Here is a 72,089-nt window from a genome sequence, read left to right as displayed (position 1 = left end):
AAATGAAAACATGGGGACTAACTCAGGCCCCAAGTGGCTCAGGGAACAGAGGAGGCATCTCTCCGCAGAAAGGGAGAGAAAGGAGAGAAGCAAGACGCTGTTTCTATTCTAGTGCCTTTGAGGCCCACGCCCCCTTATGTCCTGGCCTCATCAGGTGGTTCCGGGGTGCTGTGGGTGGCCTGTGGGCACAGAGGTGAGGACCCCCAGGGTCTGGGCTGGATGAGGAGGGAGCAGGAAGACAGGCTGGGTAGCAGAGATTTCCTGATTTGTCACTTTGGGCTGTGTGATCTGCTTGCCCTCTCTGATCCCGACTTCCCTGTCTATGAAAGTCGCTCAGTTGTGTCCAACTCTTTGTGACCCCATGGACTATACAGTCCCTGGAATTCTCTAGGCCAGAATACTGGAGTAGGTAGCCTTTCCCTTCTCCAGGAGATTGTTCCAACCCAGGGATCGAACCCAGGTCTTCACTGCGGGCAGATTCTTTACTAGCTGAGCCACAAAGGAAGCCCATCTATAGGAGATGTTTTCAATGGATCATTCCTGAGGTCCTCTCCCAGCTCTGACAGTCTGTGCGGCAAAGATCACAGTGAAGAGTGGTTAGAAGGGACTGGAAAATGCAGCTTGGTCCCAGGTTGGGGCGCTGTGATCAGAACTGGAGCCCCATGTCCCCGAGACTCCCCTAATCCAGCCAGCTGCCCCACTTCACCTTTAGATCCGACAATAATTAGCTTGGGGCATCCTCAAAGAGACTCCTCCCCTGTTCAGAAGGTGGGGAGACTGGAACCTTAGAAGCGTTGAGCTCTTCTCTGGGCCTGGATCATCAGGACCCACCAGAATATGGAGTCCGTGGAGTTTTGTTCTCCTGGAGGAATAGGATCCTGTGGACAGGGCTTGGGGGCTGAGAAGCAGCTGTCTGGGGGAGAAGGCAAGGCAGCGGGGGTGAAAAACAAAAGAGGAGTTGGGGAGCGGTCCAGGAAAGGGGGGATCTGGCACCCGCCATTGTGTGAGGAGCAGAGACAGGCCCCTGAGTTTGGAGTACAGAATTTGGAGCCGGACTGTACTGCTCACCAGCTGTGTGAGCTTGGCGAACTCCCTGGCCAAGGGAGGGTAAATCCCATAAGGGTGTCTTACAGGATTCCCTGGTGGCTCAGATGGTAAAGAAACTGCCTGTAATGCAGGAGACCCAGGGAGCAGGAAATTGTTACCCACTCCAGTATTCTTGCCTGGAGAATCCCATGGACAGAGGAGCCTGGCGGGCTACAGTTGGCGGGGTCACAGAGTTGGACATGACTGAGGGACACACACACACACACACACAGGATTGTCGGGAATGTGTGCAAAGCACCGGGAACAGCAAGTGCTCAATAAGTGATATGATTATTGCTGTCCAGTCAACATCCAAGCTAGGGTTTCGGTCCTTGTAACCTTCCGCCATTGGACGGGAGAGGCCAGTGAGCCATTGGGCATTTTCCTGGACTCCCTTCCCAGCCCCAGAAGCAGTCCCAGGGCTCCCTGCAGTTCACGGCACGGCCGGTAGGTGGCAGCATTTCTCCACAGTTAATAGGCACCAAGCCTCCCTCCCCTAGCCCTGCAGTCAGGACTGGCACCTCAAGGGGAGCCCCTTTCTTGCCTCTTTTCTGCATTAGTCAAGTAGACCTTGTAGTCTTAGGCTGGAACGTGATGACAGGTGAGCAGGAAGGAGGGTCTTGCTTCATCCCACCAAACCCTGTCCACCCTGGCTTGAGGTTGTAGTGTGGTTCACGGGTTGGGTCCCTTCTATGTGGGCTCTGCTGCCCTTGGGTTGGCTCTGTGGGCCTCAGGAAGGGGGCCGAGTGGGTGCCTCAGGGTCACTTCTACAGCCCCCGAAGTCAGGACTCTGTACAAGGCAGACCCCAATTGAAGTGCAGGATGTAAAGTCAGAGCCCTTGAAATCCAAGGTGAGAAAAAATGGAGAGTCTGCAAGCCGCAGAACCCCTCAACATCTGTCATCCTCAGATTTCCCGCACATGGAACAGGGTGGGGATTTGAACCTTCCTCCTGGTCGACTAGGCAGGGAGGGCAGAGGCCTGGGGAGGAGTGAGCACTTGGAGGTGAAGACATGGGCTGAGTTCCTGCCCTGTCCTCATCTTCCCACCAAACCCTCAAATCGCCTCCCAGGAGTGACCCAGGCAGGTTTATCTTTCTGAGTAGTGACTATTGAGTTTGAAAATGAACAGTTGTTCAGCCACATAAACAAGAGAGATAAACGTTAATTGCTGGGTGGATGTGCCAACTTCTGGTTCCTAATCCATCACCTCGCCATGCTGAGGCTAAGAAGAGGCAAAGGAAGGAGGAAGGAGCCAGGGCCAGGACTCTGGGGACAACTAGACACCCTTGCAAGAGGGTGTGGCAATGGGTGGCGGGAGCCAGGACCCCCTCGCCCGAGAATGAGAACAGTGCTCTGGGTCCCCGAGGCTCTCCAGGGAGGACAAGGAGCTGGAAGGTGGGGAAGTCTCTGGCTAGCTTGTGGTTATTAGGAAATTAATTCTGAGTGGACTGATAATTTATTTCCCCATTGGCCTTGCAGTTGGCCTTGGGGAGCAAACTGTATTTCTCTGAGGTTGGTTCCATCCTCATGTCAAGACTCTCAGTGGACTGCAAAGCCAGCTGCTGATTGGCAACTTGCAGAAGGCGGATCTGGCAGTGGGAGGCATGGGACTCCCTATTATTCCTCGAGAGGTGAGGCTGTGGGTCTTTGGTGGCTTAGGGGGGCACCTCTCTGGGGGGCGGGGGGATCTGGGCTAGATGACTTGAGTCCAGGATTGTGTCTGCGCGCAGGCCCAGGTGAGAACAGAGGGGTGGGAGTGGGAATTGGTGTGGGAGCAGGGCTGGTGGGGGCTTCCTCACTCATTCTTAATATTAGAGGCATCTCAACATCCTGGCCCTCTATGTTCTCATCTGTAAAATGGGGCTAGTAATTACAACCACTTGTGTGTTTCGTGAGGATTAAATGAAAGGAAGCAAGCAAAGCATTGCCCCGGTTTCTGACACCTTATCCCTCGATAAATAATGCTTCGGGAGTGGGTGGCAGGCCTTTGCTGTCCTTTGCTGACACTGATTTCACTGCTGGTGGTGGCAGAATTCAACCTCACCATTCCGCAGGAGGGCCTGCCCATCCCTCAATACCACCCACTGCGGTTCCTGGGCACGGGATGGGCCTGGACCCTTCCCACCCTGAGTGGGTGTGCAGCCACAGGTCCTTCAACAGTATCTAGCAGAAAAGGCAATCTGAGAGAAGGATGAAGGCTGATGCGTCTCCTCCCAGTGCGAGGGGCTGGCTGCTACATGCACGGGTGGCTGGGGTAATTAATTTACACATTTCATCCTGCTTAAACTAATAAGCTTCTATATCCTCCTTCTCCACTGAGCCCGAGCCTTCGCAATGGGCCTGCCAGAGACATCACTCTGGCCTCAGGGAAGCTGTGGTGGTCCCCACTGCCATCCTGTGAGCTGGGCCCAAGGCTTGGAGGCCCTGCGTCTACACTTCTGAGCACAATGGTCCAGGTCAGCCTCAGAGGCCATCTCGGAGCACCCAGGCAACCTCATGTCCATCTGGGAGGAAAGCGGGAGAAGTGAATCCATCCTCACAGCCTCACAGGCTCCTCGGTCTGAAGATGCAGGATCTGGTACAAAGATGACTAGGCATAGGAAGACATCCTCTGAGCAGGGATAAGAAAGAGCTTCCAAGAAAGATGGTGAAGATAATGTAAGGAGATTGTTCTCCTGTTTTGTTAAAAAAGGCAAAGACACCCAAGCGTGTTTGCTGGCAGGATAAAGCCTGGACGGGTTCACAGGAGACTGGCCGCCCCCAGGGAAGAGCTGGGCTGAAAGTCAGACAGAGGAAGACTTTTGCCCTCATCTTTCTGTACCTCTTGAGTCTTGAGCACTGTGAATGCATCACATATTCGGAAAACGTCAGTCATTCCACAACAAACAGGATTAAAAACCCAGTTCATGTCCAGCATATTTGTTGGTTACCCCTGTGTGCCTGGGAGTGTGGGAGGGTAAAACACAATGGTCCCTTCAAAGATGGGGTAAAAAGCAAGGAAAGTCCTGAGTGATAATGACTGGTGAACGGAACACCCTTGGGCTCACAGAGGAACCGCAGTGGGTAGTTTGGGAGCATCCTGGACAGCTTCCTGGAGGAAGGGAGCTTGAATCATCTGAAGGTAGTTTAGGAGTTTTTCTTTTTTTCCAGAATTTTTATATGTAGATCATTTTAAAGTCTTTATTGAATTTGCTACAATATTGCTTCTGTTTTATGTTTTTTAGGCTACAAGCCATGTAGGAGTCTTAGCTCCCTGACCAGGGATCGAACCTGCACCCCTTGAACTGGAAGGCGAAGTCTTAACCACTGAACCACAAGTGCAGTCCCAAGGTTGTGTCAGAGTCGATCAGCTGGAGAGGGGAGGGAAGGGCTAGATGGGGTTGAAGTGTGAGTTCCTGTTATGATGGCAAAACTCGGTGTACATTTGGGCACTTCCGTTCCCACCCATAGCACAGGAAGAATCTGCGCAGGGAGACAGTAAGGACAGCCATGCCAGCCCCTGGAATGTCAGTGATCCTTGACCCCTTGCCGTCCCAGAGCGGAAGTTGTAGGATCCAGGTCTGTGCCGGCTGCTGCTTCACAGAGAGGCTGTCTCATTAGCTGAGGACAGCGGGCCAGCTCCTTCCGGCGGCTTCCCCCTACTTACGGATTCCACTTGTACGCTCCGATTCCAAATCCTGCAGGATTTAATATCCACTCTGTAATCTACTGGCACCAATAGGCATTATCTACCTAAACCTTAAATTGAAAATGCTAGGCTTGCATTTTTCCCACGCCGTAGGGAGAAGTCAGGGCTCTCCTCTTCTGGTGTAATTGACTCTGGCACTAATTAAAGTGCTGTCTGTGCAGGCACACAGCCTGCCCCCTCCCCGACACGCCCCAAAACACAGCCCGGGGTGACCTGGCCAGGCAGGGTCCTGGGCTGACAGTCTAGGAGCTACAAGTTCAGCCCTGTGTCTACCCCAAGTATCACTTGCTTTAAGCCTACTTCATTTCCAGCTCAGTGGCTGTGCTGGCCATTGATTCACTCTCTCGTTCGCTCGTTCCTGCATCTATTAGGCACTTATGGCGGGCACAGAAGTGAAAGATGCTGACACACAGTCAGCCTCTTCTCACCGCTGCCCCTCTTTTGATGTGACAACCTCATATAATGCCAAATTCCAGGCCACACAGCAGTTCATAGAGGAACCCGTGAGAAGGGGGAGGAAGAATAGCTAATGTCATAGATGCTATCCTTCACCAGATATGAGATAACTCTCTTTTTTACAAATTAAGCTTTTAATTTTGAAACACTGGTAGTTTCATGCACAGTTGTGAGAAATGATGCAGAGAGAGCCCTGTGCCTTGTATCCAGTTCCCCTGGTGGTAGCATCCTGCAAAACCTTAGTACCATTTCACAGCAAGGGTACTGACAGGGACACGGTCGATATAGAGAGCGTCTCCGTCAGCAAAAGGATCTTTTCTGTTTCCCCTCGTAGGTGCCCTCATCTCCTCCTTCCTCCCTCTTCTCTGACCGCTGCTAACCCATGATCCGTTCTCCTTTCTATCAGGAGTGTCGAATGAACGGAATCGTAGAGTGTGTCATCTTGTGGGCTTGGCTCTGAGGATTCGTTTAACCCTCATAGCACATTGGCGACATGAGCATCCCCATCCCATTCCACAGAACTGCAAGCTGAGGTCGGGCCAGTGAGTAACTTGGAGGTTGTCCTGCCCCCCCAAGCCTGCCTCTCAACTAATACTGACCTGCAGGAATTGTTTGGAAACGATGGCCCTCCGATCTGCCCATGTCAGGGGAGCTCTGTCCACATTCAGGACACAGCCAGAGGTCCGGGCCTTGGATCCTTGGGTGTCATGGTCCCAGCCTGTTCAGCACAGCCTGAATTCTCAAGGGCAGCGCACCCTGGGACCCCTGAAGTGACAGAGGTGGGGCTCCCTCCTTGTCTTGTCTGGAGGGGCTGGTGGAGGGGCTCAGGTGCACTGTCTGCCTGACTGCACGACAGGCTGATTGCGATGCCGGGAGGAGTGTGTGTGTGTAGGGGGGAGGCTTATGCACTGAAGTCGCCCCCACCCCGGCCCCAAGACTGTCTAGGGCTCACAGCCCGAGATTGGGTCTCACGGCCCTCTGGTTGGGTCAGCCTTGGGGCCACGAAGGGTCAGCTCCAAATCAATGTCACTGGCAGAGCTAACCAAGCGTGGGATTGCTCAGCTTGCTAGAATGTGAGCGGCTCCCTGCCCCCCATGTACCCCCCTCCCACCAGCCAGCCACAGGCCCCTCTGGCTCTCACCTGGATCTTGCTTTAAACTGACCTGGTCTCAAAGTCTCGGCTCCCACATCACTGTCGACAGGGCCTCATCTCCTTGTGGAGGCCTAAGCTGTTGGTTCCTGGGGAGGGGAATCTGGCTTTCTCTGCATCCAGTGGGAGGGCTGGACAGGGTCACTCCCCAGACTCAACCCTGGGGCCAGGTGGGCAGGGCTGGGGCTCACCTGTGAGTATCTGAGTGCCAGAGGGAGAGGCTTGGAGTCAACGGTGGTCCACGCATCAGGAGTCTGCTGCAGAGCAAAACCAGGGCCAGTGCGAGAGGTTATGATGCAGGACAGGTGATTGTTATTCAAAGAAAGAAAGAATTTGCAGTAACTAGGAATCTCCAACAGTAGAGCAGATAGCTTTGTCAGTAGTGAGGTCCCCGTCAGCAGGGGCATGAATTCATTCATTCATTTAACCCATGTTGATGGTCTACCTTGGAAGAGCAGTACATCACTGTGGCTCTCAGCTCTAGAGTCCTGCAGTTCTGGGCTCTCCCCAGCCTGACACTGATGACGCCACAGTCTTGAGCAAGTTGTGCCTCTGTGGCCTCCCCTGCAAAATAGGAATAATAGCTGTTCCTTACCTACCTCAGTGGGAAAACTGTACAGAGCCTCAGCTCCAGCACTGTCAGAGCACCAGCTAAACACGAGTGTGCTATTTTCCAGGTGCCATTATTTCTATTCTATAGATGAGTTACATAAACTCTCTGCTACTCAGTGCCTGAGTGGACACTTGAGCCCAAATTGATCTCATTTCAGAGCCCACGGTCCTCCCCTTGGACCTTAAAGCTAGGCCTGGTTAGCAGCTCTGATGCTAACCTGAGATGGAAGCAAATCTGAGATGGCAGGACTGATACCTAGAATATATAAAGAAACTTAACTCCAAAGTTTAAAAAAAAAACAAACCCAATTAGTGACTTCCCTGGTGGTCCAGTGGTTAAGAATCTGCCTCGCAATGCAGGGGACACCTGTTTGATCCCTGGTCAAGGAACTAAGATCCCATATGCCGTGGAGCAACTAAGCCTGCACCCCACAACTAGAGAGTCCATGCACACAATGAGAGGTCCTGCGTGATGAACAAGGATCCAGAGTGCCACCGCTAAGACTCAGTGCAGCCAAATAAATAAATAATAAAAATTTAAAAGGACAACCTAATTAGAAAGTGGGCAAAGTATCTGAATACATATTTCTCCAAGGAAATACACATGGCCGGCAAGCATGTGAAGAGATACTCAGCACTGTTAGTCATCAGGGAAACACAAATCAAACCCACAGTGAGATACTGCTTCACACCCAGGACGGTGATAATTGGAAAGACAGACGATAGTAGCCAGTGTTGTCAAGGAGGTGGAGTGTTAGAGCCTCATACATTGCTGCTGGGCTTCCCAGGAAGTTCTGGTTGTAAAGAACCCACCAGCCAATGTAGGAAACATAAGAGATATGAGTTCAATCCTGGGTCAGGAAGATCCCCTGGAGAAGGAAATGGCAACCCACTCCAGTATTCTTGCCTGGGAAATCCCATGGACAGAGGAGCCTGGCGGGCTAGAGTCCATAGGGTCACAAAGAGTTGGACACAACTTAGCGATTTAAGAGCAACAACGCCATGCTGCTGCTGCTGCGGCTAAGTCGCTTCAGTTCTGTCCGACTCTGTGCGACCCCATAGACGGCAGCCCATCAGGCTCCACCATCCCTGGGATTCTCCAGGCAAGAACACTGGAGTGGGTTGCCATTTCCTTCTCCAATGCATGAAAGTGAAAAGTGAAAGTGAAGTCACTCAGTCGTATCCAACTCCTAGCGACCCCATGGACTGCAGCCCACCAGGCTCCTCCATCCATGGGATTTCCCAGGCAAGAGTGTGGAGTGGGGTGCCATTGCTTTCTCTGAACAGCACCATATAACCCAGCAATTCCACTCTTAGGTGGAATATACTCAGGAGAATAGAAAACATACATCCACACAAAGATGTGTACGCTAACATTTATAGCAGCTTTATTCATTACAGTTAAAGGGTAGGAATGAGCCAGCTATTCCTGCGTGTGTCCCAGCAACACCATTCAGCCGTGAAAGGAACGGGGTCCTGACACGTGCTACCACGCGGAGGAACCTCAAAAACATTAGGTTAAGTGAAAGAAGTCAGTCACCGAAGTCCACCTGGTATGCAATTCTGTTCCTACAAAAGTCCAGAATAAGCAAATCTGTGGGGACAGAAAGTAGGTTAATCGTTGCTTAGGGACGTGAGTGGGGCTGAAGGGATGGGGGGTGGTGATGGGTAAAAGGCACGAGTTTTCTTTTCGAGATGATGAAAATGTTCTAAAGTGAACTGTGGTAATGTTTGCACATGGTCGTGAATAAACTAAATAAACCATTGGACTGTAGACTTTAAATGGGCGAATTATAGAGTATTTGGGTTGTGCCTCAACAAAACTGTTCAAAAAAGGGAAATAAATCCATAGGGAAAAAAAAAATCTGAGGCTGAGGGGTGAGGTATGGGTGGAGATAGAGGCTGGGGAGTTGCTGATGGAGACAGTGGTGGTGGGGCTGTGACCTGGCTCAGAAAGGATTTCCCAAGGGACGGATGATGGACCCTGGGGGAATGCCTTCACGGGGGAGGGCTGGTGCACCGTTGGGAGGTGTCAGGGCAGGGGGAGGGCTCAGCCAGTGACCTCTGGCAGCCCTCAAACCCTCTAGCAGGGGAGGACTGGTCAGCGCTGGGTGAGGGGAGCTGGGGTTCTGATGCGGTGCCCGCAGTCCTCAGGAGCAGTGACTCTGCCCATCCATATATTTCCATGTGGAGATCACCATTAAAGATGTGACCTTGTGCAAAGGGACAGATCTTGACCCAGTCAGTGTCCCACCAGCGGAGCACAACGCTGGGAGCACGAGTTCAGAGGCAGTGGCCTTCTCTGACTCCAGGCTCCTTATCCAGGAGCCTGGGGTGCCATTTCTCCTTCCTAGGGTTGCCCTACGTGAAATCAGATGCTGTGTTGAAAGCATCTGGTAAGAGTTCCAGTGTTGGGTGAAAACTGATCTCAGCTGGTCTTGGCATCAACCCTGTGGGTAGATGGGGCAGTATCCCACGAGGTGTCCCAGAGGCCATGCGTCGTGGTGACTCGTCTAAGGACAGATTGCCAAGAGCGAGTGCAGAACGGGACTCTCATCCAGAATGCCTTGCACCTGGCAGTGTAGCAGGGCTGACACTGTGCATGAATACTGTGATGAATGCCCTCATTTCACCCGCAGGACAGGCTTCTGCATAAGTAGGGTGGGTATCCCTAGCCCCACCTTTTAAAAAGAAATTATGTGTTTATTTATGGCTGTGCTGGGTCTTGCTTGCTGCGGAGGCTCTTCTCTCATTCTGGTGAGCAGGGGCTACTCTCTAGTTCTGGTGTGAAGGCTTCTCACTGCAGTGGCTTCTCTTGGTGCCGAGCCCAGGCTTTAGGGCCCACGGGCTCAGTAGCCGTGGCTCTAGGGCACAGGCTCAATAGTTGTGCATGGGCTTAGTTGCACCGCAGCATGTAGGATCTTCCTGGATCAAGGATTGAACCCGTGTCTCCTGCACTGGCAGGCGGATTCTTTTACCTCTGAGCCACCAGGGAAGCCCAAGCTCCATCTGATAGGTGGGAAAACTGAGAGTCAGGGACAAGTCTCCAAACATCATTCAGAGCACCGGACCCCTGCTGACTTTAGGCCAGCCACACCCATGATCCTGGAGTGTTCCACGCTCCAAGATGCACAGATCAAAGGCCTCGAGATGAAAGTGGAGCCCGGGGGAGGGGACGAGGGTGGAGGAGGCTGAGAGGTGGGTCTGTGCTAGGCTGAGTGTGGGTGGCTCCACAGCCCCTTCTGTGGACCCCTCCTCCTCCCCCTGCTCAGGTGGGAAGCAAGGGGACAGAAGGCTTCACCAAGAGGGAAGGTGGCTGCATATTAAACGCAAATCGCACAAGCACTCTTGATAAACAGCAGGTAGCCTCGCTCCTGCCAGCTAACAGGATTAATCTGAATGCACACAGACGCAGCTGGGCAAAATCAAAACACAGAACCCAGACTAAATCACACCGCTTAATGGCGGGGCCCTCGGAACCTCCAAACGTGTCACCAGACTTACTCGCCCACTGTAGGGGTAAGGGTGGCAAGAGAAGACCGCATGTGATGCTGGCACATGGCACAGGGCTCAAGGGGACCGTGGAGGAGGGGCCAGGGGTCAGGGCACTCAGGTAGCCATGGAGGGAGACAGGGCTGTCTCCATGGATCCACAGCCTCAGTGGTATATCCTGGAAGGCTGCGGCAGCCGCCAGTCCTGAAGAAGACCAACAGGCTCCAATGCTCCTGTGACCAGCATCCCACTTGTCGGTCCTGCCTGATGAGAGACCTGCCTCCAGGGAACCTGACCCCAGGGAATCCACACAGAGAGGGCTGGGGACCTCCGCCCAGTGGTCTGGCATCTTGGGCCTTCATCTAGCCTCCACAGTGAGGGGCGGGAGAGGAAGGGGAACTCAACCCAGGTAACCACATTCAGTCCCCACTATGGCTACTATAATCTCACTTCTCAGATAAGGGAACTGAGACAGAGTTAGGTTTCAGATCTGTTGGCATCCAGAGTCTATGCTCTTGCATAGCCCCAAGCTTCCTCCTTAATCTCTGATGGCTTTGATGAGGTGCTGATCTGTCCCGGGTTTGCCTTGGGTGCAGGTGGGCTCCAAGAAGCTGCTTAAGTCCCCAGGCTCTAGAGCCCACTTCCTTTGCTTCAGCTCAGGACACCCATCACTTTAGTGATGTCCTCTGGCTATCTAGTGAAACCAGTTGCTGTGGGCTTCCAAAGCCTCCATGGGGAGGGGACTCTTAGGGAAATGAGAAAAGCTGTGAAAATGACTTTCTGGGTCCCTTACCCTGGAGAGAACTGGGAGGGTCATCATGTCCATCTCTTGGCCAATGAGTGGCTGGCAACCCCCCGACCCCACACTCTGCCATTTCTTAAATTTTAAGAAGAGTAAATCCACTGCTCATGTTAACTGAGCACTAACTCTCTTCTGGGAGCTTTGCCAAGCCCTTTGAATCCATCCTGACTCCAAATGTGCCCAATGACCCTAGGGGGTGGGTATTGTCTTCATTATAACAAGGAAGTGGCACAGATCCCCTGTGTCAGTGACCCAGACCCCCATGTCCTGTGGTCTCTCTCCTTCCCAGGATTCAGTCATGTTCACCGGGTTCTCCCATGTGACCCACAGAAAGGGCGAGAGTTGGGGTGCAGTTTCTGCTCTGCCCAGCTTCCCGGTTCCATTGCCCTGGGGCAGCCTGGGGCTGCTTTGAACTGGAAGTTCCTGGTTTGTAAAACAAGAAGAAAGTCCTCCACCTTACCTGCATTGCTCCTGTATTGTGGGAATCACAGGAGAGAAATACACCCTGCTTTTCATGCTGTGAGGCGCTATATAAATGTTAGTTATTGTTCCACACCCCAGAGCAGGCTTGTTCCAGAGCTCTGCACGAAGTATTTTTATTAATACTGCTAGGGATGAGAATCGCTAGTAATATCCCCATGGCTTGTCCACATACCTGTGCATGGAGACCTTAGTGTTCCCAGGACAAAGCCTCTGCCCTGGGCCTCGGAGGAAGGGATCCCGCTTCACATTTTGCAGTGGGGTAAATGAAGCCCTCCCCCACCCCGTCCCTCCCCTCTAGCAAGAACAAAGGGTGGCTGGAGGTCCCCAGGCCTCCTAGAAAAGACCTTCCTTGCGCTAACGATCTCCTTGGAGCTGTGAGGGCTGCCGGGCCTCCCCCAGGTGATTTGTGGCAGTGTTGTGCAGAGCCTGAGCTCTGCACCCCTCCCCTCCCACCTCCCTCTCTGTCTCCACTCCTTTCTCTTTGCACTCTCACCTGTTTCTCCCACTGCAGCCTGCCCTCTCACTGGTTCCCCCTCCCTGAGTTGCCCAAAGCTGAGCTGGGCCGAATTTCAGCTCCTTTCAGGGCCTGACCTGTCACTAGCAGCTGGGAGAGATTCGAGGGTGGGGCAGGCAGGTGGGGGACATGCTCCCCCACCCCAACTCCCATTGTTCCAGGAGAGCTGCCCTGAGGCCCTTTGTGGAAAAGGAGGAAGGGGCCTGGAAGCTTCTGTTCCTGTAACCTGTCCCATGGCAGGACCTGCTCCGAGCCTCGCTCTGCGGCCCACATGGTCGTCATCCCCAGGGCTGATAAAGCCTGGACACCCGCAAGGGGCAGAGCTGCAGACCCGGCACAGAGGTCTTGGGGCTCTGGCACCAGCGGTAAGGCACTGGCTGCAGCAATGCAGATTCTAGGTCCTACTGGGAAGGGAAATCCAGGAGGAGTGAGCTTCTAGACTGAGTTGAGGATGGAGGCTAGAAAAGATGTTGACTCCTTCTTCCCAAGCATCCATCAAGGCCAATGAAGCAGGAGACCAAGGGCTTCCGGGAAGGCAAACCGGGCTCACAAGGGGGTACTGCCCAGGCAAGCATCCAGTTCGTTAAATGGCTACAAGCCAAACAGCCAAATAGTAAATCTATGAAAGCCAAGAATTTATTGTGCAGTTAACTCGTTTTCTAACATGGAGAAAATGGAAACTCAGAGAGGTTCTTTAACTTGCTTGAGATCACACAGCTCTGGGTTGGTGGGCTCTCCCTCCTGGGCACAGAAGCTGGAGTGTGGCCCACGCTCTGGCCAGTCCCTCACTCTCCCTGCTGCCCTCGCCCCTTACAGGGTCCCCAGCCTCAGGAGGCCTGCTCTGCCCCTCAGCTTCTGAGCTGGGCCAAATTCAGAGTGGCCACACCCAAGGGCACACTCAGCGTCCCTGGGGTTTAGGACTACACACGGCTGCTCCTTCCCCGTCCAGGACCTGGGTGGGCCTGGGGAGGCTGGGGTGAGCCTGGCCTTGCTATCATCACTCTCATTTCTGGGGCCCAGAGGGTCAAGCAAGTATTTTGGAGGCTCTGCTTGGTAGAGAAGGAACTTGGGGAACAAAACAGGATGCTGAGGACTTAAGGGGGGAAAGGGGACTGTCCTCCCAGCTGCAGCTGGGATCTTTGGGGGCTAGCTCTCGACCTCTCTTTTGGCCCCTCCCTCATTTCTGGGATAATGAAACACTAGTGCGTTGGCCTAGAGGGCCAGGCTCTCTACCTGATTCCCTTTGGCCTGATCCCTGCGTGCTGGCTTCGCCACGAGCCCAGCCAAGGAGGCTGGCCCTGGCACATCTTCCATCCGTGGACAAACATGCTATTTATGTTGATGGGCATGCGATTAACAGCCAGTTTGTTAATCAACCACAGCCTATGCCACTTGGGTGCGGCTGCCTCTGCATGAAGATCTACCATGCCTGGCCTGGCAGATGGAGGAGCAGGTGATGGCTATGGGGGTGTGGGCTTGAGGGTCCCTCACATCCACAGCCTCCATCGACCCTCCCTGCCCTTGTATGAAGCTTCCTCTGGCTCCCTGGGCTTTCCAGCACCCGTCCCTCACGCCATACCAGACACCCAAGGCCCCCAGTTACCAGGCACCTTGGGCAAATCGCTCACCCCTCTCAGCCTCACTTTGCCTATTTTTGGTCTCCCTGTTGGAAAGATGGGTGATTTCTGTGACAGCACCATACAGTCAGTGGGGTGCCTGAGCTGCTGGTATCAACTCACAAGAGTCGATTGTTAAACTTTCAGTAATTTTGCGAGCTAGTTGATAAACACGGTCATTATTAAAAATTAAATTATATAAACGTACAATTAAACAAGTTGCATTAAACACAAGGGTAATAAATACTCAAAAGTCATTATTTTCTAATTATTTTACTATTATCTCTGCTCTTGAGGTTATTTCCATTGATCGTATCTGTATGTTGGAAATCCTGGTATAATGACTCACTGCTAAGCATCTCTTCTCAACTCCACACCAGTGACATCATCTTGGTAGCCTGAAATTGGCCAGGGTGAGAGTATTTGCAACATGGAAACTGGCAAATGCCATAAAGTCAAGACTTCATTTATTGTTTTGTTATTTGTTTAGACTTAAAAACAGTGATGGAGAAAATTTTAATGATGCAGATTAAACCTCAAAGTAATATGTGCTGTGTGTAGCTATTACATTGCAAATAGCACAAAAAATTGAGAAAATATTCTTGCAGTAATTGAAAACTATTATCTGATGCAGCAAAGAAATCACATCATTGCCGAAGGAATTTCCCGAAAATGTCTTTGTCATTTCACTTTCTTTTTACCCATTAATGTAAATGCAAATATCAACCAACATTCATGTGGGAGCTACACTTGTTTGTCAATTATAACCATAGGTTGGCTATGGGCATAAGAGTTCTGCAATAACCAGCAGAAACCTTCTTTGAGGACCAATTGGTTATATGGAATTTACAATAAAATTTTATTATTATTTGTAATAATTTATTATTATTTGTAAAATATATGCAACGCACCCTTTATATCAGTAAAATCACTAACACACACACATTTGTTAAACCTTTTCCAGCTTGCCACTGACTGGACTCATGAGAGACACCCTCATCCCCTTCTTCCCCACTCTAGCTTGGGCACTTGTAAGGTGTCGTCAGCCTTTACTGGTTGTACCAGATGTGAAGGAAGGAGCTAGAGCTTGGCTGTCTTATCTTCCTCCACAGCCCCCTCCAAAGGAGATCAATTCCTAGTTTTTGCCCCAGGAGAGAAGATGTCCTTGGGTAGAGAGCAGAGGGACCCAAGAACCTGGAACTTGCCTGCTCACCTTTGGGGGGGCATCTCCACCTGTTGACTGACTCCATCCGAAATCAGACCTCTGACACTACCTTGGGCAGGGCCACCGTCATCTCTGTCTGGATTTTGACAAGAGCTTCTTAACTGGTCTCTCCATTTCTGTCTTTGCCCCCTTTACAGTCTGTTCTCAACAGAGAGCCAGAGGGACCCTCAGGATCAGATCATGTCCCCTGTCCCTCCCCCCGCCATAGCTTTCCTTCACATCTTTTTTTTTTTTTAAACTGGGGTATAGTTGCTTTACAATGCTGTGTTACTTTTTGCTGTATAACAATAGATATGTATGTATTCATGTATTCCCTCCCTCTAGATCCTCCCTCCCGCCCCCACCCCCCACCCCACCCCTCACAGCACCGAGCTGAGCTCCCTGTGCTCTACAGGAGCTCCCCACAGCTATCCGTTTACCCATGGCAGTGCACGTGTCAGTCCCAATTCCCAGGTTCATCCCACCCCACCTCACCCATTTCCCCACGTGGGTTCCCTACATCTGCATTCTATTCCTGCCCTGCGAATAGGTTCATCTACACCATTTTTCAGATTCCACACACACATGTTGATATATGATATTTGTTTTTCTCTTTTTGACATACTTCACTCTGAATAACAGATTCTAGGTCCATCCACTTCTGTACAAATGACCCAATTCCATTCCTTTTTATGGCTGAGTAATGGTCCACTGTGTACATGTACCACATCTTCTTCACAGTGGCCCAGCATGGTCCAGTTTCCTGCAGCGTCTCCCCCATCTCCTGCCTCTCTGCCCTTCTTCACTCGCTCCACATTGGCAGAGCTAACTTGTGTGGCTCCTTGTGCTCATCAGGCACCCGTCCTCTTAGTGACTTTGCACTGGCTGTTCCCCATCTGGAATGCTCTTTTCCATGCATGTGCTTGCCTCGCTCCTTCTCCTCCTTCAAATCCACTCCAATCTCACCTCCATATCAAGGCTTTCCTGGACTCAACTTGCTCACTTGCTCCCACCCCAATATACCTGACCCCTCTTCCCTTGATTCGTTTTTAATTTTTTTATAGTGTTTCTCACCTTGTAATACACTAATTTCCTTATTACATCTGCAGTGGAAATTGAGTGTCATGGGGGCAGACAGCTTTGTCTGCTTCATTCACTGGTACACATACTCCCCAAACAGCGCCTGCCATAAGGTACGGGTCAGTAAATATTTCTGAAAAAATTCTTTGTGGGAGGAAGGGCAGCTTCTAAAAGGAGTCAATACAAGAGCAGACAACCTTTCCTTTCTTGACTGATGTGGGGATGGGAGGCAGGCCTGACTCAGCACAGCCTGTCTTCCCAGCTCATCTAAATCAAAGCCTGTCTGGGGCCTTGAATCAGTTAGGATTTTCCAGAGAAATGGAACCAATAGATACTTATATAGCTAAAGGTGTAGATGACTCAAGGGACATGAATGTGAGCAAACTCCAGGAGATGGTGAAAGGCAGGGAAGCCTGGTGCACTACAGTCCATGAAGTCGCAGAGTCAGATACAACCCAGCAACTGAACAACAACTCATCTCACAGTTTTAAGGCTCCAGTGAGAAAATACTTTGTCAAATATAAAGCATTTTGCAAGCCCAAGGTATTCATCTTGCAAACTCACTCCTACTCATCTCTGACAACTTCCTATCCCTGCCAAGGGAAGGGTTAAACCCACCTTCTTATTTATTTAAACCCACTTTCTTGTGTCCTAAGAGAGAGTGTGGGACAAGGTATACATTGGGCCAGGGGCTTTGAAGACAGAAGCAGTAACACTTATATTTGAGAGAACTGGTTGAGAACTGATGCTTTCTCCATCCTGTGCTGAGAGAGAACCCTCAGATTGTTTGTTTTTACTCCACTCTTTGCCATTGCCCATCAGGAGGGGCTGCAGGTCTGAATGTGGTGGATCCAATGTGTTATCAGAGAAGCTTCCCGTCTGGGGGCCGTGGAGGAACAGGTGTGTCCCGGGTGAGTTTTGTGCAAGTGAGCCTGACAGCTAGGGCATTTTGGAGCTCCCATCTGCCCAAGGACCATCTCTTCTTATTGGTGCTTCCCCACCACCATCAGCACATCCTTTTCTCTTGGCCTTTTATGGTCTGGAAGCAGAAAAGAGAAGGCATTTTCCTTTACCAAGTCTCTATTCTGGCTCCTCCATCCAGTCACAGGTAGAGTGAAACTTCAGGTAGAAACTTGTCTGGCTCTATGGCCAACATTGCCAAGGACATCCACTGCCTGGCTCTGACAGTGGTTTGGCAGGATGGAGCATGGATGCCAATGGCATGATTAATGGGCACTGAGTGGCCCAGGGCATTCCCAGCACAAGGGCCTGTTGAGGAGGTATACAACTGATGGGAAACTTGCATTGGAGTGGGATAAAGTAAACATCCAGGAGACAGGACGGCAGGCAGTCTCTGCCCTCCTTTCCCCTGCTGACTGCAGTGAACACGGCACATTCACCCTTGCCCTCTGGGAGTGCCTTACCCCAGTGTCTATCCTTGGGCATTCTCAATGCTGGGGGCTTCTGGTTGGAGGTGGTATGGTTTGGTTTCATGACCCAGTTGTGGTGGAGCAGATTCATTCAACCATCCACTCATTCAGTAAATGTTTGTCGAGAGCCTCTTCTGTGCCTGTTTGCTGGCACTGTGTTAGATGTGAGAACCCAGGTCCCTTGCATCGTGGAACTCACACTCTAGTTGGGGAGGCAAGTGCGTGCACGAGAGCAAGTTGTAAGGAGGATAACTGGGTGGATCTGAGTCTGAGCCTTGGATGTGTTATTTAGTAGCTGTGTGACCTTGGGCAAGTTACTTAACTGTGCTGAACCTCAACTTTTTCATCTTTCTATTTTTTATTTAAAGATTAAAAAAAATATTTTTACAATGTTGTGTTGGCTTCTGCCATACAACAATGCAAATCAGTCATACTTGTACATGTCTCCCCTCCTCCCATCCCATCCCTCCAGATCATCGCAGAGCGCCAGACTGGCCTCCCTTTGCTACACAACAACTTCTCACCAGACATCTGTCTTGCATGTGATAGGGTGTATATGTGGGTGCTACTTTCTCCATTGGCCCCGCTCTCTCCCTCCCCTACTATGTCCATAAGTCCATTCTCTATATCTGAGTCTCCATTCCCCACCTGCCAATAGGTTCATCAACACCATTTATCTAGATTCCATATGTATGCATTAATATTCTATATACATTTTTTTGGTCTTTCTGACTTACTGCAGTCTGTATAACAGGCTCTAGGTTCATCTACCTCTAGAGTCAGGATAATGATAATACTGATTTCATAGGCCTGTGAAGATGACTTGAAAGAAAGTATATGACGTACACAGTGGAATACTAACTCATGGCGAATGTACCCATGTATGCATTTTTGTTACTGTTATTGTGAATATTGCACATTTAGAAACAGAAGAGACCTTTCTTTCAGTAAAGCGAAATCCTGGAAGAGGCGATTCCAAAGCTGTATCTGCACCACATCACAGCCTTTAGTTGGTAAAACATCAGTGCAGCCAACTCCTTGAGTGTTTGGTCCACAGAGGCTCTAACTGACACACTGTTTTCATTGATGGGATCAGGTGGTTGCTTGAACTGGAGGAACTAATTGGTTGCTCTAATCAGATGAATCAGTTCATTGTTCTGGCATTCTGGTGACCCCGTCTAAGAATGGTCATGATTTTATCCAAGGCCTTCTCTTCCACAATGAGTCCTGTGGCCTGATTTCGCCTTCATTTTAAAACTGTTCAAAATATGTGGTTGAGTGTGAAGACACACGTGCACATACACAGAAGCCAAGCAAGCGGATGATTATCCCCGCTGAGCTGGGACCAAGAGAACCCAAACTTTATGTTTTGCCAACAGCTTTTACCTCTTCTCAGCCAGTTCTTTTCCATAGCAGATGCCAAAAGAGTCAAATGGCAGAGTCTGAGCTCGGTCACTTTCCTGCCAGCCATCGGGCAAGGCTCTGGCTGTTGGCAGTCTACTCTGCTGCCCATCATGAGGTTGCATTGGCTCTGCCTAGCACAGGAAGGGGAGAGCTGGCATTGCCCAGCCAGTAGGTGCTTGAGGGAGAAGGCCGAGGAGGCTGGTTCCTGGCAGGCAAACCTGTTGCCACTAAAACTTGGCACGTCTGGGAGGCTTTAGCAGTTCAGACAGAGAATTAACACAGAGGAAGTGCCCGCATGGCAACGCTCATCTGGCTCCTTGGTGCTGCTTGTAGAAAGATCTCTTCCGTGGCAGAGAGCTTGGTGCAACTCAGAGGCAATTTTATGTGAAGTGGGATAAAGAGAATTCCAGCATGACTATGACCTCCAGCATCTAAAGAGGTTCCTCCTGGGACACTTGACCAAGCACATGGCGGACCTACATTCTCTGAGCTTTGCCAGCACAGGTGCTGCATGCTGTGCTCAATTGCTCAGTTGAGGCTCTTTGCGACCCCATGGACTGTAGCCCGCCAGGCTCCTCTGTTCGTGGGATTCTCCAGGCAAGATTACTGGAGTGGGTTGCCATGCCCTCCTCCAGGGGATCTTCCTGACCCAGGGATCGAATCCAGGTCTCCTGCATTGCAGGCAGATTCTTTACCTTCTGAGCCACCAGGGAAGCCAGCAGGGGTAATAAATGCCATTTCTGAGCTTTTGGAAATTAGTAAGCTGGTGATGTCTTTTTAAAAGGATTTTAATTAATTTATTTGCCTGCTCCAGGTGCCAGTTGTGGATGCAAGATTTTCAGTCTTTGTTATGGCATGCAACCCCTTAGCTGTGGTATGTAAACTCTTAGTTGTGACATGTGGGATCTAGTTCCCTGATCAGGGATCATTGGGAATGCAGAGTCTTAGCCATGGGACCATCAGAGGAGTCCCGAGCTGGTGATGTCTTGAGGATGTTCTCTGCCTGCGCTGGGAGCCCTGTCTCCCCTCGTCACCCCAGGCCCCTGTGGGAGTCCTCGGCTGGGACACAGACTGCTCGGCCAGACACCTTTCCTTCCACCTGCTGGCAGAGAGAAGGCACTGCAAGTGGAGCCAGGAGATGGGCATTGCAGGGCTGCTTTGTCTTGCACAAGCCCTGTGGGGTGTGGACAAGCTGCTTAACCTCCCCAGGTCTCAGTTTCCACAGGCCTTATCTATTATTGTGAGGACTGAAGGCGGCAATGCAGGTGAAAGCAACCTGTACAGACCGAGAAACCTCAAACACAGGCAAGACATAGATGATGCTCTCCATTTGCAGCCCTTCCACCAGACTAGCTCCCTGTGATCATTTTTTCTCATTTAATTTTCTTAGAAAGCTGATTACTTGGATAAAACCCTCAGGAGAAGCAAGAAGTCCATCCCTGGGGAGCCCTACTCCTCTCTGGCCCGTCTCTCTTGATCCATAGACTTCTCTGCATTCTGAAGTTCTCTGCTGCCTCCAAAGCCAATCCCTGGGCAGGCAGGGACTTGACAAGGGGAAGGGAGAGTGGGAACAGCCACAGAAATGAAAGATTAGGGATTCTCTTTCTATCCCTTTCTAGATTTCTTGTTCTGAGATGGGCGAAGCAGCCTGATTTATTTTTGACAAACGTCTCTGCATTATGAATTATATTGGGGATGGAATTGTTCCATTAAATCAAAGTTAATTTTCGACTTCTGTTCAGGGCGCCATAAATAATCAACTCCAGGGTAAGGTTATGGACTGAAGTCGCCCAAATTATGCTAATGAGGGTGATTAAACTTTTGAATTCTAAGTTTCCGTAAGAATAACAATCAGTTAGCATTTACATTTCTGCCATGCTCTAGGATTTGCAGCTTTTTCTGAAGCTGCCATTAAATATAAATAACAATACCAGTTTTTAAAGCCAAGTTGAACCCTATGGGGCATATTCTATTCTCTTTCCTGAGGTAGCTGTGGAGGGGGGCTTAGGCTCCATGTCTGAGGCTAGCAGAGATGGAGGGGAGGGTGGGACAGAGTGCCACAGGAACTAGGCAATTTGCATTTGACTTGGAACTGCAAAGGCATGTTCAAATTCTAAGAGACAATAATCCAATTTTGCGCTGGTCCATTTGGTGAGGGATGTCAAGAATCCCCGATGGGCTTTAAAATTTCTACCCATGGTAAAGAATCTGCCTGCCAAGCAGCAGATTTGGGTTTGATCTCTGGGTTGGGAAGATCCCCTGGAGGAGGAAATAGCAAACCACTCTAGTATTCTTGCCTGGGAAGTCCCATGGATAGGGGAGCCTGGTGGGCTACAGTACATGGGGTGGTGAAGAGTCATACATGACTGAGCGATTGCACACGTGCGCGCGCACACACACACACACACACACACACACACGGAGCCCTGAATGACCTGTCTGACCCACAGTGAGCTGGTTTCGGAGGGTTCTGAACTTGGATGGGAGACCAGTGCTTCACCTTCTCTGCCGGGTGTGGTGGGCATCTAGGGCCACTCCAACAGCTTTCTGTGCTTTTCTGTCCCTCCACAGGCTCTGGGGACCTTTCCTAGGATGCCGCGTGATCCCCTACTTTAGCTCAAGAAAGGGCAAAAAGAGCCAGTTGATTTCCAACCTCCTGTTTAGCCACCTGTTATGAAAGCTGCTCAGAGATGCTCATCTCTTGATGTCTATATGAGGCCCAGGTGGCTGCCATCGTAATGACAGGTCAGTTCTGAGGTTAGGCTGCTGGTTGAGTGGCTATTGTTTATCCCAGTTTCAATTTCATCGTCATGACAACCCACACAAGTCATTGTCCGAGCCCAGCCGATGCCTCTGTGCGAAGGTATGGGAGGAAGGAATCTTGCTAGCCTCGCCTGCCTGTGGACCAGAACACATCTCTGCTCTGGTGGGCAGGGGGAGGGGGCGGGCTGCCACTTCCTTCCCTCCATGTGTTCAGGGTGATCTTATTTTCTCCACCACTTACCCAGAAATTGTTTTTGAAAACTGTGTCATTTCAATTGAATTTGGTCTGGAATGATTGGGAACAGTGTTTGGCAGAGTTTGTGGCCCACACCTCCCTCCACCCCGACATGCATCCTTATTCCCTCTGGTTTCCAGAACTGCTGTGACCACTGGTGGAGGGGGGTGCACTCGTGGTGGATGGGAAGTCTGGGAGCCGGACACTCATGGCATCCGAAAAAAGCCTCTCGAAATTTCTGCTCCCACAACCGGGGGTGATGTATCTCAGAAGTGAAACCTGCCTTAAGGTGTCTCCCCAGCGAAGGGGTGCCCCTCCTTGATAATTTCAAGAGCCAGATGGCACGTGCTTCTGCCATGCTCTCTGACACTGAGAAATCCCTGCATCTGTGTGCGGCTGTTTAGACAGCAGCTCTGGATGCTGGGCTTCCCTGGTGGCTCAGATGGTAAAGAATCTGCCTGCAATGCAGGAGACCCAAGTTCGATCCCTGGGTCAGGAAGATCCCCTAGAGAAGGGCATGGCTACCTACTCCAGTACTCTTGCCTGGAGAATCCCATGGACAGAGGAGCCTGGCGGGCTACAGTCCATGGTGTCGCAAAGAGTCGGACACAGTTGAGAAGAATCAGACACGATTCAACGACAAATACTTTCACTTTCATTTGATGTTAACGTTGGCAAGTCTTGAAAGAACTGCCTTGGCAGGAAGGGACGGGTGTGTGTCGAATTTCTCTTCTGGGTCCATGCGTACTTTGTGATTCTGAAAGTGTACGTTTCTCTGAGATTCAAAGAAGGGCTCCTCTTCGAGCTGGAGGAGACCTTGGACAGGGCTGCAAATGGTGAGGGTTAGGAGGCAGGCTCAGCAATGGGAGGGGATCCTGCCTTGCTGACTAGCCCTCTGTTGCGTGTGCTTCAAGATCACCTGTTCTGGCCAAACCAATGGCTTATTTGCCTAAATAAAATAGTCAGAGGTTTTCTTTCTCTTTCTCTTCCTTCCTTCCTCTCTTTTCAATTTTATTAAAAAAAAAAAAAACATACTTTGGCTGCAGTGCATGGCATGTGGAACCTTAATTCCCTGACCAGGGATTGAACCTGCACCTCCTGTATTGGAAGGATGAAGTCTTAACTACTGGACCGCCAGGGAAGGCCTCTCTTTCTTTTAGATGTTGGGATTTCTCTGCCTGAAGGAGAGAGGTGATGAGGGACTGGAGAGTCAATTACACACCTCCAAATCAATGAAGAGTGTCACAGACGCAAGTGAATCCACAACTCTGGGAAATGCTGAGGTTACTTCCCCATGTCTTGGCCCCTCTGTTGTCATGGGCACAGGTCAAATTTGAGCCGGGCCATGGGAGAGGGCAAAAGTCATGAGTCAAGGCTGAACCAGAGAAGCCTGGGGCAGGAGCCCTGTTAGGAGGTGGTGGGATTTGGGGTCCAGAAGTCTCCACCTTCTTCCCTTCCATTCATTCCACAAATCTGTTTGGAGTATTTATTATACTACATGTGTGGTGCTATTCTAGGTCCTTATGAGTGAATGGTGAGTGAAACACACAAAAATACCCACCCTGATAGAACTTCACTGTCTACTAGAGGCCCCAGAGAGTAAGCAGGTCATTGGAACACGTGGTGCGTCGGCTGGTAACAAGGGCTACATCAGGATGAGGGCAGAGGAAGGGTGGGGGTGCCGTGATCTAAGACAAGGTCGTCAGGGCAGGCCTTTCTGAGATGATGCTTCAGTGAAGAAGTAAAGGAATGAAGAGACAGAGCCATGGGGATGCTTGGGAGAGGAGGACCCGGGCAGAGGCAACGCAAGCACAGAGCCTATGGGCCTGGTGTGCTGGAGGAACAGGGGCGGGGGCCTAGGTCACAGGAACGGGGTGACAAAGGGGAAAACAGAGGATGAGGTCCAAGAAGTAATGGAACCTGATCACCCTGGGCTTTGCAGCCACTGTAGGGGTTTTCTGGGTGCAATGGGAAGCCACATGGAGGTTTGACAGGGGAGGGACATATTCTATAGGCTCTTACAGGATCCGTCTGGCTGCTGTGTTGAGAATATATTAAATTTTAGACTTTGTCTTCTTACATTAGGTGCTCATTCTGTCCTTGTCCCTGGACTCGAGAAGGTCTATATCATTATTAGATTAAACTCTGCTAGGACTGGAATATTCCTAGGAAAACAGTGAATTGACTATGTCACAAATGTGTAACAGTGAGAAAGTTAAAGAGAGGCTGATTTGGCTCTCAATGCTGTGAGATGAGTGGGTATCCAGGTACCAGGATCCACCCACCCTCCAGCATTAAAATTCATATGCATAATGTCATTCACTGGCAGCCAGGGAATGGGAGCTTGCTCTCCTGCCTTACAGGGATGGGTCCGGAGATGTACTTAGGGATGCTCCTAACTGCATTTCCTCCACACCACTGATGACAAGGCTTTGTGAGTTACTGACTAAGGAGAGATCTGAGCTGGCAGAATCAAAGGCAGTGGGTTTAGGAAAGGATCCAAATTACATTGAGGAAGATCCCACTGCTGTTCCAAGGAGTCTAATGCCACCTTTTGATTGAATAGGCTTGTTATTAAAAATGTGTTAAAAAAAATGAAATCGAAAGCAATCCCTTCAAATAAGATTTCAGCCTTGTCTCAAATCCAGGGGTTTATTTGGAGGTTCTATCTGCTCACACTCTGCACAGAGCTGTGCCAGAGAGATCATAGCCCCTGGTCCCCTGAGGGTGGTGAATCGCGAAGGTAGACATCAGTTAGGTTTCCTAAGATGGGTGTTCAATGTCCCTTTCTTGCTTATTTTCTGGTCTACTTATGTGGGGGAAGTAGTTTTCTGAACTGTGTTAAATGTCACTCCACTCAAATTCTCATTTCCCTAGTGGGCTGAACCATGAGTTGATTTGAAACCTGTGATTCAGGAGAAATTTCCTACTAAGCCCCCTACCCCCACCCCAGGCTTCTGCTCCTCTATCCACTGCCTCCCCCGAACGTAGCCCACACCGTTGCTTCCTACATGTTGGCCAGATTAGGGGCCTTCCCTCTAAACTACATTCATAGGACTCTCTTTATTGTATTAGGAGAAACACCACACTGCTTCCCTGTGACCTGTCACCTCTCTTAATCTGCTACCTTGTGAAAGAAAGGGATGGGGCCAGCGAGGTATGCCAGCCAGGACAGCGTCAACGTTAATCCTGCTTAATTCCATTTCCACGATGAAAGGCTCACTTTGAGACTTGATTGAGGTGAGTGTAGGTCAAATAAGAGGAGATTTCATTCAGCCCCACAGTCATTTATTCATCAAACATTCAGAGCCAGGCTCAGAGCTTGGGGCTGGCGGTCAGAGGAAACATACTTGGTCCTTGCCCTTTATGGAGACAAACAGAAACAAATAGGAAATAACTGTGTCCTCAGTTCTAGAGTAAATGTGTGAACTGATGCTGCAGAGAACAGATGACGGCCCTCTGGGACTCTGGGGGCAGGGGGTCAGTGACAAAACTGACTCTTAAGTTGGGTTTCAAAGGCGGACTAATAAACTCATGGAGATGGAATTATGTAATTAATTACCTCCTGGAGAGATTACTAGCAGGAATTGTAAATGGATTCTGGTAGATGGGAAAGTGTATGTGGTTATCATGGGAGGAAGCTTAGACTTTCCATTTGGAGTTGAGGGTCCAGGATGTGATACCTGTAAGTCACTCAGCATCTTTGTTCCTCCACTTCTGTATTTGTAAAATGGGAAATGTAAATAACAATGCCTGTCCTGTCTGCCTCAGTGGGATTGTTGGGAAGATCAAAAGTACCAATGCACGTGAGCACGCCAAGTGAAGTATGAAGCATTAGTCGCTCAGTCGTGTCTGACTCCTTGAGACCCTATAGACTGTAGCCCACCAGGCTCCTCTGTCCATGGGATTCTCCGGGCAAAAATACTGGAGTGGATAGCCATGCCCTTCTCCGGGGGATCTTCCCAACCCAGGGCTTGAACTCAGGTCTTTTATGTCTCATGCATTGGCAGACAGATTCTTTACCACTAGCACCACCTGGGAAGCCCTATGAACATACCAGAAAATGGTTAAAGGCAAGGCAAATGGAAAGGCATTTTTAAGCATTTTATTTAGAAAGAATTGCAAAGTCACAAAAAAGTTGCAAAACTAAATATTGCACAAAGAACATTCATATGCACTTTACCCAGATTTACCTATTGTTTATAGTTTGCCCCATCTATTATGTATTTTCTCTCTCATACCCATAATTATAAATGTTTATACATAATTTTTTGAATGCTGTGATAAGCTACGTACATCATGGTTCTTTACTCTTAGATATTGCAGTGTGTATTTCCTAAGAACAGGGATATTCTCTTGGATTATTTCTTTCTCTCCCTGCACTTTCTGTGTGGTTATAATCCTTACTTGAAATAGGTAGCTTCCTTTGTTTCAATTTGCCTTCCATCTCTTTTCTCTACCTCTTCTTATCTATTTAATTTGCTTTTGGAATTTATAGACTATTGACTTATTTACAAAAGTCAAAACTATTTTTAAAAAGGTACCGTCAGAAAAGTACCACTTCCTCACATATCCCTTCCATCCCATTCTCCCTGTCTTTTAAGGCTGCTATAATGAAATGGTATAGACTGGGGACTTATAAATAACAAAAATTTATTTCTCACAATTCTGGAGGCTGGAAGTCCAAGATCAAGGCCCTGGCAGATCCAGTGTCTGGTGAGGGCCTGCTTCCTGGTTCACAGACAGCCTTACTTTGGCTGTAACCTTTCATAGAAGAAGGGGAAAAGTGAGCTCTGTGGGGCTTGATATAAGGGCAGTAATCCCGTTCATGAGAGCTCCACCCTCATGACCCCTCCCCAAAGCCGCCTATCTATCCCACTGGAGATTAGATTTCAACATATGAATTTGGTGGGACACAAATATTAAGTATATATCAGTATATCCTGACCCCCGCCAAAACATGTACCTCTCACATGCAAAATACATTCATTCGATCCCAACAGCCCTCAAAGTCTTAACTCCTTCTAGTAGCAAGTACGAAGTCTGAGTCCAAGGTTTCCCTCAAGTATTATCTAAGCCAGGTATGAGTGAGACTTGAGGTTTGATTTATCCTGAGGCAAACTGCTCTCCAGCTGTGAACCCATGGACCTAAACAGCTTATGTGTCTCTAAAACACAGTGGTGGGACTTACAGACATTCCTATTCCAAAAGCGAGAGATAGGAGAGAAGGAAGGAGGGAATGGTCTTGAGCAAGTCCAAACCCAACAAGGCCAGCCACATGAGACTTAAAGACAGAACAGTCCACCGGCTGCACATGCTGGGGCAGGCGCTCTGCCTCTGCGGCTCTGTGGGACAAGGCTCCAGCAGCCAGTGTTCTGGGAGGCCTGCCCCACCGCTCCTCTGGGCACTGGGGGTCTCTGCAATGACCCTGTCCCTGCAGGGGTTCTCTGCCTGGACCGCCCCCGCTGACTGGGGTCTGGAGCAGTGGCTCTCCTCAGGGTGGGGTTCTGAACCTGTGGCTCTGCCCGCTGTCCTTAGAAATCTAGGTGAGGGGAGCCATGCCCCCATGGTTCCTGTACTCAGTGTGTAGGCCCAGACAGTGCCGCAGGGAAGCTGCCAAAGTCTGCATCGAGTGCCCTCAAGAAGTGTGCCCACCACGGCTCAGCTGCACCAGGGCCTAAATCACGTTAGGGATAAGGGGCTTCTTTCTTTCACATTCCTCAGCTGACTGGTCTGAGCAAACGGTCATTTGACCACCCTCATAGTGTTCTCAGCTTAACAGGCTTTCTCGTGCTTTTCAACATGACTAGGCTGAGAATACAGTTGCTGTTGAGTTGCTTTGTCATGTCTGACTCTTTTCCTCTGTCCAAGGATTTTCCCAGGCAAGAACATTGGAGGGGGTTGCTGTTTCCTTCTCCAGGGGATCTTCCCATCCAGGCATCTAACCCATGTCCCCTGCATTGCAAGCAGATCCTTTACCACTGAGCCACCTGGGAAGCCCCACGTTGAGAATATTACACATCTTTAAATTTTAATTACACTTTTAAAAACATTTATTTTTGGCTGTTCTGGGTCTTTGTTGCTCTGTTTGCAGGCTTCCTCTAATTGTGGTGAGCAAGGCCTATTCTCTAGTTGTGGTGCACAGGCTTCTCATCGGTGGCTTCTCTTTTCATGGAGCACAGGCTCTAGGTTCACAGGCTTCAGTAACTGTGGTACACAGGCTTAGTTGCCTGGCAGCTTGTGGGATCTTCCCAGACCTGGGATCAAACCCATGTCCCCTGCGTTGGCAGGGAGATTCTTAACCACTGGACCACAAGGGAAGCCCTCCGCTTACATTTTGATGAACAAACTTATCTGGTAACCACCAATCTGTTCTTGAAATCTATGGGTTTGGGTTTTGTTTTGCTTTTTTTTGTTTGTTTTTTAAGATTCTATATGTAAGTGCGATCACACAGTATTTGTCTCTCTCTGTCTGACTTGTTTCACTTAGCATGATGCCCTTAAGGGGAGCTTCCCAGGTGGCACGAGTGGTAAAGAATCTGCCTGCCAATGCAGGAGATGACAGAGACGCAGTTTTGATCCCTGGGTCAGGAAGATCCCCTGGAGTAGGAAATGGCAACCCACTCCAGTATTCTTGCCAGGAAAATTCCGTGAACAGAGGAGCCTGGTGGGCTACAGTCCGTGGGGCTGCAAAGAGTCAGACATGACTGAGCACGCGTGCATCACACCCACGCAATGCCCTCAAGGTCCATCCATGTTGTTGCAAATGACAGGATTTCCTTCTCCTTTTATCTGAATAATTTCCCACTTGTGTGTGCATGTGTATGAATATTGTGTGGAATAATTTCTTTTTTCTTGTATTTCACTGAAAACAGTAAAGAACCAGACTGCTCCTTCAACACTGCTTAGATATTGCTTTGGCCAAACACCCAGATTTCATCGCTCATAAGTTCTGTGTTGCACAGAACATAATTCAGCCAAGTTCTTTGCCACTTTATAACAAGGATCTCCCTTTCTCCATTGTTCAAGAACACATTCCTCATTTCCTTCTGGGACCTCAGGATGATGGCCTTTACCGTCTGTGTTTCTACCAACATTCTGCTCGGGGTTACCTAGGTATTCTTTAAGAAAATTGAGGCTTTCTCTCCTGCTCTCCTCTTTTCTTTCTGAGCTCCCTCCAGAATGAGTCTTTAATGGTCCATTTATAGTGATGCAGGCTTTTTCTAGCAAGCACTTCAAATTCTTACAGCCTCCACCCTTTATCCAGTTCCAAAGCCACTTCCACATTTAAAACGGTATTTGTTACAACAGCACCCCCACATCTTGGTACCAATTTCCATCTCAGTCCATTTGGGCTCCTATAACAAATACCATAGACTGAGTGGCTTATTTTATTGTCGTTCAGTCATGTCCGACTGTGACTCCATGGACTGCAACACACCAGGCTTCCCTGTCCTTCACTATCTCTTGGAGTCTGCTCAAACTCATGTCCATTGAGTCGGTGTTTCGATCCAACCATCTCATCCTCTGTCATCCCCTTCTCCTCCTGCCTTCAATCTTTCCTAGCATCAGGGTCTTTTCCAATGAGTCAGTTCTTTGCATCAGGTGGCCAAAGCACTGGGGCTTCAGCCTCAGCATCAGTCCTTCCAATTAATATTCAGGGGTGACTTCCTTTAAGATTGACTTGTTTGATCTCCTAAACAAGATAAATTTATTTCTCACAGTTCTGGAGGCTTGGAAATTTAAGATTGAAGTCCTGGCAGATTTTGGTGTCAGGAGAGGGCCCATTTCCTGATTCATAGACTGCTGCTGCTCCTGCTAAGTCACATCAGTTGTGTCTGACTCTGTGCGACCCCAGAGACTGAAGCCCACCAGGCTCCCCCGTCCCTGGGATTCTCCAGGCAAGAACACTGGAGTGGGTTGCCATTTCCTTCTCCAATGCATGAAAGTGAAAAGTGAAAGTGAAGTCGTTCAGTCATGTCCGACTCTTGGCGACCCCATGGACTGAAGCTTACCAGGCTCCTCCGTCCATGGGATTTTCCAGGCAAGAGTACTGAAGTAGGGTGCCATCGCCTTCTCCGCGTTCATAGACTGCAGACTTTTTAATTGTGTCCTCACATGACAGAAGGGGCAAGGGAGCTCTCTGGGGCTTCTTTTATCAGAGTACTAATCCCAGTCATGAGTGCTCCACCCTCATGACCTAATTACCCAAAGGTCTTATCCCCTAGCACCATTACATGGGTTTCAACATACAAATTCTTCCCCTGAGAATTCCACAAATATTGCAGTCTAAAGCACTACTTCTTATTTCTTGAGGATACCAATGCCATTATTTTCTGCTTGATCTTCCTGTTTTTCTATTTGTAATCACAAACTGATACAGGTACATTTTCATATTTTCTCTTATTTCTCACACAAAAGATAGCATGCCATCTATGCCTTTTCTACCTTGCCTTGTTCAGTTAATAACATCTGGAAATCATTCCATATCAGTTCATAGTGACTTCCTCATTTTTTCTTACAGCTGCATAGTACTGTGTGTATGTACCAGAGTATATTGAACCAATCGCTTCTAAAGATATTTTATTTTCCAAGATCTTGACATGCACTGCAAAACCTCCATCTTTGCAAGTTAAACGCACATTATGTGCCAGAGGACATTCTGAGCATCTTGATATAAGCTGGAACTCTGTCCCACCACCCCTTGTATTAGGGTCGGGTGTTTCTGACAATCTGAGTGGTCAGGCAATACCTTCCAGTGTGCACACTGATTTGCATGATGACCAGGGAGCTTCCTGGGGACAGAAGAAAAACCTTTTCTACTGCAGGGGCATAGACACGAACACGTCTGCTGGAATGGGGGCTGGTGAGGGCAGTGGGAGGGTGAGAGCCAAAGGAAAGCAGGTAGCAGGAGAATGGCAGGGACACGCTAAACGCACTCCCCTGTGTGAGACGAGTGTCTGGAACAGGAAGCTTGGCCCAGTCACCGGCCCACCCTTCCCAGGGAGGCATGTTGATAAATGCCATCTTCCTGCCCCAGCCCCTTGGTGACATGTGTGTGGTTTGAGATAAAGGGGCTTTGCATGCCCGTGAGCTGAAGAATCTGGAACACGTGGCTGCTCAAAATTCCTTTTCAGGTGACAACCATGTTTGTGTGAGACGAAGCATGTTCCTTGTTTGCAAAGTCAGATTTGCTCTCAGGGGTAGAAGCAGGGGGTGACTCAGTGGAGCCACCTGCGCAGCAGTGCCTTCCTGGAATGCGAATGCTCTGGCAACAGCCACTGGGGGTGGGGGCCATGGTGGAGGCCTTCTCACAGCCTGTCCAGGGGAGGAGATGAGATGCTTGACCAGCTGGATAGCATCTCAGATACCAGCCTTTGTTTTCCTCTCTGTGCCCAGAGCATTTCCCTTTCACACTGCAAGAGCGACAATACCGATGGTGGCAAAATCACAGGCAGCCTTCTCAGTCACTGACTTTGGGCTTCACTATTCAGTCACGGACTTGGCAGTGGCAAGATACCGGCAATAGAACAAGCCCCTAGAAGTGACACATCAGGGGTGCTGTTGAGCCTGGGACTTGGCTTATAGTTGTAAACAACGGGGCAGGGAGACTTCGTGTCACATGGAACCTCCCTGAAGCATCTCAGGATGGACAGGAGGAGTGACTCCCTAAAAGGCTGGACTTCCTGCCACCATATAGCTGGGTGCTTGGAGCACCAAGGTTTAGGCATTAAGGTGAGTGGGCACAGCTTTTCACCCTCCAGCTGGGGAAGCCCGTGACATTCAGGATGCACTTGTGATAGAATCACCATAGAGACCACTGCTGCTCCCCCGCCCCCGGCAGCCTGCCCGACAGATGGTCAGTGCGCTTCCTGGTAATTGTCATTTTCCCTCTGCCTCTGTGTGCTCGCCTCGTGCTGTTTCTGGTGAGCTCACCCTGTTCCCCTGAAGGCAGTGGCTGTCTCTTCACTTTCCCTGTGTCCCCACAGTGTGCCTCTGAACTAAGAGACAGACCCTTTCACTCATCACTTCAAGTGATGGATGCTCAGACCTAGCCTGACACGTGGGCTGGGGAGGTAGTAAAGGGGCTACTTGGCTCCTACTTCCCTCCTTACAGAGACCTGCCCTGACCCCTCATCGAGACTGCACCCCTGGAGCCATCCACCTTTTTAGCCGGCTTCGATTTCTCCATAGCACTCTTCACTCCCTTATTTTTATTTATGGTCTCTCTCCCCCATTAGCACTGAGCTCTACAAAGGCAGGGGTTTCTGCGCTGTTCACTGTGAGCTGTTCATGCCCAGAACAGGGCTGAGCACATAACAGACACTCAGCAGATAATTGTTGGATAAATAAAACACTGGATCCCTCTGATAAGGATGCCAACGGTGAACGATTCCCGAATCGTTTCAGGCCCTCGCTGCTAGAAACAAAGAAATATAGGCATCTGGCCTTCTCGGTCTTCAAAAAATCAATCCTGCACTGTTCTGTGATTTGACATTCACCGGAAAGAGATCCCTCCTCCTGTTCGCACCTAAGGCTGGCTCTTGGGAGGAAGGGGCTTAAGAGCCCCCCTTTTAAGAGTCCCACCTCTCATGATGTGGTTGTCAAATCTGAGGTCTCACCTGTAACTCTTTGGTTCAGCACTCTCAAAAGTGTTCTTGAGAGGAGAGATGCAGTGTGGCCTGGAGTGGCCTGGCCCCCAGCTTCAGTAACCCTCCAAGTCCTGCTACAAACCCCTCTCAGAGGAATCCTGACCCTGCTAAGTCACTTCAGTCGTGTCCGACTCTGTGCGACCCCATAGATGGCAGCCCACCAGGCTCCCCTGTCCCTGGGATTCTCCAGGCAAGAACACTGGAGTGGGTTGCCATTTCCTTCTCCAAGGCATGAAAGTGAAAAGTGAAAGTGAAGTCACTCAGTCGTTCCCAACTCTTAGTGACCCCATGGACTGCAGCCTACCAGGCTCCTCCGTCCATGGGATTTTCCAGGCAAGAGCACTGGAGTTCGTTGCCAAACCCCTCTCAGAGGAATCCTGACCCTAGCTGGAGGGAATTAGTAGTTCTGTCAATACCTTGGTGCCCAGGGACTCTGCTTCAAGTGGGCCTGGCTGCCAGTGAGGCCTTGTGCGTCTGTGCCAAGTCGCTTCAGTCGTGTCTGACTCTTTGTGATCCTAAGGACTGTAGCTCGCCAGGTTCCTCTGTCCATGGGATTCTCCAGGCAAGAATACTGAAGTGGATTGCCATGCCCTCCTCCAGGGGATCTTCCCGACCCAGGGATTGAACCCGCGCCTCTTATGTCTCCTGCATTGGCAGGCAGGTTCTTTACCACTAGTACCACCTGGGAAGCCCCAGTGAGGCCTCAGCCTGCCCTCAATTCTGAGAACCAGAAGTTCTGGCACATGCTCAGATCTCATGCTTGGTGTGGCACACTGAAAAATCTCACTCTTTCCATGACCCTGTCCAAGGGTGCAGCTCTGGAGGCTACCTCTGAGCTCCAGTGCCCAGGCTGGGCTACAGGACAGTGTAGGAGCCAGTGTTGGAAGTCTTGTGGTGAAGTGGCAAGATCCTGGGTTCAATCCCACCTCTCTAGCTGAGAGACCGTAAACAAATATTAATTAACTTCCTGAGCTCATTTTGAAGAGTTGTTGGGAAGAAAAACAATGGGAAACATTAAAAAAGAAAAAAGGCTAGCCAGTAGTTCCTGTTATGGGCAGTGGCTGTTTTCCTTGACACAGGCCTGCTTGCTTGTTTCCACTTGTCTCCCGGGCGCCAGGTTCCATCAACTTGCCTTCAGTTTTCACCCCTTCCACAGGCCTTGACCACTCCCCACCCATCCCCATGGACTCCGCAGTCCAGATCAAGGCTCTTGCCCTCCTTTTGATTTCCAGCAAAACTCACTCAAGCTTCTGCCAGAGTGTGTGCTGTCATTTCTAAAGTGCGTTGCTCTGGTTATTCACCTCGGCTAATAAAGAAGGGCAGCTAACCATCAGCCCATTCATATAATGCAATTATTACCATTTAAAACAAAGTACAAGTATTATGTGTTTTGGTTGGCAAGATCTGAAAGTTACAGTGTTTTGGGTCCTCATGTGCCCAAACTTTGTCTTCCAGAGGAAGATAAAGCAGCTGAGCCAAACATAATTAGGCCCTCACATCTAATGAGGGGATTTAAGGACAAAATGCTGTGGTGTGGTAGGGCTGGGCAGTGGTAGTGGTCAGCCCAGATGCCAGCAACAGGATGCATGATGTCTGCAGAGAATTTATAAACATCAACAGTGACTAACAACCAGTCAGTTTTCTAGTACCATCATGCACTGGATATTCTATACACTGATGATAAAAGACTCCACGGAAAGTCTCCTGTTGGCCTAAGTTCTAAACAATTTTGACATTACTGTTGAGAGTTAATAATATATATGTAAGCCACAGAGTAGCCAAAGCAATCTTGAGAAAGAAGAACAAAGCTAAAGGCATCACACTTTTTAATTTCAAACTATATTACAAATCTATAGTAACCAAAATAATGTGTTCTTGGCATAAAAACAGACCCATAGATCAATGAAACATCATAAAGAGCCCAGAAATAAATCCACATGTATATAGTCAATTAATTTATGACAAAAGAACCAAGAAAACAATGGGGAAAGGATAGTTTCTTCAATAAATGTGTTGGGAAAACTGGACAGTCACATGTAAAAGAATGAAGCTGGGCATACACAAAATTTAACTCAAAAATGGGTTAAAAACTCGTACATAAGATCGAAAAGCATAAAACTCTTAGGAAAAACCTACGAAGTAAGCTCTTTGATATAGGTGTTGGCAGTGATTTGGGGGGTTGACACCAAAAACAAAGGCAACAAAAGCAAAAACAAACAAGGGAGACTCAGCAAATGAAGGAGCTTCTGCACAGCATAGGGGGCGATCAGCCAAGTGAAAAGGCAGCCATGAAACAGGAGGAAACATTTGTTCACCATGGATATGAAAAGCAGTTACTACACAAAATACATAAAGCGTTCTTACAACTAAATAGCAAAACACGAAAAAATCTGATTAAACAGTGGGCAAAGGGTCTGAATAGACATTTTTCAAAAGAAGACCTTCAAGTGGGCAACAGGCACATGAAAAAGTGCTCAACATCCCTAATCATCAGGGAATGTAAATCAAGACCACAGAGAGAGACCACCACACACCTGTTAGAATGGTCGTTATTAAAATGACAAGAAGTAACAAGTGTTGGTGAGGATGTGGAGTAAACAGAGCCCTTGTGCTCTGTGGGTGGGAATGTAAAACAATTTCAAGAGATGGAAAACAGAACTACTGCATGATACTGCAATTCCACACTTGAGTATTTATCTAGTGGGAGGGAAGTCAGTGTCTCAAAAAGATACCTGCATTCCTGTGTTCATTGAAGCATTATTTTCCAAGACGTGGAAACAACATACATGTTTATTGATGGATGATTGACTGAAGAAAATACATGCTTATATTATTCATATATATATATTATTCAGCCATAAAAAAGGAAGGAAATCTTGCCAATTGCTACAACATGGATGGATCTTGAGGGCATTATATTAAGTGAAATAGGTCAGACAGAAAAAGACAAATCCTGTATGATCTTACTTATAAATGGAATCTGAAAAAAATGAACCCATAAAAATACTGGAGCCTTGGGATTGGGGGTGCGAGGTTGGGCAAAATGGGTGAAAATGGTCAAAAAATACAAACTTCCAGATATAAATCTGGGGATGTAATGTACAACATGGTGTCTATAATTAGCAATGCTGTACTAAAGGTTGCTAAGAGAGTAGGTCTTAGAAATTTCCATAACAAGAAAAAATGTACAACTATGTATAGTGATGGATGCTAATTAAACTTATTCTGATAATAATTTTGCAATATATATATACATATACAAGAAGGCGATGGCACACCACTCCAGTACTCTTGCCTGGAAAATCCATGGACAGAGGAGCCTGGTAGGCTGCAGTCCATGGGGTCGCTAAGAGTCGGACACTACTGAGTGACTTCACTTTCACTTTTCACTTTCATTCATTGAAGAAGGAAATGGCAACCCACTCCAGTGTTCTTGCCTGGAGTATCCCAGGGACGGGGGAGCCTGGTGGGCTGCCGTCTATGGGGTTGCACAGAGTCGGACACGACTGAAGTGACTTAGCAGCAGCATATACATATATACATCAAATCATTATGCTGTATACCTAAAACTAATACTCTGTTATATGTCAATTACATCTAAATAAATAAACGTAAGCTTCAAATTAGCAGTTTTATTACTTATTCTTTAATAAGCACTGCATGCACATGGAAGTCAATTGAGAGTATTTCTAGCATTCAGTTGCCTCTTCACACACATGGATTCAGTTTTACAAGTCAGTCCCTGATTGTTTGGGATAGTGCTTGCTTCAGGTGGGGGCTTCCCTGGTGGCTCGGACGGTAAAGCATCTGCCTGTAATGCAGGAGACCTGGGTTTGATCCCTGCGTCTGGAAGATCCCCTGGAGAAGGGAATGGCTACCCGCTCCAGTCCTCTTGCCTGGAAAATTCCATGGACAGAGGAGACTGTCAGGCTACAGTCCATGAGGTCACAAAGAGTCAGAGACAACTGAGTGGCTAATACGGCTGCTTCAGGTGGAGTCTGTCTCCAGCTCCTGGAGTATGACGTATTTCTGCACGTGAACAGTAGACTCTCAGTCAGTGGTGACAGCACAGGGATTCTAGAGCAGCAGCCTAGGTCCTGAGTTCCTCCAATTCTGTCATTCCATGTGACCACTTGAAATTTTAATTTGTGTTTAAAATGTAAAACAATGAAACAAGCCATGAAATGTAAAGCTATTATTTGGTTAAGTGCAAATTTTAGTTCATGTGTGAAATATTTTGCGTAATTTAAATAATATCTTTAATATCAACATTTATTATTATTTTAAAAGTATTAATTGTTTTAATGCTGAAGAATAATCTCAAAGGTGAAATATAATATCATTGGTATAATTTAATAGTGCCTAAATTATGCCATTTGCAAATGCTTGGGTTTTATTAAAATTCATTTATTAATTACTAATTTACCTAAAATATTATTTTTTTTTATTGGAATGCGTTTACATAAGAAGTTTAATAAAATAACATTTTCACTGTGTTTCTTTTCTGGCCATTATTATTGTTTATTTCATAATCATTACTGAAAGTAACTTTGCTAAATAGAGGAAAGGACTTTAAAAACAATTCTCTCTGGACTTCCCTGGTGGCCCAGTGGTTAAGAATCTGCCTGCCAATGCAGGGGACATGGGTTCTATCCCGGTCTGGGAAGATTTCACATGCCACAGGGCAACTAAGCCTGTGCACCACAGCTACGGAGCCCACGTGCCCTAGAGTCTGTGATCCGCAGCAGGAGAAGCCACCACGATGAGGAGCCCGTGCACCGCAACTAGAGAGCAGCCCCTGCTCGCTGCAACTAGAGAGAGTCCATGTGTAGCAACAAAGACCCAGCACAGCCAAAAATGAGTAGATAAATAAATAAACAGATAATTCACTGTGTGTGTGGAGTATGCTAGGATGCCATTGCCTGTGCTAGTGAAGTCGACATCTGCCTCTGATATCCTGTTCCTCAGAACAAGGACCTGTGAGGTGCAGGACCAGTTGTCATAGACAAGAGGGACGTGTGGGAATCTTCTAGGGAGTGGGGGGTTAAGCCTTGCCATAAAGTGAGATAAACTCCAATGAAAACATAACCCTGGTTGAAAATTCCTCTAAAACCCTATAGTTAAGATATAGATACAGCTGCAGTAATGCTATAACAAAATCCAAAATAATAGTGGCTTATACAATATAGTCTACTTTTCTCTCCTGCAACAGGGCTGGCATAGTAGTTCCATGGTCTAGAGATCAAGGCCCCTCTTCCCTGTTGCTCTGTCATCCCTCAGGTTGCACGCTGTGATAGTTCATTTTATGTGTCAACTTGACTGCACCCATGGGGCGCCCATATATTTGGTCAACATAATTCTGGGTATTTCTGCGGCATTGATTTTGGATGAGTTTAGCATCTAAATCTAGAGAAGGCAATGGCACCCCACTCCAGTACTCTTGCCTGGAAAAACCCATGGATGGAGGAGCCTGGTAGGCTGCAGTCCATGGGGTCGCTAAGAGTTGGACACGACTGAGCAGCTTTGCTTTCACTTTTCACTTTCATGCATTGGAGAAGCAAATGGCAAACCACTCCAGTGTTCTTGCCTGGAGAATCCCAGGGACGGGGGAGCCTGGTGGGCTGCCGTCTATGGGGTCTCACAGAGTCAGACACGAATGAAGCGACTTAACAGCAGCAGCATTTAAATTGATAGACATAGTAAAGCAGATTGCCCTCCCGAATGTGGGTGGACTTCATCCAACCATTTGAAAGCTTGACTAGAGCAAAAGGGCTGATCCCCACCCCCTGCCACATAAGAGGGAACTCCTCCTGCCTGACTGCCTTCAAGCTGGAACACTGGTCTCTTCCTACCTTTGGACTTGAACTGAAACACTGGTTCTTCCTGGGCCTTGAACTTGCTCGTCTTTAAACTAGAATGACATCATCAGCTATCCACCTTGCCAACTGCAGCACTTGGGACTTGTCAACATCCATAAAAGTGTGAGTCAATTCCTTATAATAAATCTCTTTATATATGTGTGTGTGTGTAAACATATAAAATAAATATATAATACACACATATCACTCACGCACATGTGCATCCTACTGGTTCTGTTTCCTCTGGAAAAACCTCATTCACATGGTCCAAAGTGCCTCACCACCTGCTCTGCATTCCAACCAGTAGATAGGAAAAAGGAGGCAGGAAGAGCACACACCTTTCCCATAAATCCTGATCAATAATAAGTTGTGTGCATTACTTTTGCTCACACCCCATTGGCCACCACTTAGTCACATGGCCACCTCCAGTCTGGTGGCTCAGATGGTAAAGAATCTACCTGCAATGCAGGAGACCCAGGTTCCATCCCTGGGTCGGGGAGATACCCTGGAGAAGGGAACGGCTATCCACTTCAGTATTCTTGCCTGGAGAATCCCATGGACAGAAAAGCCTGGTGGGCTGTAGTCCATTGGGTCAGGCTACAGTCCATGGGATAGACAAAAGAGTTGGATAGAGTTGGATAGAGTCCAAAGAGTTGGTTAAAAATGAGCAACTAATACACAAACACATAGCCTCAAGGAAGCTGGAAAATACATTCTTTATTTTGAGCTGTTATGTGTCCAGCTAAAAATTCTCTTACCACAGAAGAGAAAAATGAGTCTTTGGGAACAAACAGAGTTAAGGCAGAGCCATGACTTACCACTGAAGACGGAGCCCAGCAGCAGCAAATTCAAGGCCCTGGAAGTGTCACTTGTATCATAGCCATCCAGAGGGAATGTGCTCCAATTGCTAGAATATCTTATCTTGGGTTTGTGGGCAAATGGAGGGGACAAGAAATTTGTGCAACTTCCTTTTTTTTTTTTGCCTGGTTGTACCCCTAAATGGGTATCTCACCTCTTTTTTTTTTTTTTTAAAGCAATGTGGTGTTGCACAATCAATTCAACTGACTTACAGGGATTAAGGAGGATGGGAGTAAACTAGCATTTTCCTAACGTGCCATAAGTCCACCCAGGGTGTATGGTAAAAAGTCCATACCCTGGGCCATCTTGGAGATTCAGATCCAGTGGTCAGAAAAGGAACCCAGGGGTTTGTAGGTTGAACAAACTGCCCATGTGATGTTAATTCATTTATTTTTGGTTGTGCTGGGTCTTCATTGCTATAAGTGGGCTTTCTCTGCTTGTGGTGAGTGCAGGCTACTCTAGTTGCTGTGTGCAGGTTCCTCATTGCAATGCCTTCTCTCATTGCAGAGCACAGGCTCTAGAGCACGCAGGCTTCAGTAGTTGTGGTATGTGGGGTCAATTGCCCCACAGGGTGTGGAATCTTCCCAGACCAGGGATTGAACCTGTGTCCCCTGCATTGGCAGGCAGATTCTTAGGCTCTGGACCTCAAGGGAAGTCCACCTGTGTGATTTTTAATCAGGTAAATTTAAGACACCCTGTGCCATTTCCCCAGCTTATTGGGAGCCTGTCTAGCATATGGAGATTTATTTACAAGGATATTCATGATAACATCTCAGGACAGAAGCTGTGGCATGGGGCTTAGACAGGAAGGTGGGGTGAGGTGGGGGTCCGAGGTACCTCTTAGGATATATTCTCCAAGGACCCATAAGCCAGCATTTGTGGCTCTTCCCTCTAGACTCTGTCACCAAAAGGACTCATCTGCCTTCTCTTTTGTGGCTTCTTACTTCTCCTGTCCCTGCTGATGTCTTAATCCTTTCATTTTCCAAAATGAGAGAGCACCTGATTGGTTGAGCTGATGGCTTTCTGCACCTGACTATGTCACAGGCCTCTGGTCAGCCTATGAATGGGTGGCCCTGGTCTGGTGCCCACCCCCATGTTCAACCAGGTCACATGAATCTGAACAGCGGACAGCCTGGGGCAGAGCCCCAGCCCATTCTGTCCTAACTCCAGTCCCCCAACCTACCATCCTGCCTTGATTAATGAGTCTGTGTCTAGTTCCACTCTGGGAGATGGCACCATGAAATCTCCAAGTCAGGATGGTGCAAACAAGGTACAGCCATGGAGGCTGGGTCTTGGGCCCTTGACACCAACCCTGCCAAGTCACTTCTCCCTTTGCATCTTAGAGCCTCACCGTGCAGCCTCCTCTTCCTCACAAGTGTATGAGATCCAACAGTGGAAATGGAAGAGTTAATAAAATATAAGGGTTTCTTATTCACAGACCCTTTTTGTGCACTTAGAAAGTTTCCATAATTGAATCTCCCTAGCTGTTGAGGTGGAGAAGGCGATGGCGCCCCACTCCAGTACTCTTGCCTGGAGAATCCCATGGATGGAGGAGCCTGGTGGGCTGCAGTCCATGGGGTCGCTAAGAGTCGGACACGACTGAGCGACTTCACTTTCACTTTTCACTTTCATGCATTGGAGAAGGAAATGACAGCTCACTCCAGTGTTCTTGCCTGGAGAATCCCAGGGACAGAGGAGCCTGTTGGGGTCTCACAGAGTCGGACACGACTGAAGTGACTTAGCAGCAGCAGCAGCAGCAGCAGCAGCTGTTGAGAAACTCTGAGGCTCCTTGGGGAGGAAGGTGAACAGGAGGAATTTTCCTCCCAGCCCCGTCAGCATCTCAGCTGCCCATCACATGGCCCTGAGAGGGGAGCAGGGGTGTGAGTTGATCCCTTCTTTCCAAAGTCAGGCAGCTGGAGAGCCAGCCCACAAATCAACCCTCCCAACACGCATGCCAGTGCTGAGACGGGCAACAAGTAGACCTGTCCTCTGGGCGGGCAGGTAGGGTGAACCGTCCTTCCCAGGCCATTAACTCAGTGCATGCAGAGCGAGGTTAATGGAACTGAAATGGAGCTGCCAGGAGAGGGACAGCCCGTGGGGACCACGCAGCCCACCTCCTGTCACTCAAACTACTCTCTCCTCTTTCTCAGCTCTGGGCATTTCTAGGGAATGTGTCCATCTGGGCATCTCTGCTTCACAGAGACAGAGGAGAAAGGGGCACAGAGGCCAGGGATCAACTCTCTCCAGCCCTCTTACCCATGGGGCCCTGAGGAAGGTCTGCCATCAGCTCAGTTAAGGGAGTCATTAGGGGAGAAAATTCGTTTTGATGCTCACAGGCAGGGTTGCGTGATTGAATTGGGGGTGCGGACAGAGGCAGGCTGCAAAGAATCTCGGCATTCTGGAGCTTCTGTGTGTGCTAGGTGAGGTCCTGAAAGGGCGAGCGAGAAGGAGCACATCCCCCTGCCTCTGCCCCGGGGTGAGTGCTGTTCCCATCAGCCTGGCTCACTGGAACCATCATTTACTCGTAAATGGAAGGAAATGGCTCCAAGAGATGCAGGTGGGGTTGAGGTCTGCCCGTGTATCAGATGTACATTAAACTGGAGGGGGGAGGTGAGAGTGTTCCCCATCTTCAGGGAGGATATGAGATCAGTGGGTGCACATTTCACAGATGAAAATGACATATTTTATAACCCAAGTTCTAGGTGGATTTTCACATTGGTTGATTTGAAAAACAGTCCAAGCTGCTCAAATGACTTGCCTTCTGATGAGGAAACTGGAGAGACACTTCTGGCAGCCTGACTCCACTCTGTGACTCTGGGGCCAATGGAAGTGCTGTGCTGCTCGGAGCTCTGCATGGCCCAGGACTCCGAGGGCAGAACCTTCCAGAACCCTGCCTTCCTCCACTTCGCCAGGCTCATGTTCCTGTAGTGGGCAGTGTATGGAAGGTGTGCACACAAAACAGTATGGACAACTGTATCATCACAGGAAAACACACTCAGGGCTACCTGTGACATAAAATGTAAGCTGTTTCAGAAGCAGAGCAGGTGGATGCTAAGAAGGACTTCCCAAACAGGTATGAGACAAGGGCAGCTGTTTCTGGGGGGAGCAGCAGGATTCTTTGCCTTGAAGACATTGGCAAATAAGACTGTTACTGACACCATCCAAGAGAGGTTCAGCTATATCTCACTTTGCATAGGAAAGTGACAGTCGTCTGTTGCTCAGTCGTGTCTGACTGCAGCCCGCCAGGCTCCTCTGTCCATGAAATTTCTCAGGGAAGAATACTGGAGTGGGTTGCCATTTCCTTCACCAGGGGATCTTCCCGACCCAGGGATCAAACCCAGGTCTCTTGCATTGCAGGCAGATTCTTTACTATTTGCAGGCAGGTTAAAAACATTTTCAATCCATCCTCATTTGTTCCAGTAAGGTATCAGATTTCATTATACTCATTGCACAGGCAAGGGGATGAAGCTCACTGGTTAAGTGACTTGACAACAGTCACATAGCCAGTAAGGGGAGCTGGAGCCACAGCTGAGCTCTCTGGACTCCATTTCTCCTCTATTAATACCACATGCTGTGTCTGGCATTGCCCATGAAATGCTGCTATAGGTGCCTCTGAAAGGTTCTGCTCAGCAGAGAGGATGGGAAACCTGTCTCAGGGTTCCCCCACCAACTTTGGGTCCATATTCTTAGCCCAGGGTCCTCCCACCTAAACCAAAATTAAACCCAGACTCAAGAGGTAGGTTCAGAGCCACGACTGTCCTTCTAAAAGAAAGTGCTACAGCGGTACTGACTTCTTAGCGCAAGAAGAGCACTTTGCCTCTTTCCTCCTGGTTCTGGCGAGTTTTTCTTCCTAGACTCCTTTCTTCGTCCATTTCCCAGCAGATGCTACATGGAGAACATGGGGAAATTTCCTCTAACTCTTGATTCATGGGAATATTTCAGTCTTCGGGGCTTGGAGAGCTACTGAAACCAGTGGGGCGTATGCATATGTGCGTGTATGTGTGTGTATGGTTTGGGAACAAGCAACTTCTGCTTCATAATGAAAAAATAAAAGCTTAAAAGGGATTTGTTAAATCAACTGAAATGGGCCTCTGGGATCTCTATCTCTCTTATGCACAAACCCTCTCCCATTGTACAAATGAATCAGGACCACATGGATCCAATTTCACTCAGAAACTGTGCTGGCTTATAAAATCCAGAGAGGAAAATCACCAAGGGCCAAGTTTGTTTTCATCTCTCTGTCCACAGGATCCTAGTGGCTTGTTCTGGCCTCTCCACCTCCTGGGAAGTTGGGATGTTTGCCTGCCTGGGGGAGGAAGCAGGGAGAGGAGGAGGGACAGTAGTTCTCATCATGCATTTCTCGAGCTCAGAGCAGGTGAGCTCCTGGAAGAACTGCAACTAGAGGGTGTGGGTCCTGATTTCTAGACGAGAAGATTCAGCCTGGAAAATGGAGGGGGCAAATGTTTGCATCCTCAATGAAGGGGCTCAATGAAGATGGTAGAGTATCTTTGTCCTCCTTTCTGTCTCTCCCGGTCTTTCTCTGAGGGTCTGATTACCAAGGTAGTGTGCAGGATGGGCCTGGCCTAGAAAACAGCCCATTGGAAGAAAGCCTGGGGTCTGACAGATATGCACTGGGGGCGGGGAATCTTTGAAAAACCCAAGCTCAGCCCACACTTGGCCCTCTAAGGACTGCAAGGTGATGATATTGCAAGTTGCCTGTGGTATCATAAAAGTACATATCTGGTCTTTGTCCCAGGTTCCTAGCAAAGCATTCCTAAAACCCATGGAATCTCCTGAGTGATGAATGTCTTTTCCTGCTCACTGGATGACTCTAGTTGGGTTGGCAGCGGGGTAGGGAGGGGAACTAGATAGCTTCAGGATGAGAGTAGGTGGCTAAAAAGACCCGGACAGGATCACAAGTTAGAACTGAAAGTTCTATCCTGATGACCTCCAGGAAGGATAGAGAGGTAATTAAACTCAATCATCAATACCCAGTGACTTCATCAATAGTTCCTAGGTAACGAAGTTTCCATCAAAACCCATAATCCATAGGGTTTGGAGAGCATCTAGGTTGGTGAACAAAGTGATGTGCTCAGAAGATGGCATACCTGGGGAAGTATGGAATTCCTGCCACCCACCGATCCCCCCAAAACTTTCCTAATCTATCTCTTTCATTTGGCTGTTCCTGAGTTGCATCCTTTATAATAAAGAGGTAAGCACAAATAAAGGCTTACCCTGTGGCTCAGTGGTCTAGAATCTGCCTGCAGTACAGGAGACTTGAGTTCAATCGCTTGGTCGGGAAGATCCCCTGGAGGAGGGTATGGCAACCCACTCCAGTATTCTTGCCTGGAGAATCCCATGAACAGAAGAGCCTGGTGGGCTACCGTCCATAGGGGTTGCAAAGAGTCAGACACAACTGAAGTGACTGAGCACACACACAAACACAAAGTGTTTTTCTGAGTTCTGTGGGTTGTTCTACAGAATTATTGCACCTGAGAGGAGGTTGTGAGAACCTCTGATTTATAGCCAGGGAGTCAGAAGTATGGGTGGCCCCCAGGATTTGTGATTGGCATCTGAAGTGGGGGTAGTCTTGTGTGACTAAATCCTTAGAACTGCGGGGTCTGATATTATCTCCAAGCAGTCAGTGTCAGAACAGGATGAACAGGAGGACATGCAGCTGATGTCAGAACTGCAGAATTAATGGCAGGGTGGGAAAACACACATTTTGTGTCTGAAAAAAGACACCCCATTGCAAACTAATATGTATATTTGTTTCAATAAATCATTTAAGAAATATTTATTGAGCTTACCAAGTCCGCATTGGAGATGGAGTCATGATCAGGCAGATGGATCCCTGTCTCAGGGAATTCAGTGGTTGGTTGTCATACTTTCCACGTTAGACTCCTTGAAAGGCAGGGTCAATATCTTATCTTCTTACTTATTTCCTGTCATACCTAGTTCAAGGCTGGGAACACACTGGGTGCTTGATTCACTCTTATGCATTGCTTAAATTCTGAGCTCCCCGAGAACAGAAATAGTGCTTTTTTACAGCTACATGATCCTGAGCAAGCTACTTCTCATCCTGTGCCTCGGTTTCCTCCTCTGAAAAATAGAAATAATAATATTGATAATACCTACATTTTAGGGTTTTTGTGAGAATTAAGCACGTTAACTAATAAATGCAAAATGCTTAGGCAGTGCCTGGTCCATAAGAAGCTTGGAATGAGTGTTGTCTTTTGTTATTCCCTCCTTTTTCTTACCCCAGGGTGCTGGAAACAAGCCACAGCGAAGAAGCAAAGACTCTCTCTGGTGTTGTTTTCACTGACTTACAGAGGGAGGTTGGGAGCTAGTGCAATGGGCAGGGGTCTGCCTGGGCCTCTTCTTGGTCCGCAGGGACTGTAGGGGGTGGTTAACTCATGCCACACAGCGAAGGGTCTCTGCCACCCAGAAAGAAAAAAAGCATGCTCTCAGTTCAGTCTCCAAGTGTTCAGACATCCTGCCCTGAGCAAAGGTTCTGACTTGGGGGAGAGAAACCTTGATGATCATCTTCCCCTGTAACCTGCATCCTTGTTTCTCAAGCCCTATTCTAGGGGCTCCCAAACTGAAGGCCAGACAGATCATGCAGCTTGCCTAAAATCACACAGTATACAGTGACTATTTCTGGGCACAGATGCAGGTCTCCTATTTCCTGGAAAAGTGCTGAAGCCAAAGGCCAAACTGCTTCTCCCCTTTCTAGGAGAACACAGGGTGTTCTGGCAGCTTCACTGTCTCTCTTTTTCCTAGCTGCTTCGGTGCCCGGTCCTCTGAATGGTTTAAGGATCTCTGACAGAGTTTGACACCTGAAGAAAAGAATTAATTGGCTTCATGATGGCAAAAGAAAACGGTAAAATCAAAATTAATAAATTTTTGATTACATGTCTATAAAACATGTCAACTAGCCAGTCAGTCCATTCAGTTGAACAGTTGTATCCGACTTTGCAATCCCATGGACCGCAGCATGCCAGCCTTCCCTGTCCATCACCAACTCCCGGAGCTTACTCAAACTCATGTCCATTGAGTTGGTAATGCCATCCAACTAGCCAAGTGGCCCTTAACTCCTGTGTGTGTGTGTGTGTGTGCGCACTCTAAGTCACTTTAGTCGTGTTTGACTCTTTGTGACCCTATGGACTGTAGCCCACCAGGCTCCTCTGTCCATGGGATTCTCCAGGCAAAAATATTGGAGTTGGTTGCCATGCCCTCCTCCAGGGGATTTTCCCAACCCAGGGATTGAACCTGTCTCTTATATCTCCTGCACTGGCAGGTGGGTTCTTTACCACCAGCACCATCTGGGAAGCCTACTTAACTCCTAGTTCCAACTAAACTATAATTAATGAATTAATGTAAAATGTGTATGCAGTTTAAGATGACTGATATTCTGTGTGGCTCCCAGTATCAGATTGAGTATGGCAGTCATAGAGTGACCAAGAGGGACATGAAACAGGGAGCTCCCAGGAGTTCTGTTCTGGACTCAGCGGCTCCTGGACCAAGTAGGAGAAATCTAGTTCATGGCCCGCCCTCTCCATTAAACTTGAAATAACTCCCATTTTCTGATTTCCTGGACAACAGAACTATGGGTAACTCAAAACTAAGGCTAAGCCAGATATCATTTGGGGTTGGCTTAGGGCAGCATCACAACCAATACCACTGGGTTGGACATCCAACCTTCTTGGGCTCAGTTCACCTGTCAATGATCTGGGGTATCCCTGGAGTCCCAGGGGGCTACCCAGGTGGCTCAGTGGTAAAGCATCCGCTTCCCAATGTAGGAGCTGCAGGAGACCTGGGTTCAATCCCTGGGTCACAAAGATCCCCTGGAGGAGGGCATGGCAATCCACTCCAGTATTCTTTCCTGGAGAATCCCATGGACTGAGAAGGCAGGCTATAGTCCATAGGGTCCCAGAGAGTCAGACACGAATGAAGTGACTGAGCATGCACACACACCCCTTGGGTAGTGAATAGTCCACATTTATTCAACAAATCCTCGTGCCAGCCATTACATTTAATGCAGGGCGTGGAGAAGCGAGCAAAACAGACCCCCTTCTCTCATGGAGCTTAGGGTCTAATGGAAAACAACTACCAACTTTGTGACATAACCTTTTCTCATTTGATTCTTGAGAAAGCAGTCAGGACAGATGTTAGGTTAGTTTTATCACCACTATAAGTTGAGAAAACGCATTCAGAGAAGTTCATCAAGGTATTTAAGGTGCACTGACAAAGGTCCGTCTAGTCAAGGCTATGGTTTTTCCAGTAGTCAGGTATGGATGTGAGAGTTGGACTATGAAGAAAGCTCAGCACCGAAGAATTGATGCTTTTGAACTGTGGTGTTGGACAAGACTCTTGAGAGTCCCTTGGACTGCAAGGAGATCCAACCACTCCCTGGAATTTCTTTGGAAGGAATGATACTAAAGCTGAAACCCCAGTACTTTGGCCACCTCATGCGAAGAGTTGACTCATTGGAAAAGACTGATGCTGGGAGGGATTGGGGGCAGGAGGAGAAGGGGACGACAGAGGATGAGATGGCTGGATGGCATCACTGACTCGATGGATGTGAGTCTGAGTGAACTCTGGGAGTTGGTGATGGACAGGGAGGCCTGGGGTGCTGCGATTCATGGGATTGCAAAGAGTCGGACATGACTGAGCGACTGAACTGAACTGACAGAGCCTAGACTGAATCTTCAGGGGCTATTTCCAGAAGCTGTTTTTCCCTTAGTGCCACCAGGCCAGTGATGGCCACAGGGCAGTCCACACAGCCAAGAAGCAGCTTCAGGTTGCTAGCTTTGGGACTGCCTTTGGGGCTGAGCCCGGTGACACCCTGCACCCGGCAGAGGGCTTGTCTTGCTGGCCCACCGGACATCTCAGCGCGCTCTCTCTGGGCTTCTGATGCTATCTGGAACCAATTAGCTATTTATTTCAGCCAATTCATTATGTTTCCTTTGAACCAAGCTTCCTGTTCCCGGAGTAAGGCTGCCTTGGAATTTATTTGAATGTTGCGGGCAAAATATGCTGGCGGGCTCGCATTCCGGAGCCAGCTCCTTGCGCCTTCGCGCTGCCGCGGCGCCCTCGGCGGGGATGGATGGGTTCAGGCCGCGGTTCCTTCCCCGTGCCCGTCCCGGAAGCAGCGGTCCTGCCGCTCCGGTCTTCCGAGGTGCTAAATCACCCCTCCGCCCCCGCCCCCGGGGAGGCCGGCTATCTCCTGCATCAAAGTGTCCCTCGTGCTCCATCAGGCTCTCGGCTCTGCAGCAAATCCTTCAGACTCTGGCTTCAATCCCTCCCGAGCCGCCCTTCAATCATCCCCCAGCGCCGGCTTAGCGCCGTTCTAACCCTCCCCATGGGCTCTGTCACCCCCGCCTCCCCCGCTACACACACCCTGCTCTGATCCTGTCATCTCTTCCACTATCCCCGCTCCCCGCCGCAGCCACTCTAGATGAACATCGACTTCCTGCTATCACTCCCGCCGGTCTCGTTCCCGACCCGCCCCCTCTCACAGCAGATCTTGCCACCCAGGGTGCTTGACTGGCCCATCCTGGCCACTTTCTGACTTTGAGTGAGGACAGGAGGTCAGGGTAGCGGTAAGGTGAGAGGGGTGGGAGGGGGTCTCGCCTCCTTTCAGCTCCAGCCTCTCCTCGGCTACTGGCCAAGTGGAGTGAGTGCACCAAAGGAAGCTGGGAAAATCCTCAGGAACCTGGGGCCACTGCGGCCCATCGCTCCTCCCAACCTCTCCCCAGCCTCAAAGAGTCAAAACCCCAGTGTGGTTTTACTCTAGGACGCTCTCTCCTGATCCATGCGGTAGTCTCAGCTTGGGGCTGCAGCATCTGGCCTTGGGAGAAACAGAGCAATCTTAACTTACCTGGCCAGCACCTCCACAAGATGGCGGCCAGGGACCCCAACCTACCTCTGGTTGCTATGGCAACCGAAAAGCAGCCCCCACCAATGCAGAGGGTAGGGGGTTGGAGAGTGAAGCGTGGGAGGTGGCACTTGACCACTCTGACTCTCTGTGTCCTGGCTTCCTCCCCCATCTCAGGAGAAGTGGTCCTCCAGCAGCACAGGTGGGCAGGTGTCCTGCAGGGGAGGGGAGCCGGTGCTGAAGGATGCTGCCTACTGGCAGAACTGGCAAGGGAGCCAGTAGAAAGGTATCACTACAAATTCAGCCTGTCATCCTCGGGGGATTTTGGGGGCCCTGTGGGATGTGGAGCACAGAAATAGAAGAACTACCCTCTAAGTCCAAACCCGTGATACATCTGTCTGTCCAGAGCTTGCCTGTGACGGTTTTTCCTAGACCACTTTAGGGGAAAGGCTTTACCCTGGAAGCTATCAGCTTCGGAGTCGTCTTCCAACGCTTGCCTGCCGCTTCCCTACCAGCCCACTGAGAGCTAGCATTCATGAGTGTTTTAAACCCTCCCCTAACCGACTTACATTTTCTGACTGTGACATCTCTTAGGGAAATAAGTTCCCTGAATGTATTCCTAGCTGCTCCGAGGGGCGTTCCCCTCTGGTCTGCCCTGTAACCATCTGACATAGGTGTTAAAAGAATTTCCCAGGCTCAGTATTTGGGGATTTGGTGAACTACTACTCTTCATTCAACCCTTCCAAGCCTCATGACATTATATACTTTAATTTCAAAGGTGAATATTTTGAAGTGCCCGCCGTGTTTCAGGTGACTTTAAAATATTACCTCACTTATTCCTCAAGACCTTACGAGGTAGCAATTATAATCCTCATTTCAAAGATGAGAAAACCAACTCAGAGACAAGAGTCGACTTGTCCACCAGAAGGCATAAGTGGGCTGGAGCAGGTCTGACGCCACCGTCAGCATTTCCCATGAGGACCCAGCAGCTTTTGAGCGCATTGGTCCTGGAAAGGTGAGTATAAATTAAACCAAGAGGTTGAATGCTCTTAGGGGAAACAGGGAGGAGACATCCTTCCCCCTTCTTTTTAGTTTCGATTTTTTTTTCTGTCCTTTTCAAATGTACATAAATCTTTATAATGGTTAAACAAGTTTCTAACCAGTTTTGCAATGCAGGCATTTCCTCAGAGACAGAAGACGGTCTTTTTTTTTTTTTTTAAACTTTTTATTTTGTATTGTTGTCTAGCCGATTAACAATATTGTGATAGTTTTAGGTAAACAGCATGTATTCATTCTCCCCCAAATTCCCCTCCCATCCAGGCTGCCACATAACACTGAGCAGAGTTCCCTGTGCTGTAGAGTAGGTCCTTATTGGTTATCCATTTTAAATATGGCGGTGTGCACATGTCCATCCCCAAATCCCTCACTATCCCTTCCCCCACATCCTTCCCCCCAGCAACCGTAAGTTTGTTTTCTAGGTCTGTGAATCTCTTTCTGTTTTGTGAGTAAGTTCATTTGTATCATTTCTTCTTAGATTCCACATATAAGGGATATCCTACAATATCTCTCTTTTTCTGTCTGACTTACTTCACTCAGTATGACACTCTCTAGGTTCATCCATGTTGCTGCAAATGGCATTATTCCATTTTTTAACGTCTGAGTTGTATATATGTACTACATCTTCTTTATCCATTCCTCTGTCGATGAACATTGATTGCTTCCATGTCTTGGCTATTGTAAACAGTGCTGCAGTGAGCACTGGGTGCACGTATCCTTTCAGACCATGTTTTTCTTAGGATGTGTGCCCAGGCGTGGGATTGCAGGGTCATATGGTAGCTCCATTTTTAGCTTTTAAGGAACCTCCATACTATTCTCCATAGTGGATGAATCAATTTACATTCTCACCAACAGTGTAGAAGGGGTCCCTTTTCTCCACATCCTCTCCAGCATTTATTGTTGTGGATTTTTTGATGATAGCCTTTCTGGCTGGTGTGCACTTTTGATGTGTATTTCTCTAATAATTACTTCCCTGGTGGCTTAGATGGTAAAGCATCTGCCTACAATGTGGAAGACCGGGGTTCGATCCCTGGGTCTGGAAGATCCTCTGGAGAAGGAAATGACAGCCCACTCCAGGCCTGGAGAATCCCCTGGACGGAGGAGACTGGTTGGCTACAGTCTACGGGGTCTCAAAGAGTCAGACACGACTGAGGGACTTCACTTCCACTTTCTTTTCTCTAATAACTAGCAATGCTTAACATCTCTTCGTATGCCACTTGGCCATCTGTATGAAGACCATCTTTTTGAAAGTGAAAGTGAAGTCGCTCAGTCGTGTCCGACTGTGAACCCATGAACTGTAGCCTACCAGGCTCCTCTGCCCATGGGATTTTCCTGGCAAGAGCACTGGAGTGGTTTGCCATTTCCTTCTCCAGGAGATCTTTCCGACCCAGATCTCCCATGTTGTAGGCAGAGCTTTACCGTCTGAGCCACCAGGGACACCACTTTTTGAAATGCAAACAATCAGGGAGATAGTGCCCTCCCTCCCAGCTCCCCTGAGAAGGCAGGAGCCAAACTCTGGTGGGAGCCTTCCTCCCATTGGCAAAACTTCCTCCTATCATAGGTTATCTGGATAAAGCCAGTAAGCTAACACAGATGTCACCCCAGTTGCCAGGTACGAGTAGGATGAACTATGTGTGACAAATGCTGCTGACAAGAACTCTCAGGTAAGGACCAGTTCTTGCTTATCTTGATTTACAAACAATGGCTGTGTCTGTAATGGATTAGATCTGCTTGGCTATTGAAGAGGGGCCTGAATATGCCATCCCAAAATATGTCTTTTTGGCATAGGGATCATTTTTGAGCTGAAAGCCTTCGAGGAAAAACAGATACGGGAAAAACTCTAAAAGCAGAGCACAGGTTTCCCTTTTGTCAAGGAAATTTCCATTTGTAAAAATGTCTCCCTCACGCTGGTAGCAGGAAGAGGAGACTCTTGACAGCTCTTATCAAAGGAGGCGGCTTAAATCTGCATAACAGATTTTACTAAACTTGTCACCTTCCCATAACTTTCACCTCCACTCCCCCAACCCCAAACTCCTTTTTCTTCGTCTAGCCTCAGATAGTATGCCTGTCTGCCGGCTAAGTTGCTTCAGTCGTGTCCAGCTCTTTGTGACCCTGTGGACCGTAGCCCACCAGGCTTCTCTGTTCATGGAATTCTCCAGACAAGAATACTGGAGTAGGTTGCCATGCCCTCCTCCGGGGGATCTTCCCGACCCAGGGCTCAAACCCTCATCTCTTATGTCTCCTGCATTGGCAGGTGGGTTCTTTACCCCTAGTGCCACCTGGGAAGCCCCGCAGGTAATATATAAGCCCCTTGTTTGGGCTTCCCTGGCGGCTCAGTGGTAAAGAATCCACCTGCCAAGCAGGAGACGTGGGTTCGATCTAAACAACAACAAATTCTGGTTGCCTCTCTGAACCACACTGTCTTGGTGAGTTTCTGTGCGTGTATACATAATTAAATTTTTTTTTTCCTCTTGTTAATCTGTCTTTTATCCGTTTGATTCTCAGGCCCCAGGCACTGAAGCTAGGAGGGTAGAGGGAAGGAGGGTTTTCTTCCCTCCTCTGTGTAAGGGGGTGAGATTTTATTCTGTCTTCGCCATCTCCTGTGACACACATCACATTCTGGTTTAATGCTCATTCTGTAAGAAAACTGTTTTCTGTCTCTCTGTCTCTACTACCTTTGTGCTAAGATTTTCCAGGTCGGGAGAAGATCTCTTTTTCTAATTGTATTCTCCCGACACCCACCTTGCCTCGTCTTGCCTTTCCAATCATAGGTTTCTGTTGTTTAACTCGATCCTTCTTACTCCTGACTCCTCTAAGACTCCAGACTCCCGCTGACCCTCAGTTTCTCGTTCTGTGGGGTGTGGTCCCTGATCTGAATTAAGCCTTGCTGCTCTATTGCCAGGTGGCACTAGTGGTAAAGAACCCACCTGCCACTGCAGGAGATGTGAGACTCAGGTTCCATCCCTGGGTCGGAGAGATCCCTAGAGGAGGGCGCAGCGATCCACTCCAGTTTTCTTGCCTGGAGAATCCATAGACAGAGAAGCCTGGTGAGCTACAGTCCACAGGGTCGCAAAGAGTCGGACACGATTGAAGCAACTTAGCCCGCACACACGTTGTGTTAATGGATGTCAGACCACAGGTAAGGGTGATCCTTCCGGGCCTTCTTAGGGAAACGTTAGGACATCCCACAGTTTAAAGGCGGCTTCAGCAGCTATAGTTTTAGCCCCAGAACTGTCCCCACTGACGTTGCTTAAAAACCTTTGAGGTCTAGGAGGTGAAGTCACAACTTAGTCATGTGGGGACCCCATAGGCTGTGTCAAGCCCACCTTTTTAGCCATACCTTCTGCTGCTCTTCCAGTTCTATCTGCCCCCACAGTCCACTTAAGGATGCATTCACCAAACAGGACCTCATTCCCTCTGGCTTGGAAGGTTTCCTCTCTACTCTCCACCCAGGTGAGGTCTATCTGTTCTTCAAAGACCAGCTCAGTCACCTCTCCCCCTCTCCCACCTCTTCGAGCCTTCTCAGGTGAAGGATTCACTCTGAGCACCTCTGTCCACACCACGCTTTGCTGGTCATCAGCTCCCCATTCTGTATGGTCAGTGCTTCCCACTTCATCTGTGATGTGTCCTCTGCAATGTACAGTTCTTTGGGAACATGGCCCATTTCTGTTTATTGCACCTCCCTCACTACACGGGTCCCCAGCCTCCAGGATCTAATGCCTGATGATCTAATGTGGAGCTGATGAAATAATAATAAAGTGTGCAATAAATATAATGCACTTGGATCATCCCGAAACCACTGCCCACCCTGGTCTATGGGAAAATTGTTTTCCAGGAAACTGGTCCCTGGTTCCAGAACGCTTGGGGACCACTGCCCTACTGCACACGCTCCAGGGCCATACCCGGCAAATTTCCGGGTGGGACCAGCCCTGGTGCGTCCTACAATCTCGGGTCTTGGGCCACACAGTCGGTCCAGGGTTCCCATTGAGGAGTTGCTGAGCGGGGGGCGGGGTGGGGGGGGGCGGTTAATTTGTCCCTCTGCGGTCTGAGGGTCACTGACTCTTTCTCAGCTAATCAGCGGGTGGAAATGTAGCCGTCCCGCCTGGGCCACCCAGCGCACAAGGCCTTCTTGCTCCCTTTCTCTCTCCAGCGTAATAAACAGAGTCGTTACCAGGTGCCTCTTGCAGCCTCCTGTGCTGGCAGGTTATTTATATGCAAATGTTCCTGTCTGTGGTTGCGGAGGCTCATAAACAGGATAACAGAAGCCTCTGTAGGGGCTGGATGTGATGGAGGGTGGGGAGAGGCCCTCTAGCTTCTGCAGGGAGAGTTAATATGGGATTAGCCACAACCAATTAGATGGTATCAAGCCCAAAGGGATCCAGCCGTTTAGCTAAACTGAAGATCCTCTGAGGGAGGGGGCTGCAGCTGTCAGGAGGGCCTCCGGCGCTGGCAGAGCCATCCCCCAGGAAGCCTTTGGGGCAGAATCCAGGAGCCCAGGCCTTTTGGGAAAGGACTAGGGGAAGAAGGGCATCACCTTGACTTCACACTGGTCCTGGCATCCATGGGTGTGGGGCTTGGGTGGGAGGAGCATTCCTGCTTAGGGGGTACCAAGGCATTTATTCAGTCCTCCTAGGCTATGGGCTGCAGGTGGTCGTGCCCAGGTACCTTCACACACTGACCCCTGGTCTGCCTGGTAGACTGCAGTTTGTCCTCTGAGACCTCCTGGGATGTCACTTCTCCTGGAAAGCCTTGCTTAGCCTGTCCTTGCTCCAAGATCCCACGAGACTTTGCACGTGCCTGGAGCACTGTTCATCACCCTGTTTAGTTTATGTGTCTGCCTCCTGTCCAGCCTGCAGGTGTTTGAAGGGCACACATAGCTTCATTGTCTTTGGCTTCCCAGAGAAGGAGCAGTGTTTGGTACAAAGTAGATGGTCAATAGGGCTTCCTTGGCAGCTCAGCTGGTAACGAATCCTCCTGCAATGCAGGAGACCCCAGTTCCATTCCTGGGTTGGGAAGATCCCTGGGGAAGGGATAGGCTACCCACTCCAGTATTCAGGAGCTTCCCTGGTAGCTCAGATGGTGAAGAATCCGCCTGCAATGCAGGAGGCCTGGGTTTGATTCCTGGGTTGGGAGGATGCCCTGGAGGAGGGCATGGCAACCCACTCCAGCATTCTTGCCTGGAGAATCCCCACGGATGGAAGAGCCTGGCGGGCTACAGTCCATGGGGTTGCAAAGAGTCAGACACGACTGAGCGACTAAGCACAGCACAGCACAGATGGTCAATAAACAGATTTTGAGGGACTGGAAGGGAAATACAAAGAAAGTCAAGGATATCTGGGCTTAAATTCTGATTTGTCCTTGAAATCAGGACATCTATTATACCACCTTATAATATGCCTCTGTGGCATATGGATTATTTAAGAGTTAAGATCCATTGAGAATCAGCAGGCACAGGAAAAACTCTAAAAACAGGGAACAAGTTTTCCTTTTGCAAAGGAAATTTCCATTTGTAAAAGCATCTTCCTCACCTGTAGTAAGAGCTCTAATCCATGGAGAAGGCAGTGACTTAAATCTGCATCACTAACCGTATTTTGCTGATCACATTCCCATAACCTCCCTTCCTCAACCCTCAGAAGCCCCCTTTTCCTTTGTCTAGCCTAAGATGGTTTGTAAGGCCAAGTTCTAATCACCCCGAGGGTTAGTCATCATTGGGTGCTCCCCTGTGTATATGCTCCCCTGTATATATGTTAATGTTGTACACATTAACACACTTTGATTTTCTCTTGTCATCTGTTTTTGGTCAGTGTAATCACAGGGACCCAGCCATTAGAGAACTAATTAGTAGAGGAAAATGTTTTTCCTACATATTGCTTTTGTGATCTTGGGCAAATTATTTTACTCTTTGAGAGTCTCCTCACCTGTAAAATGGGGACGATGATCCCTCATATGACTATCGTATGTATGGTGATGGTAAAACTTGGCCCTTGAGAGTTTGCTCAATAAAGTTAGTTACTTTTTTGTTGCCGTTAGCTGCTTCCGTTCTCATCCCACCAGGGCATCAGACCACAGGTCAAATAGTTTCTGTTTTCTCTGGGGAGTTTAGTCCCTGAGGAAAGTAACCAGGGAAGAAGAATCTAGCAATCAGGAAATCAAAGACTTGTGGATAACAGAGCAGGGAAGGAGAGGAGAATGGTCTGGGAAAAGGGGTGGGAAATGAGCCACAACCTCTGAAAGTCCTTTTTATTTTAAGGGTATCCCTGAGAAGTGGCAGGAAGCACAAAGCAGCAGCTATGAGCATGGAGTCAGGGGCGGTAACCCTGGTCTGCTCTCTGCGCCAGTCAGCAAGCAGGAACTAGTGCCTGCTCCATGCCAGGCCGCCCCCCTACACCCGGTGGAGGAGATGGAGGAGGCAGTGAAGAGAACACAGGATGCCCTCAATTTACTGACAACCCAGGGACCCACGGCCAGGCTCCTGATTAGCGACTCTTTGAATTGCTTCTTTGGGACTCAGGGAGAGTCTAGGACGCTGAAGACTTTATCCTGCAAATAAGAACCAGGAAACACAGAAAGATTTTGTGTCCAGAGGACTCCATAGGGTCCTGCTCAGTTACATACTCATAGCTGTTTGCTGCCCAGATCTCTGGGAAGACCTTCTCGTCCACTCAGTGACTATGTTGCAGGAAGGAGGACCTCTTCCAGGGCCTTAGAGTGGGCTGTTGTCTAACACCCAGAAATGAATTGTCAAGGCAGACACATGAGCTGACCAACAAGAGGCTTTATTGGGAAGGGGCATCTGGGTAGAGAGCAGTAGTAGGGTAAAGAAACCCAGGAGCTCTGCCGCATGACTTGCAATCTTGGTGATGGGATTAGTTTCTGGGTTTTTTTCTGTCCAGTCATTCTGACTCAGGGTCCTTCCAGGTGACGCATACCCTGCTCAGTCAAGGTGGATTCCAGTGGGGAAGATTCTAGCAGGACATATGGATTAGCATCTCTTGTCTCCTTTTGACCTTTCCCAAATTCTTCTGGTTGGTGGTGGCTTGTTAGTTCCGTGTTCCTTACCTGGATCTCCTGTCGTAAAATAACTCATGTGAATGGTTTCTGTGGTGCCTGGCCAGGTTGGGCGGCTTCAGTCAGTGTTTCCCCTAACAACTAGACCCACCATCCATCTTCCTATTAGTCCTGCTGGAATCCTGGGAGACAGTTGCAGCTCCGTCCTCTCCTTAACCCCGTAATCAAGGGTTAGAGACCTCCGCTTCTCTGGAAGCCCCCACCCCACATAACCTGAGTTGAAAAGGAATAGTCCTTTTCATCCTTACCTCTCAGCACAACCTCAACACTTCCTGGCTGAACCAAAGCCTTCTAAAACAAAGAGGCAGACCGGCCTAGCAATCTCTCTCTCTCTCTCTTTTTTTTTTTGCCATAAAACACACGAATACTGTCAGTTCCTGCTGTGGGTATGAAAAGCCCAGGCCTCCAAGGTACAATGGCTTGGCTCTCCTGCTGGGGTGGAAGTGAGAAGGAAGAGAAGTGGAAATACCTGTCATTCTTTACCAAGGAGCCACAGTGGAGAAAGCAAGACCCAGCTAGTCTCTCAATAGGCTCTTCTGCCACATTACATTCTTCACAAACCACCATGGTACATTTCTAAAAACAAATCTGCTCATGTCTCCTCTCTGCTTAAAATCTCTCAGTGGTTCCCCTTCACCTTCTGGATAAAATCCCAGACTCCCCCAACACGTAAGAACGTCATGATCAGCTAGAGCGTACTTCTCCAGTTGGGACTATCCCTCTCCTCCCCGCCTCAGCTGTGGCCAGATCAAGATTTTGATCTAGAAATTGACTGTGTGTTCGAAATTGTTGGCCATTTAGTGTGCTTTCTCTCACATGGCTCCTTGGACTTGCTTTCTCTTCAGCCTGGAACACCTTCCCCATCTTCCTTTATTCTCATCTTCTAAGATTCAGAGAGTGGGCCTGGGGCAGTGTGAATGCTCACTAAGGGCTAAGTGAATCTCAGCCTCTGAGATGTCCCCCAAATTCAGGATTGGCCCCACAAATTTGTCCAAGGTATCATATGGCTATTTTATCCTTGACTTTTTTTTTTAGTATATTTAGCCCAAAAATCAGGACTTGCTCAACTCTTTTTTTTTTTTTTAATTACAGGAGTCATAGTTTTGTATTTAATCCTTAGAGCGACCTGGTGGAGGATGTGTCAATTTAGAGGCAGCAGGGTCCGTGGCCTTTGTTCCTGCTTAAACGGTGGGTTGATGTCCCCATCAGTCTCTAGTGAGAACCACCATCCAAGCCCAGGGCCTGTCTTAACCCCAGAGGGAGGCCTCCCCAGCATCCACAATCACACTGAAGTCCTCAGCTCTGGAGGGCACTGGGTCTAGCCTGAGGCCAGGCCCAGGACAGCTACTGGAGTGGGTGTTCTTGCCTCCTGAGGCCAGATTCATCCAGGTCCAAAGGAAGAAATTCCCAAATTCCTTTCACTATCCTTGTCTTGCAATCCAATCCCCATCCAGCCCATGAGGGGCCTGAGAGAGAAGCAGCCATGCATGGAGCATCACCAGGGAGGGCTCTGAGGGGCCATCCTGCTTCACTTAAGCCAAGTGGACCGGAATCCCACAGGGAGACCCTTGAGGGTTGAGCCCAGTGGAGGGTCATTCCTTAGTGACAGACACTTGCTGTTGAGATCAGCCTCCTCCTTCCTCAAGAGCTTATGGAAATCCATTACATCCCTTTCCTTTGACTAATTTCTTGATGCTGGGAGGTGGGCCAGAGATGAAGGCCATGTCCATGGCTAAGGATGGTTCCAGCAAATGCTGTCAGCTGTGTGTGTGGTTGCCTTGGAGATGAGCTGCACCGTGGCCCTGCTGTGTCCTGCTTCAGTGGCAGGTGACAGGGCCTTTGCTGCTGGCCACATCACGGAGCCTGACCCCGAATGGGAAGGAGCAGCTCACTTTGCTCTCAGTGACAACCTCATAGCCCCTGGGTACCACATTAAAGACAGCTTGGCTGGTCAGAGAGTCTCTAGGACACCATCCGTTCAGTCATGAACACATCCTTGGCACTGCAGGGAACAGGAGTGAGGCACTCTGGACTTGAGAGTTTGTATGCTTAGCTATGTGGGAGGAGCCTACGATAGAAGACCAGGCACTTTGAGATTGCCGTCCTCACAGCACCTTCTCCAGGAAGCATTCCTGGATAACCCCACCAGACACACTTTACCCATCAGAATCTCTGCAACCAAGCAATGGTCTCAATGGCAGTTCTCTTCTCCCAGCTTACATGGCTTAAAATCTCAGTAAAATTTTTCTTCTTTTCCTTGTCTCCATATTGAATTGGTCGCTGGGTTATTTCCATTTCTCCTAAACAATGTGTTCAAGGCCATTCTTACTCTGCTCAACCTGGTCTGGGTTTCCATCCTAGCGAGTCTTCAGACTTTAGGCTCTAGCGCCTCTAATCCACCCTACATACAAATGTCCAAACCAATCTTTTTTGCATTCGGCTGTTATCCTACGACTCCCCTACTCATTAATCTTCCATGGCTCCCTCTTTTCTAGTACATAGACACCAGTAAGTTATCTAATTTTCTTCTGTCTTCAACCGATTACCCATGACCTTCCCATATACAAATCAATGATCCCTTTTTAGTCCTCAATTTTTCTGAAACTCTCTTCCCCCAGACTTCCTTAGGATCATTCCTGTTGCTGCTGCTAAGTCGCTTCAGTCGTGTCTGACTCTGTGCGACCCCATAGACGGCAGCCCACCAGGCTTCCCCGTCCCTGGGATTCTCCAGGTAAGAACACTGGAGTGGGTTGCCATTTCCTTCTCCAATACATGAAAGTGAAAGTGAAGTAGCTCAGTCGTGTCCGACTCTTAGTGACCCCATGGACTACAGCCTACCAGGCTCCTCCATCCATGGGATTTTCCAGGCAAGAGTACTGGAGTGGGGTGCCATTGCCTTCTCCAAGGATCACTCCTACCTCCTCACAATTCCTGCCCAGGTTCTCAAATCATTCCTGCTTCTCCTCTTTCTGCCCAACTCTTAAGTGTTGATGTTTCCCAATCTTCTATCCTTGGCTCTTTCCTCTCCTTCCACATTCATAGGCTCCTCCTTGGGTGATTTTATTCAACTGCATAGCTTCAGCCACTACCTATTTGCTGTCGATTTGTAAATCTACATCTTTAGTCTAGACTGGCCTCCCAGAAGCTATGTGCTACTTGATGTCTTGAGGTATAAGAAGAAAACATTGTTTTGAAATAAGATTTATAAATATGTAATAACCACACTGACATACATATTAATTATTCATGTAAATACATATTTTTTTCAAGTGTTAGTAGCTCTTTGCGATCGCATGGACCATAGCCTGCCAGGCTCCTCTGTCCATGGAATTCTCCAGGCAAGAATATTGGAGTGGGTAGCCATTCCCGTCTCCATGGGATCCTCCCAACCGTTATATATAAATGCACATATACTGAGGGAGTACCTACTCAAAAATATACTGATGGGATGTAGAACAGAGATTCCTAGCCATCCCAGAATATCCACTCTCCATTATTCCATAGTAATAGAAATGAACTGTGCATACAACTGCACGGGATAATAATGATGTCACTCAGCCTCCCTTTCAGCCTAATGGAGGCTTGTTACCAGCTTCTGGGATGTGAGCAGAAGTCATGTGTGTGTCTCTCAGGGTTCTGACCCTAAAAGGAAGGGACTTGCCCTCCCCTCGCCCAGTGCCCCATCTCTGCTGGCTGGAATGCAGATGGGAGTGAGTCATCTTGGACAGCGCACATGCGACAAGACAGGGGGAGCCAGGCCCTGACACCTTCGAGTGCCACATCGGCCCGGGATTGCTTACCCTTATGAAAGACAGTGCTGCTGCTGCTGCTGCTGCTAAGTTGCTTCAGTCGTGTCTTACTCTGTGCGACCCCATAGATGGCACCCCACCAGGCTCCTCCGTCCATGGGATTTTCCAGGCAAGAGTATTGGAGTGGGGTGCCATTGCCTTCTCCATGAAAGACAGTGAGACCTCATCATATTTAAGCCACTCTTATTTTGGGTTTGTAACAGTAGTTGAATCTGTATCCTATCAAATGTGAGATATATGGCGTGCCCAGGTCTAGATTTCTCTTTTGAACTCCAAACCATACATGTGTCTGGTATCTATGGCACAGAGCACTTTAGATGTCTGAACTAACCTAGCAGATTCCCTCCCATCACCGTCTGCTCCGCCCCATCCCTGTTTGGGTCCATCACACCGCTGTCTCCTGGAGCAGGGCTCCTGCTGGCCACTGCTGGGTAAGGCACAGAGCTCAGCTGCTGGCATGCTTGGAGGGCTGGGACCCCTGGGGATATTAATTCTCAAGAAGTGGTATCCCCAGTATTTTTTATTTTTATGCTAATAGAGGAGGAGAGAAGTTCTTTTTTTTTTTTTTAAATGAGTCATTAGGGAGGTTGAGGGAACAAGTGGAAGGAGGTGATGGGGGCAATTGTGGGAGGATGGGACAGTGGGAGTGGCAGCTTGGATGGGGAGAGGGCTGAGGTCTGAGGCTGAGGGGGCCAGTTCTGTGGGCACAAGGTGCGAATTTGGGTTCAAGCTGAGCTGCTGCAGGCTTGGGTGACAGAGTGCAGAACAGAGGTGCTGAGGGCCCCTCCTCCCTGCTCTTTGAAGGAGCCAGTCCTGCTTGGGTACCTCAAAGATGGATGTAGGGGAGTATCAGGTAGATCTTTGTGGGAATGTCAGTGCTCTCATGACGGGGAACATTGGTAGGCTCAGCTAGGAAGGGGTCTACAGCAGAAGCAATGTTATAGAGGCACCCGGACTGCCTGTCCCAGCTTCCACGCAGGTGGTACCACATTTATTAGGATGTGAACAGAAGTGGTGTTCACAGTCCCAGCCTCACCTCCCTCTCATTCCATTCAGTTTCAACACTCTTTCCTCTGCTGCCTGGATGATGCTGGGGTGACTGTGAGGCCACAGGATGGTGGCAGCACAGGCCCCCAGCACCACTAAGTGGAGAACCTCCCAGGAGAGCGGCCCAGTTGGGAACATCCCAAATACATGTGCTAAGCACAAAGTAATTTTCATGATGTAAAGACACTGGGATTTGGAGGTTGTTTGTTCTAGCAGCAACCATTAATCATCCCAACTAACAGAGTTCTCTAGTGGCTTTGTGAGTGAAGGACACTGACAAAGGGGAAGTGAAGCCCAAGACAGGGGACAGGGACACTGTATGACTGGAGGTGGCAGACAGATGTTCAAATGTGTGCGTGATGTCCTTTCTAGAGACATCAGGGAGGTGAGATCTTATTAACCCCTCAAGTCTAGACAATCTTTCCCATAATTCTTTTCTACTTTCCTTTGATCTTCCAAAGAGCCTTGAACAAATGCTGACAAAAGCCAATGCATACTTCTCTCTCTGTATGCATGTGTGTGTATAATTATACATACTATATATATATATACATATACATATATATACATATATACATACATACATATAATTCACACTTTTTAAAAAGCTCATGTAATTTTTGGAGCCTGCACTACGAAATTATAAACAGCATGGGATTTAAAAAATTAGCTTTTTTTATTTTGAGAATCGTACGTTCATACACAGTAGTAAGAAATAAGAGAGAGATTCTGGGTATCCTTGTCCTCTTTACCTGGGTTCCCCTGGTGGTAACATTTCATGAAAATGTGCTACAGTATCACGCTGGTGCCGACACTGATTCCATCCCCGCAAACTTCCCTCACGTTGTCACTCAGCATAATGATCCAGGTTGTCCTGTGCACCCAATTTGTTCTGCTTTAGTAGTGAGTAGTAGTCCATGGTGTGAATATGCCACCGCTTTTTAAATTTTCACTTGTTAAAGGGCACTTGTGGTGTTCAGTTTTGGACTATTATGAATAAAGTTGTTATAACATCTATGTACAAGTTTTTGTGAGGACTTAAATCTTTATTTCTCTGAGATAAATGCCCAGGAGTGCAACTGCTGGGTCAGGTAGTAATCACGTGCTCACCTTTTTTTTTTTTTTTTTTAAACAAAGCTGCCAAACTGTTTTCCAGAATGGCAATATTGTTTTCAATCCCGCCAGCAATGTATGAGTGATCTAGAGTCTCTGTATTCTTGTAAACATCTGGTTCTGTCACTATTTTTTATTTTAGCCATTCTGAAATAGGTGTAGTAAGTCGTATCTTATTGTTCCTGGTTCTAATTTGCCTTTTCCTAAGGGCTAATGATGTTGATCATCTTTTCATGTGCTTATCTACTATCTGCAGATCTTCTTTCGTGAAATCTCTCTTAATATCTTTGTTGTTGTTTAGTCACTCAGTCGTGTCTGACTCTTTTGAGACCCCATGAACTGTAGCCCACTAGGCTTCATGGGAATTTCCAGGCAGGAATACTGAAGTGGGCTGCCATTTTCTTCTCCAGGGGATCTTCCTGACCTAGGGATTGAACCCACGTCTCCTGCACTGGCAGGCATATTCTTTACCACTGAACCATTGCCAGAGGAATTTGTTACAGAAATACAAGGTAGATTAGAATCAATGTCAATCCAATTAACAGATTTTAAAAAAGAGGAAATCTTACTATATTTCTTGAAATATGAAGAAGAAAAATACTACTCTTATTGCTGAGTAATATTCCATTGTATGAATATAACATAATTTATTGATCTATTCGTCGGTTGCTAGACATTTGGGTTGTTTATATGTTTTGGTTGTTGTGATAATGCCACTAAAGGTTTCGGCGTTTTGTATGTTTGTTTTGGACACATGCTTTCACTTTTCTGGCATGTTTACCAGTGAGTGGAATTTCTGGGTCATAAGTAACCGTGTTTAATCATTGAATGGTCAGACTGCTTTCCAAAGTGGATCACCATTTTATATTCCTACCAGAAATGCATGATGGTTGCAATTTCTCCTCATTCTTACTAATACTTCTTACCATCTGTTTTGTTGTTGTTCTTTTTTATTATTATAGCCATCCTAGTGCATGTGAATTTATATCACATAGTGGTTCTGAGTTGCATTTCCCTGATTACTAATCATGCTGAATATCGTTCATGTGTTTACTGGCCATTTGTATAGCTTCTTTGGGGAACTATCTAGTCACATTCTTTGCCAATTTTTCATTTGGATTATCTTTTTTTAATTGAATTATAATAGCTCTTTAGATATTCTAGATACGAGTCCCTTATTAGATATATAATAGGCAAAGATTTTCTTCTATTCTGTGAGCATCTTTGCATATTTTTGATGGCGCCCTTTGAAGCACAAAAGTTTTAAATTTAGCTAATGTCCAATTATTAGGCAAAGGAGAAAAGGAAAGATATACCCATCTGAATGCAGAGTTCCAGAGAATAGCAAGGAGAGATAAGAAAGCATTCCTAAGTGATCAATGCAAAGAAATAGAGGAAAACAATAGAATGGGAAAGACTAGAGATATCTTCAAGAAAATTAGAGATACCAAGGGAACATTTTATGCAAAGATGGGCACAATTAAGAACAGAAATGGTATGGACCTAACAGAAACAGAAGATATTAAGAGGTGGCAAGAATACACAGAAGAACTATATTACAAAGGTCTTAATAACCCAGATAACCATGATGGTGTGATCACTCACCTAGAGCCAGATATCCTGGAATGTGAAGTCAAGTGGGCCTTAGGAAGCATCACTATAAACAAAGCTAGTGGAGGTGATGGAATTCCAGTTGAGCTATTTCAAATCCTAAAAGATGATGCTGTGAAAGTGTTGTACTCAATATGCCAGCAAATTTGGAAAACTCAGCAGTGGCCACAGCACTGCAAAATGTCAGTTTTCATTCCACTCCCAAAGAAAGACAATACCAAAGAATGTTCAAACTACCGCACAATTGTACTCATCTCACACACTAGCAAAGTAATGCTTAAAATTTGCCAAGCGAGGCTTTAATAGTACATGAACTGAGACCTTCTAGATGTTCAAGTTGGATTTAGAAAAAAGAGAGGAATCAGAGATCAAATTGCCAACATCTGTTGGATCATAGAAAAAGCAAGAGACTTCCAGAAAAATGTCTTCTTCTGCTTCATTGACTACAAATGCCTTTGACTGTGTGGGTCACAACAAACTATGGAAAATTCTTAAAGAGATGGGAATACTAGACCACCTTACCTGCTTCCTGGGAAATCTGTATGCAGGTCAAGAAGCAACAGAAACAATAGACTGGTTCCAAATAGGGAAAGGAATATGTCAAGTCTGTATATTGTCACCTTGCTTATTTAACTTATATGCAGAGTACATCGTGCAAAATGCCAGGCTGAATGAAGCACAAGCTGGAATCAAGATTGCCGGGAGAAATATCAATAACCTCAGGTATGCAGATAACACTACCCTTATGGCAGAAAGCAAAGAGGAACTGAAGAGCCTCTTGATGAGAGTGAAAGAGGAGAGTGAAAAAACTGGCTTAAAACTCAACATTCAAAAAACTAAGATCGTGGCATCTTGTCCCATCACTTCATGGCCAGTAGATGAGGAAACAATGGAAAGAGTGATATACTTTCTTTTCTTGGGCTCCAAAATCACTGCAGATGGCGACTGTAGCCATGAAATTTAAAGATGCTTGCTCCTTGGAAGAAAAGCTATGACCAACCTAGATAGCACATTAAAAACCAGAGTCATTGGAAGGACTGATGCTGAAGCTGAAGTTCCAATACTTTGAGAACCTGATGCAAAGAACTGACTCTTTAGAGAAGACCCTGATGCTGGGAAAGATTGAAGGCAGGAGGAGAAGGGGACGACAGAGGATGAGATGGTTGGATGGCATCACCAACTTGATGGACATGAGTTTGAGCAAACTCTGGGAGTTGGTGATGGATAGGGAAGCCTGGTGTGCTGTAGTCCATGGGGTCACAAAGAGCTGGACACGACTGAGCAACTGAACTAACTGAATGTCCAATTTATCTATTTTTTTCTTCCTGTACTATCTAAGAAGCCATTTTTAAAGCCAGGGTCTTGAAGATAATATGCCCATATTTTCTTCTAAGAGTTTTATAGTATTAGCTCTTTCATTTAGGTCTTTGATTCATTTTGAGTTAATCTCCATAGATAGTATGAGGTAGTAATCTGACTTCATCCATTGTAGATATCCAGTTATTTCTGTACCATTTATTGAAAAGACTGTTCTTTCTCATCGAACTGTCTTGTCACCCTTGTTGAAAATCAGTTGACTATAAATGTGAGGGTCTGTCTCCAGACTGTCAATTTTATTCCATTGATCTGTATGTTTCCTATTATATTTTGAGCTCTTTTAAAAGATGCCTTATTCATCTTCATATTCTTGGCATATGTTAGGGTCTGTTGGTAAATCTAAGTGCCATCTGTTGAACTGAATAGAAAGCAGGACTGCTTTGACAGATGAGAGGGGGGAAATGAGGCTGTCCCAGCTGAGCATCAGCTGCTCAAAATGCAAAGGTACTGCGCCTGGCAAGCATGGACCAATCTGAGAAGTTATCCGGACTTCCTCAGGTCAAGTGAGAGCCTGGAAAGGGACAAGAGAACAGTGTGGGCTCTTCTTCCTGTGGAGGTGATGTTTGTGAGAGGCAGAAATAGACATAAGAAGTTTCACCTGTGAGATGATGGAAAGTTGGGTGTTGGCTGTGCTTGAATGGAGAGTGTGTGCATGGAATATTGCTCCCTATCACGAGAGAGAGAGCCAGGAGGAGTGATATCTGTTTTTCCAACAGTGATTTCTGCCTATTGTTGCTATATGGTTTCTGTGAACATTCATGGGACAGGTATAACAGCTAAGTCTTGGCTGGGCATGCACACATCACTCCCCTCACCTTCACAGGTGTGGGCCTCTTTGCTGGGAGGCACTTATAGTATAAAGGTTGCGGTTGTTTAGGTGCCAAGTCAAGTATGACTCTTTGTGATCCCACAGATTGTAGCCCTCCAGTCTCCTCTGTCCATGGGATTTCCCAGGCAAGAATACTGGAGTGGGTTGCCATTTCCTTCTCCAAGGGATCTTCCTGACTCAGGGATTGAACCCATGTTTCCTGCATTGACAGGCAGATTCTTTACCTCTGAGCCACTAGGACAGCCCTAGTATAAGGATACTTGGCATTTTCCTCTGTCCTGGGTTTCTTTTAGGTGTTCAAACATTGTCCATTCTCTGCTCTGCTGTGGGCATGGAGCAGTGGGGTGTTTGAGAAAGCCCCTCTCTGAGATACAGCTTCATTGTCTTTATAATAGCAATGTAATTACTTCCCCTCAACTGTTTAAGCCTAGGGCTGTTAGAAAACCTGTGTCAGTGGAACAGCAGAATGGATAGAGGAGGGGTATTGCTGGGGAGGAGGGCTGAGATGCAGCAGCAGGAGAAAAATGGGAGAGATCATGTTTAGGAGCCTCCAATGCCTCCCAAACTTGAACCAAGGTCTTGTTATTATTTCCGGTGGAGGCCCAGACAGTATTCTCGCAATACAATAATATCAAAAGGCTCAGAAGTAAGCAGTTGTAATGGTTTTCATTGATCAGGCCTATAAGCTTGCTCATTGCCTTTCAGGAAGTTCAAGTCAGGGGTGGGAATAGATTCAGGCAGCAGGGGAGAAGGCTGGGAAGTGAGCTCAAAACTCAGCACATTCTGAGTGGACAGAGGGCATGACCCGAGCACTGGGGGTTGTATGGACATCAAGCCAGTCTTTCTTCTGCACAATTCAAATGTGCTGGTTAATTTCATGCCCTCTGGGTATAGAGACTGGCTGCAGGCCAGGAATCTCAGAGTTCCAGAGGCTGGAATGGATCAGAGGAACCTAAATTTACCATCTCCTGACTCCTTGAGGGAAGGTTGGAAGCCTTTTCAGCTCAGTTTCTTCCTTCCTCCCAGGCTGCAACTGAGGCTTGTAGTGGGTTGGCTTAAAAGTTAGTTTGGGTTTTTCCATAATGGAAAATCCTGAATGAATTTTTTGGCCAACCCCATGTAACTTTCTCCCAATTAACACGACTCAGCTGTGAAGATATTTCAACCCCCAGGTTCCTTCTCCCGTTCCCTGTTTTCCTGGGGGCCCGTGGTTTCTGGGGCACAGGACCTAGTGATGCAGTCTTACATGTCTCCAGGGCTCTCTGCTTTCCACTGCCCCTGCCTAGCCCTGGTGGCAAACTTGAGTGCCCAGGTGCAGAGAAGGAGGTCACTGGTGTTTCTGAAACACAGCAAACTGTAAAGCCAGTAGGACCAGGACTCGGATCTGGATGGCTCAGTTTCTGCTTTCTCCTCTCATTTCCCCGCCTATTTCCTCTCACTGTTCTTTTCCTTCACTGCCCTCCTCATCCATGGTGTCTGGCAAGGATTTCTAAGGGTGGTGGGTGGACTGCTGAAAAGAGCCCCCTCTGAAAACATTTCCTTAGGGACCTGGAATTCAGCTAGGAAGAGTTCTAGCTGGCAAATTCTGGGCCAATCTGAGCATTGAAAAGAATAATGGGTTCAACTGATTGTAAAACACTGAACAAGTAGATATCCATCAGACCATGGTAGATAGATAGATACGCAAATGAATAACTAAATAACTGTCAGAGTTGAGAAATAGAGAGAAACTCATTTACCACCATTGAAGGTGACTATTGAACCAATTCTTTATTCAGGAAATTCATAATTAAAAAGAAAAAATTAAGCATTTACCTGCCTTTTCAGGAGGAATCGTTCTTAATTCCTGTTGATGAGGAGAAAAAAATGCTTCTTTGGGAAGAACATGAGCTGGTGAATATGAAAAGAATGATAGACTTGTAAAAAAATCATTTTGCAATATTTAAAGAAATAATTAATTCAGGGAAGGATCATCAATAAAGGTTAAATGAAGAACAAGATATTCCAGGGGGTCAAGGTAATGTCCTACAGAAGACTTGCTGATTGTAGAAAGGGAAAATAAGCCTTTTCAATGGTTAGATCTGGCAGGGGCCACCTTAACCAAGTGATGAAAATTAGTGGGACAGCTTGGCAGTACATGCCTTCTGATATGATGAAATATGATGTTGATAGCATCCTCTACAAAGTTGTTTTAAGTATCTATTGATTTATGTGTTAGTCTGCTCAGACTGCCATAACAAAATACCACAGACTGCGTGGCTTAAGCACTAGATATTTATTTCTCAGTTTTGGAGGCTGAAGTCCAAGATCAAGGTGTTTGTTGATTCAGTTTCTGGTGAGAGGTCTCTTCCCGGCCTGGAGACAGCTGCCTTCTTGCTGTGTCCTCACATAGTTGGGATAGGAAGAGAGAGATCTCTCCTATTCTTCTTCTTATAAGGCCACAGTCCTATCAGATTAGAGTCCTACTTATGACCTCATTTAATCTTAAATTCTCCCTAAAGATCCTGTCTCTAGATACAGTCACATTAGAGATTGGGGCTTCAACACATGAATTTGGAACAAGGGGACACCATCTAGTCCATGGCAGTGCATACCACCAAACTAAATAGCCTTAAACAGCAAATATTTATTGTCTCATGGTTTCTGTGGGACAGGAATGCAGGCACAGCTTAGCTGGGTGCCTCTGATTCAAGGTTTCTCATGAGGTTGTAATCAAGCTACCACCTGGGACTGTGGTCTCATCTGAAGGCTTACTGGGGTGGGGTGAAGAGATCTACTTCCAAGCTCACTCATGCAGTGGTTGGCAGGCCTCATACCCTTGCCACATGGACCCTTCCAAAGAGTGCCCCATGGCATGTTGACTGACTTCCCCCAACAAGGGTGATCCAAGAGAGGGTGAGAGACAATAGCCATGACAGAAGTTACAGTTGTTGTTGTTGTTTTAATAATCTAATCTCAGAAGTGACATCTCATTGTTTCTGCCATATTCAATTTATTAGAATCGAGTTACAAAGCCAAGCCCATGCCCAAGCAGAGGGGACCACACAGGGTGTGAATGCCAAGAGGCAGGGATCAATGGGGGCCACCTCAGAAGCTCCCACCATGGACATTCTCCTACATGAAATCTCAAACTTGAATCTAATCTGCTGACAGAAAATACAGGGAAATACAGTGACAAGTTGAATAGCACCATAAGGAAATAACCAGACAAGCTCAAAAAGTGGGACATTTTGTAGGACTATCAGCTCAATCACTTCAAAATGTTGATGTCATGACAGGAAAAAAAAAAAAAAAAGGCTAATGTGGTGGGGAAGTGGGGTGGGCTATTTTAGATAGAAGACTGAACCGACATGATAACCAAATGTGGTGTCTGACTTTTAGAGCCTGCTGTTAAAATACAGCTAATAAATGACATTTCTGGGACAACTGTGAAAAAATGAAGATGGTCTGGATATTGAATAATATTAAGAAATTGTTAATTTTCCTCAGGTGTGATAATGACATCTTGGTTTTGTAGGAGAAAGTCCTTTTTAAGAGATATAGGCTGAGCATTTAGGAGTGTGCTATCTTGATGTTGGCAACTTATACTCAAACAGTCCAGAGAAACACACAGATAAAGCAAATTTGACAAAATTTTAATTGGAGAATGTAAATATAGTGGGTATATGGCTGTTATTGTCTTATTCCTTGAGATTTGTTGTATGTATGAAATCTTTTCGTAGTAAAAAGTTGAGAGGAAAAATATTCAGTCTTCTGACCAAAACTATTCAACCCATAGAGACGAGCCCTGTTACATCCCTCATGAAAAATGCCTCAGTTTTTTCTCATTGAGACGCTTAGAGTTTGCCTGGTTCATGCCCCATCTTGTTCTGGATGAGAGTCATAGTGACTTCTCGCCCTGCCTCCAGCCCTTGCCTGGCTTCCTGGAGAAGGAAGCCTAAGATGCAGGTACAGAGCTGGTTGTGTCCGGGTCTCTGGGCACATGGAGGCAGGTGGCTGGGCAGTCTTGGAGCAGATTCCTGGGCAAGTGTCTTTTTTAAAAAAGTTAACTTGCATTGGAGTATAGTTACTTATAGTATAAATAGATAACTAATGTTGTATAGCACAGGAAACTCTACTCCGTGCTCTGTGGTGACCTAAATGGGAAGGAAATCCAAAAAAGAGGGGATATATGTGTATGTATACCCGATTCACTTTGCTGTACGGCAAGAACTAACCCAACACTGTAAAGCAACTCTATGTGTGTGTGTGTTAGTCACACAGTCGTGTCCAGCTCTTTGCGACCCCATGGACTGTAGCCCACCAGGCTCCTCTATCCATGGAATTCTCCAGGCAAGTATACCGGAGTGGGTAGCTGTTCCCTTCTCTAGAGGATCTTCCTGACCTGGAGATAGAACTGGGTCTCCTGCATTGCAGGCAGATTCTTTACCATCTACTCAGGTAAGGCTCGTTGAGAAGGAGAAGATGAAGGAGATGGAGGGGTGTGATGTTTTCAGGTCCTGGCATTCCGAATGCTCTCAATGGGACATCAGGTGGGGCAGGGAGACCCTGAAGCCCCTGGGGAGGGGACCAGAGAGCCCGTCTCAGGTATACTGAGAGTGTGGGGATGATTGGTGTTTGACAAGCAGGAGCTCTGGGCCCTGTGCCATTGTGTGTGTGACACACGAGGCAGACCCTGGCCAGGAAATGGCTCTTCTTTCCCCTTGCTCACCAGCACCTCTCCTTGGGATCATCTTGGGAAATCTTGAAAACATTTCCACGGCCTTTTCCACTCAGGGTAGCTGGGGATCACAGCAAACCTCTCCCATTCATCGCTCATCTGCCCCTCTCTCTCACAAGTCCAGGTCCTGCTGGGAGGGGGCTTGGCTAGGTTACCAACATCAGCTGCCTGCCCACCCATGTCTCTGGAACAAAG

The sequence above is a fragment of the Bos grunniens genome, chromosome 15, assembly GCF_055505025.1.
Source record: "Bos grunniens cultivar Pamir isolate PY7600 chromosome 15, Bosgru_T2T1.0, whole genome shotgun sequence".
Lineage (NCBI taxonomy): Eukaryota > Metazoa > Chordata > Mammalia > Artiodactyla > Bovidae > Bos > Bos grunniens.
The sequence above is the reverse complement of the archived record's forward strand: the minus strand, read 5'-3'. Positions refer to the sequence as shown.